Source organism: Sus scrofa, chromosome 10 (genome assembly GCF_000003025.6).
Source record: "Sus scrofa isolate TJ Tabasco breed Duroc chromosome 10, Sscrofa11.1, whole genome shotgun sequence".
Lineage (NCBI taxonomy): Eukaryota > Metazoa > Chordata > Mammalia > Artiodactyla > Suidae > Sus > Sus scrofa.
In genome coordinates, this window is record NC_010452.4 from 5,619,938 (window position 1) to 5,692,026 (window position 72,089).

Sequence of the window (72,089 nt, forward strand, 5' to 3'; positions counted from 1 at the left end):
CACTGGCACCTTCCCACACAAGAGCAGGCAAAAATCTCTTTGAACGGAAAAAAAAGAAAAATCCTGCTGTACCATATCACTTATATGTGGAATCTCAAATATGGCACAGATGAACCAGTCTACAGAACAGAAACAGACTCGCAGACGTGGAGAACGGCTTGCGGTTGTCAAGGGGGTGGGGGAGGGAGGGGACGGCCAGGGAATTTGGAGTCACTAGGTGCCAACTATGACACTTAGAATGGACAAGCAATGAGGCCCTACTGTGCGGCACAGGGAACTCAATCCAGCCTCTTGGGATAGACCATGATGGAAGAGATATGTCAGAAAGAATATATATATATATGACTGTGTCACTTTGCTGTACAGAAAATGACACAATATTGTAAACCAATTATATTTCAATTTTTTAAAAAATCCTCCCTTAATTCTTTTATTCTTCCCACTCCTTACAATCAAAAATCTCTAGAGTTTTTTTTTTTAACTCCCTGTCTCATTTACGTTCTTCCCAATCATTGCGGAATTTACCCCCACCTGGATTCTGTCCTTTGACGCCACGGAAATGACTCTCAGAAGGTCGCCCGTGCCCATCGCGTGACTGCTGCCCATGACCACGTTCTATACCCCTTTCCATTACACTGTGAAGCAGGACGTGGTAGGGCTCAAAAGCCAGAGTATCACCTATAAACTGAGGGCAATCAGGAAACTTACCTCCTGGTTTAGACTAGGAAATGAGAGAAATAATCCTTAGTAGAGTGTAGAGAAAAAACAGACATTAAATAAATATTAGCTTTTGGTTCATATTAGTTTTCTAATATTAAATAAATATTAAATATTAAATAAATTAAAGATTAGCTTTTGGTTCATATTAGTTTTCTAATATTAAATAAATATTAAATATTAAATAAATTAAAGATTAGCTTTTGGTTCATATTAGTTTTCTAATATTAAATAAATATTAAATATTAAATAAATTAAAGATTAGCTTGTGGTTCATATTAGTTTTCTAATATTAAATATTAAATAAATAAATATTAGCTTTTGGTTAATATTAGTTTTCTAACATTAAATAAATATTAAATTATTAAATATTAAATATATTAAGTAAATATTAACTTTGGGTTAATATTAGTTTTCTCTCTCCCCTTGATGGGGGACAATTCTCCAAGGATTTCTCACATTGTTGCACATCTTGGTGGGGGCTGGGGGGTGTTTTTATGCAATTGAGGCATATGGAGATTCCCAGGCTAGGAGTCCAATCAGAGCTGTCACTGTTGGGCTACATCACAGCTCACAGCAATGCTGGATCCTTAACCCATTGAGCAAGGCCAGGGATCGAACCTGCGTCCTCGTGGATCCTAGTCAGATTTGTTTCCACTGAGCCATGAAGGGAATTCCACCTTGTTGCACATCTTAAGAGCAGAGACACTGATAGCCTTTTGTCTTGGACTCTCTTTTCAAAGATTTTTGTACATGGTATCTTCTTGGAAGACAAAGACTTCCTCCAGACAGAGGGCATAGTATTCACTGCCCAGTACAATGAAGATAGTGTTTCCCAGGCAAAGATGAACAGTTTGCTTAGTGTCCAAGAGATGGCCAACTGGCTCATGAAACGATGTTCAATATCACTAGTTATTACAGAAACCCAAATCAAAACTACAATGAGGTATCATCTCACACCAGTTAGAACGGCCATCATCAAAAAGTCTACAAGCAATAAATGCTGGAGGTGGTGTCGAGAAAAGGGAACTCTCCCACACCGTTGGTGGGAATATAAACTGGTACAGCCAACTATGGAGAACAGTACACAAGTTCCTCAAAAACCTAAAACTAGAACTACCATATGATACTGCAATCCAACTCCTGGGCATATATGCAGAGAAAATTCTAATTCCAAAATATACATGCACCCCAGTGTTCACTGCAGCACCATTTACAACAGCCAAGACATAGCAGAAACCTAAATCATGAAGGTCCATCAACAGATGAAGGGATAAAGATGATGTAGGGTATATATACATGTATGTGTATATTTCATATATAAATACATATACAATATGCACACACCACATATCTACACACAATGAAATAAATGTCACTCAGTCACAAAAAGAGAGAAATAATGCCATTTTCAGCTACACGGATGGACCTAGAGATTATATTAAGTGAAGCAAGTCAGACAAAAACAAATATCATATGATATCACTTATTTGTGGAATCTTAAAGAATAATACAAATGAACTTACTTGCAAAACAGAAATAGACTCACAGATGAAGAAGTCAAACTTATGGTTACCAAAGGGTATAGCACAGTGGAGGTGGAATAAATTAGGAGTTTGGGTTAACAAATACCTACTATTACATATAAAATAATCAACAAGGACTTACTGAATAGCACAGGGAACTATATTCAATATCTTATAATAACCTATAATGAAAAATAATATATATATTATCATGAATATAATAATGTATATATATGAATCACTTTGCTGTACACTTGAAACTAACACAACATTGTAAATTAACTATACTTCAAGAGGCTCAATGGTTACAAACCTGACTAGGATCCATGAAGATGCAAGTTCGATCCCTGGCCTCGCTCAGTGGGTTAAGGATCCAGCATTGCCATGAGCTGTGGTGTAGGTGGCAGATGTGGCTTGGATACCGCGTTGCTGTGGGATCCCATGTTATGCCAATTTCTGCTGTACAGCAATGTGACCCAGTCATACATATATATACATTCCCTTTCTTATATGATTTTCCATCATGGTCTATCCCAAGAGACCAGATATAGCTCCCTGTGCTATAGAGCCCAACCTCATTGCTTATCCATTCTAAATGTAATAGCTCAGAATCAACACCAAACTCCCCTTGCATCCCACTCCCTCCCCCTCAGCAACCACACATCTGTTCTCTCTGTGAGTCTGTCTGTGTTTGTAGATAGGTTCAATTGTGCCATATTTTAGATGCTGCCTTTTCTTTGAAGACTCTGCTTCTCAATCGTACTGTATACATCTGGGCTCTATTGATCACACCGTCCACCTCTCCTAGCCTCTCTCTTAACCCAGGCCATCGCCTGTGTTGTGCCTTCCTGGGGTTTCCAGGTGCCCAGTATTTAACTGGGTGATCCATTTCTACATTATCTCACTCAGGACAATCAAAATTCGATAATGCCTGCATACGTCCATTCCTCATCATTAAACAACATATTTCATGTGTGACTATCTGTTCTGATAATAAACCTAAACAGTAATAGATACTTTATGATTCATATATAAACTTTATGATTCACATATAAACAAAAGGTTATAATACTGCCCCAAATGAGTTTCCTATCAGTCTACATGGAAAAGTAGGAGCTGGTCTTTAGGGCAGCTGCTTCTCCTCTTCTGGAGTGGTTCATTGTGATGAGCTCTCTTGGTCACACACAGATATATGTCCTAAACTCAAAGTACATTAGGGGTTCAATGTCAAATACAGAAGAGTAACAAATAGGAGTTCCTTTCGTGGCTCAGCAGTTAACAAACCTGACTAGGAACCATGAGGTTACAAGTTCGATCCCCGGCCTTGCTCAGTGGGTGAAGGATCCGGCATCGCCATGAGCCGTGGTGTAGGTTGCAGACACGGCTCGGATCCCACGTTGCTGTGGCTCTGGCGTAGGCCGGCGGCTACAGCTCCGATTGGACCCCTAGACTAACAAGTAACATTATTTAAAGATGACGTGGAGGGGGGGAGTCTTCTGCTTCCAGGCGTCATGGATCAGCTGCTATCCGACTAATCCATCCACCAAAATGGAATAGAAGCGACAACAACAACAACAAAGCTACTGGAAGACATCAGAAAATAGCAAAAGACAGCTCAAGTGATCAAAATTTCAGGGATAAAAAATGAAATTCGTAGAAATAAATCAGTCATTCCCCAGGACTTCTGTCCTTAAAAGCGTGTGTTAGTTTGATGTGCTGGTCCTAGAGACACACAGTTTGGAAGGATCTCACTAGATTGAGGGCGGGAAATGAGTGAAGGGCCCTAAGGCAGACAGAATTGGAGAATTCAAGATACTGGAGAAAAAAAAACTACAAATAAGTGAAACCAAGCATCTGAATGAAATTGCTCCTAGAAGCATCAGCCAATTCCTAATTTCACATGGATGAGGATACTTGAAAAAAAAAAAAAAACAGAACAAACAAACAAAACCAGAAAGCACCTTAAAGAGAGCAAAAAGCTAGAGAAATATTAGCAATTTCCCAGGATTGGTCGTGGAGTTCAAGACCCCCGGATGAAGAAGGGTGATGACAGATACCTCAGGTGCTCAGTAAAGACCCATAAAGGGATCTTCCTACAATAAGGCAAACTCAGAATTAACCTATCTACAAAACAGCAAGAGACTCACAGACACAGAGAACAGACATGCAGTCGCCAGGGGGAAGAGGGCAAATTATCGCATTTAAAATGAATAGAAAATAAAGTTCTGCTGTAGAGCACAGGTGACTATATCCAGTCCCCTGGGATAGACATGCATGGAAAATTATATATATACATATTTATTTTAGGGCCACACCCATGGCACATGGAGGTTCCTGGGCTAGGGGTCTGATCAGAGCTGCAGCTGCCGGCCTGCACCACAGTCACAGCAAACACAGGACCCGAGCCACATCTGCGACCTACACCACAGCTCACGGCAACACCGTATCCTTAACCTAACTGAGAGAGGCCAGGGATTGAATCCACAACCTCATGGTTCCTAGTTAGATTCATTTCCATCGCACGACAACGGGAACTCTGAAAATGCTATTTTTTAAAGCAATGTATGCATATGTATGACTGAGTCACTATGCTGTACAGCAGAAATTGGTACAACACTGTAAAACAACTATACTTGAAAGAAATAAAAGGGACTTGATTTGAATAAAGGGGATCAGACCATCTTCTTTTTGCTTGAGAAAAAAATCAAATTCTCTCCCAAGATGGGAGTATTACCTGAGGACTCTAAAATTGTCAACACACTATGTCCACCATGCAATCAAAAATTACCAAGCATAAGCGGACTAAATGATCACAGTTAGAAAAGTAAATAGAAAATATACACCAGCTCAGAGGGAGCCTAGAAATTGAATTAGACGTGGACTTTAGAATAAATCTAAGAGTTTCCCGTCATGGCCTAAGGAGTTCCTGTCATGGTGCAGTGGAAACAAATCCAGCTAGGAACCATAGGTTGCAGGTTTGATCCCTGGCCTCACTCAGTGGGTTAAGGATCTGGCATTGCTGTGAGCTGGGGTGTAGGTCACAGATGCGGCTCGGATCTGATGCTGCTATGGCTGTGGCTCCGGCTGGACCCCTAGCCTGGGAACTCCATATGCTGCAGGTGCAGCCCTAAAAACGAAAAATAAATAAATAAAGAAATATATTCAAGCAAATAGAACTTAAAATAACTAATATGTGCCAGGAAAAAAAAAATGAACCATTCCTTAGAGAACCAGAGTCTATAAAATAAAATTTAAAAAACCTAATAGAAATAACACGACTGAAAAAAAAAAAAAGAAATACCAGAAAGGATACAGGGTTAATAAACTGGATGAAAAAAAATTGAGAGAAATACATCTAAGCTCAAAGAGCTAAGCAGGTAGAAAATATCAGCAAGAGTTTAAGAAACCTACGAGACAGGGTGACCGGGTTTAACACACGTACAGTGGGAGTCCAGAAGGAGAGAAAAAGAATGGACAGATGCAATTTAAGAGAGTCTGCCTGAAACTCTTCATAAAGCTGGTAAAAGGCATCTAGTGTCAGATTTAAGAAGTCAGATGAACCCCAACAAGGATAATAATAAGAAAAACCACACTTTTCAAAAAAAATTGGGCAAAACATTTGCACAAACACATCCCAGAGAGCAGTGCATCCAAGGACCAAAAGGCACTTTCCCATGGCCACGCCCCCTAATGTTTTCCCTGGCTGATCTGCTCCCACCTGAGCTTCCCCCCAGCGCTTCTTATGTACCCATCTTAATAATATCCCCCTGGGCACACTCATAAGTTAATACATCTTAAGTATTTATTGAATAGGTTATTTTTTGAATCACTAAGGCAATTTAGTATGTAAAGAGTAAAAAAAAAAAATGATATTCTCTGCATCTATTAGAAGAGCGATATGGTTCAACCATTTAAGAGAGACAAACACAAAATCCATAACTCATTGAGAAGCACCAAGAGTGACAGATGCCTGACACTAAAACCAAAGCAAAATAAAAGGGTATGAGTACAAAAAAAAAAAAAATCAGATGAATCATTGCTTTAAAAATGAGTAAAAGACAAGACTGTCGATCGGGGTTTTAAGAGGAAAAGTGGACCGTTTGTCAGAAGCACAGATGATGTAACGTGGCAGGAGCAACACGTGAAGGGTCAAGGACCAACATACTGCTCCTCAGACACCAAGGTGACACAAGACACGGGGTAGAAAGAAACCCAGACGTGCAATACAAGAGAGTTCACAGTGCAGACAGTACCTGAATGAAAAAGAAAGTCGAGGTGAAAATAAATCCTGTATTGAAGGGTGAGACAGAAAATACGGGCAACTGTAGAAAGAAGAAAAACACTCATCTCAAGAGTGTCAAAGAATCAAAGCCGACTTGCCGGAAGAGAGACAAACGCTACGTGTCTGAGGTCTGACGAACCACCCGGGACAAAGGAACAAGGATGCTATTGACACAGCCTGGGCGGACGCGGAGATGGAGTGAAGTGGCTGAGATGCAGAAAGAGATTCAAGATAACCTTGCGGTAAATTAAAAGACCTCCACAAAAAACAGGTGAGGCGCAGAGGCAATCAATTGTCTGCAAAGAAAAATGCAGCCCTTGTACCGGCCCCAGGGAAACAGCTCAGCCAGCACGAGCCCCACATTTCAGAAAATGTCATGTGCACACAGTCAGAAGGGATCAGAGGACGTGTAGCGCACGCAGGGCAGGAACCCTGGGCGCCTAAGAGGCCCTGACATCAAACAACGCCCTGGACCCAAAGGCAGTAGAGATGACCCATCCACACAGGCAGAGAAGACAGAAGGCGGCAGCAGAGGACATCACGAAACACAACAAACCAAGTCCCAATCGGAGATGGCCAGGGCGCCCAAGGAACCGGTGAAATGGAAAGAGGGGGAGGGATGCAGACGGTACAAAAGGAATTTCAGAAAAATCACAGCATTTAGGGGGAAAGGGGAGAGCTTTAAGTTGAAATAAGGAGGTCACATCAAGTGCAAAAGGCTCCATTAGATTCTAATGGCAGGAGAAAGTCAAAATGTCCTCAACACACAGAGACGGGGTGGGGCTCCCTGTAATTTAAGGCTGGGATGGCAAGTGCGGGGAGGGAGGGGGGTGCAGGGTGGGAAAAAGAAGGATCTCTCTGAAAAGATGCCAAAAGCGTAATGGACCCACATCATGGGCAGGGAAAAATAAAGCCAGCCAAGAATCGAAGCGGAATTAAATTTCATAAGCAAAGTGGATAAATACAGGCAAAAGAGGGGTGAGGCTCTGTAAACGTGGAAAAGTATTTTGTAATGTAAGCATTCCACAAAATAAACTTCAAATCCATGAAGAACAATAGATTATAGGAAAAAAGATGCAGTTTGGACCAGTGGACCATTTGTCAGGAGAGCTGGAAACACTCCATACACCTCATCGCATACCAATTCCCTGCCAAGTAGGGCAAATATTCAAATACAAAAAAATAAAAAGCAATTAATATAAAATATTATGAAGGTTTATCTGGTCTCAGGTATAGAATGATTTGAGCACATATCAAAGTAAATCCATAAACTGACCCAATAAAGGGTTTGCATGTCAAGAATCACCATGAAGAAATATTAAAAGTTTACAGCCAACTAGGAAAACCACTTACAATCTAAGGACAGAGAGTTACCAATTTTAATAGCAAAGGGTCTCTTTAAATATTTTCTTCTTATTGATAAGAATAAGAAAAAAGATCATTAAGAACAAGCAGTTCACAAAAGGAAAATAAACAGCCAAGATTCCTTTTTAAAAGTTTAAAATTCATTATTATTTCAGGAAATATAAAGTTATAAAATGATAGCTTGTTACATGTACAGTTCAGAAAAGCAAAAGCAAAAACAAATTTGAGGTTAAACTCTGTAATATTAAGATCACATGAAAACAAGCATTCCCATATACCCCTGAGGCACAGGCAAACTAATATATGGTACTAGAAGACAGTTCAGCAAAACCTTTCAAAGCCTAGCAATTTAATACAATTCGATTCAGGAGAGGAATTTATCTCGAGTAAAAAAACAAGAAGGTGAAATAAAAAATTTCCCCAGCAAGGTTACCTGCAGAATTTTAAGAAAAAAAACACTGGAAACTAATATTGAATAATCTAATTTGACCAAAGAAATCACTCAATAAACATGGGATAAAATATTGTCCTAGAATATTATCCTAATATATTAAAAATGAGGTAGTGAAAAATACATGACATGAAATGTAGACCACAATATACTACAGGCATGAAAATGTAAACACGTCATCTTGAGGACTTCATTAGAAAATACGTAAATAAGAAAAAAAATTGCTTATAAGTATGTAATAAATAAGCATTATTTTAGTACGATGACATAATTTTAAAATGTTCTAGTAGAAGAGAACTCAATGTCTTAGAAAATATGAATTTGAAGATGTATATATTTATGAAGAAAAACAGACTGCACACACACACACAGCACACCATAGTTAAATCCAGGGAACTGTATTGTATTCCAGGCACCTTTTGTGTGTGTGTCTTTTATCTTTTTAGGGCCACACCTGCTGCATACGGAGGTTCCCAGGCTAGGGGTTGAATAGCCTGCCGGTCTACACCACAGCAACGCCAGATCCAAGCCACATCTGTGACCTACACCACAGCTCATGGCAATGCCGGATCCTTAACCCACTGAGCGAGGCCAGGGATCAAACCCACAACCTCATGGTTCCTAGTCAGATTTGTTTCCACTGCCCCAGGACAGGAACTCCTATTCGGGCACATTAATGGATGATTTCTCCAAATTATTTATAAGAAATAAATATAATTTTCGTATTAATTTTGAAAAATATTTCTGAATAAGGACCTTTTTAAGGGACAATGATTATTAAATTGATATTTGCACAAAATCAAGGCACATGAGCTGCAAAAGCTGTCTTTGTGTGTGAATAATGGTATGGAAGAAGGAAGGTTACCCAGGGAAAGGAAAAATAACAAGGCAGGTTAATATGGTTGTAAAGAGAAACAACGTTCGGGGGAACATTTCAAGAAAAGTAAACATAGAAAATGAAATAAGAGATCGAAGTTGATTTTACTGGGTTAACAGTGATGAACAGCCCTGCCCAAAAAAAACAGGGGACAGGAGTCCATGCTTGCACTGTGCATAAAGATGACACATTAAAAGTTCTAGTGGGGGGGCAGTAAATGGAAGAATTTTAAAGTTGAGTAAAAAGATCACTTCTGATCATTTTTAACATATACTACTGAACACTTCCCCTTTAAAAAAAAAAATCATTGTTTTGGAATTGCCTGGTGGCTTGGTGGTTAAGGACTCAGCATTGTCACTGCTGTGGTTCCAGTTAGATCCCTAGCCCAGAAATTTCTGCATGCCAAAGGTGCAACTAAAAAAAAAATCATTGCTTTAAGGAGTTCCCATCGCGGCGCAGTGGTTAACAAATCCAACTAGGAACCATGAGGTTTCGGGTTCGATCCCTGGCCTTGCTCAGTGGGTTGAGGATCTGGCGTTGCCATGAGCTGTGGTGTAGGTTGCAGACGCAGCTCGGATCCTGCGTTGCTGTGGCTGTGGTGTAGGCCAGCGGCTACATCTCCGATTGGCCCCCTAGCCTGAGAACCTCCATATGCCGCAGGAGCGGCCCCAGAAAAGGCAAAAAGACAAAATTAAAATTAAAAAATCATCGCTTTACGTTTGATGGTGGGTATAAAGAAAGATTTTGAGAAAGAGAGAGAGAAGCATTCTGCCCTTGGGATCTGCCAATCTAGCTGAAGAAACAAGAGACATAAATAAATGCAAATATAAGTGCATAAATAAATATGTAGATATTAGACAATATTGGGTTAATATCAAGTAAGTAGTATCAACCACGAGGAATCAAGCAGCTCAGAGCAAGGTGCATGAGCAAAGGGCTGGAATTATCCAGAAAGCTTTCCCAGAGAAAATGGGAGTCTGAATATCCCTTGGATGGTAGAAAGTGGGAAAAACAAGGTGACAAGGGACCTCAGGTGACTTGATGATGACATCACCATTCCTTTGCCACACAGGAAGAAACAGCACCTTTAGCCAAGGCACTTGAGAAACCCAACAACGCAGCTGTGAGCCCAGGCAATCTGCCTTCATCTATGTGGGCAAAGAGGAAGTGCTATTTCTCCATCTTTCAAGTAAGGTTGGACTGCACAGAATCATGTCTAGCTCTGTAAATTCAGGATTCTTCTTTCTCTCTTTCTAGGGCTGCACCTGGAGGTTCCCAGGCTGGGGTCTAATGGTAGCTACAGCTGCCAGCCTACACCAGAGCCACAGCAACACCAGGTCTGAGCCGCATCTGCGACCTACACCACAGCTCACGGCAACGCCAGACCCTTAACCCACTGAGGCCAGGGATCGAACCCACAACCTCAGGGTTCCTGGTCGGATTCATTTCTGCTGCGCCATGAAAGAACTCCTTTCATTTTTGGGTGTGTTTTTTTGTTTGTTTTTTATTTTTGGAAATCCAGGGTTTTACAACCACCCTGTCCTCCACTAGGGAGCCAACTTTAAAAAAAAATAAAAAATAAAATATGAGGGGGGGTCAACAAAATTAGACAGAGGGGCGCCAAAGGGAAGCAAAGTCAAGGCGAGGGTGGTGAACAAGCCAAGGTAAGGTGCCTCTGACCATCTCAGAGGGGACATTTCTGAGTGGGCAGAAAGGTACGCTTCTCTGTGTGCAGAAGCGCACTTTAAAAAAAATAGCGAAAAGCAACCCACAGTTCAAGCGGTGAGCATCTGATGTACCTCGTGTGTCTAAAGCACTCAACGAAGCAGCCGGATATCAGAGAACAGGCCTCAAGTACAGACAGAGGAAGCCAGCAGGTATTTAAAGAGCACCCACGTTCTCATGAGAATGAGTAAGAAATACAATGTCTTCAGAAAAATTGCTATATCAAAATCATCACAGACAGGAGGGAAATGTTTGCAAATGAGGATACCTGATGCTGTTGGGATAAACTGTGAATGCAGAAATACAAATGTCATGGGGCACAAGAGAGGAGAAAGCAAAGGAGGAAGGGAGACAGAGCCCCTGGGAGAAAGTCAGCAGCCCTCAAAGAAAAAAAATAGGTCACGCTCCTGGGGCCGTGAGAAATAAAGTGTGCATTTAGGGGACAGCTTCACAAGGCCGACGTTATGACATTTCAAATGCTTCACAAAGCCCTACCCCACCTGAATCTCCTCCTGTTTCTCACCTGCATCCGCTCATCCTCCCAGGCTGGAGCCTCTGAATTCCTGCTTCCACGACCTGCAGCATTCTTCACTTGGTTATAGCAACAAGGCTCATCCCCCCTCCCTAACTGAGACCTTCCCAGACATCTGTCAAAAGTGCACTATCTATGCACACACATACACACACACGTACATATGTACAGAGTCCTCGTTACTATTCCTTATTATGTTTTTTCCCCATAAACACTTAACAGCTATCAATACTGTAAACTGGATTTTGCTTATTCAGTCACTTTCTGTCTCCCCATCTGAGATGTAAGGTTTATGAGGCAGGAAATATTTCTTCCCTTCTGTATCATCTGGCCTCGAAGACTGCCTGCCCCCATGTGTGCTCTATAAATATCTGGAGATTGAAGGGGTATTAAAAATTTGAACAATATACTCGTTCAGTCTTCGAATAGAAAAAGACTGAGGGTTCCATGCCTTAAAAGTAAGGGGGGGAAATGACAATTAAGCACCGCACAAAAAGAGGATAATTCAGGAGTTCCTGTCGTGGCTCAGTGGTTAACGAATCCGACTGGGAACCATGAGGTTGCAGGTTCCATCCCTGGCCTCGCTCAGTGGGTTAAGGATTTAAGGATCCGGCGTTGCTGTGAGCTGTGGTGTAGGTCACAGAAGAGGCTCGGATCCCCGAGTTGCTGTGGCTCTAGTGTGGGCCGGTGGCTACAGCTCCAATTAGACCCCTAGCCTGGGAACCTCCATATGCTGCGGGTGCGGCCCCAGAAAAAAACAAAAAGGGGGGAAATAATTCAGTTGCTTACTTAGCTGAAAACTAAATGGATAAAAGCTGTTGTGGGAGTGAGGTTCCCACAAAGACAGTATTTAAGGAGAAAAACAATTCCGCTTACAGCACCAAGGGGCAAGAGGACAACTTTTTAGAGAGAGTTTCTACATGGGGAGAAAAGCTGCAATATTCCCAGATAGGATTATCATGAACTGAAGCCCACTGACCCAACACCTGACTGGGAGACGGAAAAGTTCATGAACATAGTTTACGGAGACCCAAGTGCCCAGCGAGAGAGGGCTGCATAAGAAAGACCTGGCACACGTATGCAGTGGAATATTACTCAGCCATAAAAAGAATGAAATGTTGCCATTTGCAGCAACATGGATGGACCTAGAGATTATCATACAAAGTGAAGTTAGAGAAAGACAAACATCCTATGATATTGCTTATATGTGGAATCTTTAAAATAAGATACAAATGAACTTATGTGAACAGAAATAGATTCACAGACATGGAAAACAAACTTAGAGTTATCAAAGGGGACAGGCGTGGGGAGGGATGGACGGAGGTTTGGGATTGGCACATGCGCACTGAGGGTCGTGGAAGGATTGGCCAGTGGGGACCTGGGGTCCATCACAGAGAACTCTACCCAATATTCTGTGATAGTCCATATGGGAAAAGAATCTGAAAATCAATGGATGTGCATATATATATATGTATGTGTGTGTGTATATACATCTTTGTTGTACAGCTGAAATTATCACAACCTTATAAAATCAACTCTATTTCAATATAACTAAAAAATAAAAAAAATAGGGGGAAAAAGCTATTGAGAAGAATTAAGAAAAAAAAACCTATGGAAACAGAGATGCCTAAGGCATACCACGGAGAAGGAAAAGTAAGACTTGTGGTTATCGAAGAAAAAACTCTAAGCAAGACCCTGAGAAAACCAACTAAATACGCTGAAGGTGAGAAGCATCCACGTCAGTACAGCCCTGCTGCCTTACACGGAGGGGCGAGCAAACCGATTTAAGGAAACTCTAGGGCCTGACTGTGTGGAACAAGGGGACAGAAGACAACCCAGCTCCACCCAAACAAGGCCCTTTAAGAAAAAAGTCAGAATAACTAGTTCATGAGGAACAGCCATATAATTTGTGCAACTTCGAGCCAAACAGAGCTGTCTCGTGTTCTGATAGACACAGAACAGCCATATGAAAAATTCACCCGTGTCTCCAAAGCTTAAAGATGAGATGACACTGCACACAGGTCAGCCCGCCGACCCGCGTCATCTCCTTTTGATGAGCACAGGACTTGGCAGTAGGCCTTGCTCTTAGCAAGTTCACCACGTGTTTACTTCAGGCAATAATGAATATAAATGAAAAGGCAATTCATGGCCTCTGAGTTTCCTAAGAAAAGCCACAACCACGCCTTGCTACTGGGATAGTGGCGATTACAAGAAACACTTGCAGGAGTCAAATCCACTTGCAAAGAGTCAAAGTCAAATCCACAGGATGTATGTCAGAAGAAAGCCATCCATCCCTCACCCGCGAGACACAGAAGCATCTATCGATCTCACAGAGCAGGAGAAGCGACGGGCTCTAACCTCCAAGCAAAAAGATTGAGAGACGCTCGCCAGGAGGAAAGATGACGCAGCCAGGGCGGCGCGGGAGGTGCAAAGGTGAACCCGGGCACAGAGGAGAGCGGCGCTGGGAGGACAGAAGGTGAAGGGCTGGCAGGCCTGCGCGGGGCCATATGCACCTGTGACCCATGGGGGACACACCACAGGCTTGGGCACGGGGGCGGAAGATGACGCACGGGGGACGGCGTATAAAGATGCCGCATTTCCCGGGCAGGAAATTCGCGGCATCTGGATCACGCCGGGAACAGATGAAACAGATCAGCCGGGTGAGGGAGGTGCATCTGGTGTCCATAGAGGCTGGGGGGAGAGGGGGCAGTGAAGGATGAGGCAGAGGAACGGGCGCAGCTCATTAGTGCTTTGAGCAAGGACGCTGCTCGCGGGGACAGGGAAGGCAAAGGCAGTACTCCCGGGTCTCGCCAGGGGAAAGCGAGGCCCTCCGTGCTCACTGACAGATGGAAACGCTGTTAGGGACGCGCTGCTACCAATCAAGCCTTGAGGAATATGGCAAGAAGGCAAACACGAATGATTAAGCCAAGGGAAGCTGACATGGGCTGTGCATCGGTTACGCGTGTGTCACAGGGACGCCATGCCAGCTACGGGTTTCAAAAACATAAGATGCAAGACGAGAAAAAATAACCATGGGGCACACGATTCTTAAAAGTCTAGGCAAGAAAGTTCTGGAATGTACTAGAAGAAGGTTTGAAACATCTGCAGAACTTTGGCAGATAACTAAAAATACTTCAGTATCTAGGTAGAAAAAACAATACCCATGGGGTTTATGGGGGGGGGGAGTGTGAAAATATGAACTTGAGAGTGAACAGATGGTACGTCCCACCTAAATATGAATGTTGTTGCTGTCTTCTAGGACACAGCGACCCAGATTCTACTTCAAGATTATATTTAAGATTTTTGAATAGGAAAAAATGTAAAATTGTCCGTGCATTCATATGTGAGTTTCGGGGAATTTATGGACTGTTGCCCAGACGATGGACCACTTACCCTGACAGCGCGCTTAGGCACATCTGAAACACAGACACAATCGCATGCCGAGAGTGGAAACACACCTGCTTAGTACAAAATAGCATAGATTCAGCTTTGGGAGTGTAAATAGAATGAGTCATGCTCTCTCCATGCGTCACCCCAAATTTGATTGTGTGGGTCAGTCCCTGGATCAGCAGACTATACTTGCAAGTCATTTCATGAGCTATGGCTGTGAACCACAACTTCTGCAGTCCCAGGATCGTCCCTGGATGCCTCTGGAATGAGAATCTGTGTTTCTTACGTAGAAAATACGGTGATGAGCTACAGAATAGGATGGCAGCAAGTTTAAGAGATCAAGCTTTCTGAGCCAACAGAACTCTGTGTTTCCACTACGAAGAAGGAAGAAGGCTGCTGTTCAGGATGTGCTTTCCTTTCGCCAGGGTTACGTGCCTCCATCAGTGGTAGCTCCTTCAGGGAGTCGGAGATCTGCTCATTGTCCCGCAGTCTCTTCCACTTGTGTCCCTGTCCAGTGGGGACCAAGCCTTTTCCTTTGCATCAGCACCACTGCCGTCACTGTTGCTCTGCCCCTCCAAGTTTCTCTTCTAGACCTCAGCGCCTTGCTGACCTGTGTTGCTACCGCTACCCTCAAATGCATCCCTTGCAGTGACCAGATCTTATGTGACAAAAATCATCCACCCACCCACTTACCCCTCCACCCCGCACCCCCACCTATCTGCCTCTAATGGTTTCTTCTCGCCTGCAATATAAAGTCTACACTCCTACTCAGAAGAATAGGCAAGATTTCACAGCGCCACCCCATTGCCTTTCCATCCCATCTCTCGTAGCTCACCCACATCTACCTACCCGGCCAATGCTCCCGCAATGCTGAATTACTGTGAGTCATCACAGACCTCACTGCCTCATGCCTCAGGACTTTGCAGAGGCCATTCCACCCACGCTCCAGTCCCTTCCTTCCTTGTCTATCCAGTGACCTACTGTTTAACAGTGCTGTTTAAGGTTGCCTGTCTTTGGGAAATGCACCTTCATATCTTCAGTATCAATGATTTTTCTCCTGTCTGCTTATATACTTTAGCCTCTGTGCCTATCACACTGTAATTATTGTTAAGCATATGCCTTCCCTCCTTTACTGTGATTTTCTGGAAAGCAAAGACTGTGTCTTATGTATTTTTCTAATCTCAACATTTTGTAAAATGCTATGCATATTTATTTTGTGCCAATAAAACACAGATTAATTGGATAAATATAATCTGGGGAAAATGAGTATGCACTAAAAATACAAAGGAAGAAACATATCACAAAGAGCAGATGTTAAAAGAAAAATTAAACTATAGAAGTTAATTTGTCCTGACTCACAGACATTGAAAAACTTATGGTCTCCAGAGGAGACAGTTTGGGGGGTGGGGGGATGTGCCTGGGTTGTGGGATGGAAATCCTGTGAAATCAGATTGTTATGGTCATTATACAACTACAGATGTGATCAATTCATTTGAGTAATAAAAAAAATGGGAAACAAAGTTAATTTGTCCCAAGATAAAAACAGCAAAATGCAATCATTACCTATTAAAATGTGAGTACTGTGTCAAAACAGGAATCCATTGGTTTAAATACGGGCCCCAAACATCTAAACATCGTGCACAAAAATCTTGAAGACTGTGTGTGGGGAAATGACAGCTATGTAGATTTATCCTGAGCAACATATAATACCTCTGGGTTAGGAAGAGAAACAGCAATGGACTGCCAGAATAATAGAGGAGAGCGACGTGATTATAGACCATGTGAGTGGGAGAATCGAATGCACTCTGCCTGATGTACCAAGTGGAAAGGAAGTTTTAGAAGGCAGCACAAGAACTGAGATGCTCCGAAGCTCTTAACCACACAAGGGTACATTCAGTAACCTCGAGCTGTAAGGAATAGCCCCCAGCTGGAGACATGATATGAAACTGATGGATAACAGAAGTGATGCTAAGTTTTATTCAGCATGCGAAGAGAAATGGCAACCCCATCTGCTGAGTGGCGGGGGGTGCGGGGAGACCACATAACTTGGGACAAGAGAAAGGAAAGAAGGATCCTTTCAGACACTGAGAACAGAAAAGGGTTCTCGGAACGTGCAGAGGCGCCAAGGGAGACTGTGACGTGGGAAGATGAGGGCAAGAACTTGCCTGTGGGGCCCTAGCTCTAGTGCTAGTGGTGTGATAGACTAGCCTCTTGGTGGGAAGGTCCGGCTTCCGGAGCCAAAGGACGGATGGCCGGGAAGAAAGAACCGGCCACCAACCATGAAATGAGAGAGTCTAGACAGAGGAGCCGGGCAGAGAAGTTCTGGCCCTTGCTGAAAAACAAGAACACAGGCTGCTGGTGAAAAGTGTTTCAAAGAAGCCAAGGGATATAATACATAGGAACAAAGAAAACACTAGATCTGTAAAAGGAGAGGCTTTGATCTGGAGACACTGTGAGAAATCCAACCACCAAGGCATGAGAAAATCCGCAGCACCAGGCATATAAAAATAAAAAGGAAAGCATCCCTCTTCTAGACTGTCCGCCGGGAAGGAGGAAAGAAACTTTTTAGGCTCAGGAAACTCAACGCTCTTCTGAGAAAAGGAGGAAAACTTTTCAAAGAGAGTTTGAGAGCATAGGCGAGGTGGGAGTAAGACTCAGCCGTAAGAGAATACAAAGAGAAAACGGCTGTGACCTAACAGAGGAAGAAAGGAAATAACAGATGGGTCTGGAAAGTGACCTACAGAGTCTGAGCTGAAGGCGAGTTCTCAAAATCAGGTTTCTTGAGCACAGATGAGAAGCGAGAGGCAGCCGGTGGTGGATGAAGGCAGGGTAGCCAGAGGAAGAGAAAGAAAAGAGAGAGCCCTTCCTCCCTCCCCGGCTGGCCAGACTCGGGCACTCTACAGAGGACAAGCAAGACAGGACACCTTTGAAGAGAAATTAGAGATGAATATATTCAACAAGAAACTTTTAATTTGGGAGTATGCTATGCATAAAAAGAAGTTACAGTTTTTCTGTTGTTTGGATTTGATCCTAAAAGCCATGAGGTCTGCCACCGTTTTTATTTAGTGGATGGGAAAAGTTTCCTGCTGAACACAATTTCAATGGAGAGGGAGAAACCAAAATAAGCTTGCATTTTAATTCTATCCCCAACGCTGTGTATATTAAACATACCATTAAATCTGTTTAATTGGTTGGCATGGATTGGTATTTGTACATGGATAGCAAATGCATGTGCCCACCTACTCTGTGAAAAGGCCAAAACCTCAGCACCAGAGGAGATAAAACTAAGGACAAGATGCTGCACGTAGCTCTTAGGCATTTATGACCTGGGTGGTCCAAGGGGACGTGAAAAATGAAATTACCCACAAAGGGATGAAACGACTTCTGTGATAAAGCAATGTGAGCAAGATGACAATTTCGTGTAACAATTATTGTCAAATAATCCAAAGAAGAGTAGGACAGATGGACTTAGGGCCAAATTCCTCCAGTAGCCTGGACAGATGTTCGAAGAAAACAAAGTCCTGTTAGCTGAACCTGGAAGGAAAGCAGCATCTAATCTGACGGGGGGGGAGGGGAGCAGGGATTACGGACTCTGAAGACAAACACTCAAAGTAAAGGACAGAGCGGTAAAGGGTTAAACTCTGGGTGCGACTAAGAGAAAAAAATAACTTCGTAAATACCTGCGTCCCTAGACTGTATCAGAGATTGCAAGGCAGCGGCAGTTACGCCGATTCAAGTCCGCCTTCCCCTTCGACGGTGATCGGGGTTTGCCAGGAAAAACAGCAAAACCAGGACTGCTGTCCCAGCTCTCCCTGCTGGTGGGTGTGGTCCTTAAATACTGGGTGACTTTCGATGCTTCTGGCCTGAGGCTCTCAGAACGTGCATGTTCCTGCTCTGTGCTCACTGGACGTCAGGATGACAAGACCATCCCCGAGGGATCCTGAAAGCTGTGTCACCACCTGGAGCAGAGCTGTCACAGGGGAAGGCCCGACGACGGTAAAGCTTCGTGTTCTGTGCTGTTGTGACATGTGACAATTTGAGAGGGTCTGGGTGGGCCTTACTGCCAGTTCCCCACCAGCCCTGCTCCTATGCGGACAGTGTTGCTGCCACCAAATGACCCTCTTCAAGGGACCCGACTCAGTTCCCCCGTCACTGGGGAGTGGGTCTCCGTGCCCACCAGTCCACAGAATCATTCAAGCAGGACAATCATAGCCTCTCACTGGACCCAGGAGACACCCCCTCCTCTGGAGGCTACAAAGCCCGCATCCCATGTTCCCTGGTCATTCACACCATTCCCAGGTATGACCCCCCTCCCCCCATGTGGCCCTGTGTGTGCCGGGTGGTATCCCCCCCACTAGGACCCCAGCTCCTGTGACATGCAGGAGTCGCATCTGTCCGGTGTCAGGTGTGTATGTTTTCACCATCCCCATAACCCAAAAGCAAGAATCCCCCCTCTCAAGGAGTTCCTGTCATGGCTCAGCAGTGACGAGTATCCATGAGGATGTAGGTTCGATCCCTGGCCTCACTCAGAGGGTTAAGGATCCAGTGTTGCCACAAGCTGTGGTGTGTAGGTCGCAGACACAGCTTGGATCCCGCATTACTGTGGTGTAGGTTGGCAGCTGCAGCTCTGATTCAACCCCTAGCCTGGGAACTTCCAAATGCCACAGGTGTGGCCCTAACAAGACAAAAAAAAAAAAAAAAAAAAAGCAAAACAAAACAAAAAAAAAACACTCCTGTCATTAACAGGGTGAATGGGAAGCAATTAAAACATCTGCTTAAAAACAAGAAGCAAAAACTTCGGATTAGATCAACTGAGTCAACATCTCTGAGAAGGAAGTGACTGGGCATTGATTATTTCATAACACTTTCCCCAATGATTCCAATGTGCAAACCTGAACTTGAGAGCTACGGTCATAAAGGCAGGGGCTTGTCCTCTCTCTTGACCTTTACCCACTTAGGCTGTGCCAACAAGGACAAAGCTCAAAACGGTGGATTTGATCCTGATTCTATCACTGCCACTTACTGGGTCTTTAATAAGAGAGAAATTCATTTACACTGCCCCACACAACTAGCTATTTCATCCTTCAAAAAACGGTGCAGGAGTTCCTGTCGTGGCTCAGTGGAAATGAATCCGACTAGGAACCGTGAGGTTGCGGGTGAAAAGCTGTATCCACAAAACCATACAGAGTCATTAAAAGGATAACAGTTGGTACACACATATTTGATAATTACTATTATTATTATAATCACCTATTATAAATATGTCCTCAGCCTATTGCCTGGATAAACCTGAATAAATAGGACAGAAATTCTATCCAAAAAAAAAAAATCAAAATATCAACATTCTGTGTTTTTTCCTATCAAAATAGCAAGGATTACACAACAATGGAAATGCTTAATGCTGTGCAAGCAACGGGGGTGGCTGAATCATCTTCTCACTCTGATGATGCATAGCTAACGTGGCATAACCACTTTAGAACTTCGTCAGTTATTCTGCGGTGTTTTATAGGAGCAGAATGGAAGAAAATACACCAACACAATGGCTACTGCTTTGTAGCATGCAATACGTGAGCCTTATTTTTGTTCATCTAAAATTGGCTAGAATGTAACCCTCAAGCCCATAGGCAAATACTTACAGCCCAAAGCAGGAATTGATAGAATATCCTAAGACACATGGCTAAAATGCTCTGAGATGGAAAAATTGGGAAAGTTGTTTCCAATGAAAGTAATTGCATCAGGTCTCAGGGGATCCTGACATTTGTGCAAGTTAGAATTTAGACTATCAGAGAATGGATGGAGGACCACCTTTGGAGATAATGAGAAAAGCCTCAGGTACAGGGCAGGACAGAGCATAATCAGGCAACAGCAAGCCACCCCGTCTGTCTGCAAAGTGATAGAAAAAGACATTCTTTATGACGTCCCAAGTGACAAGTGGAAAACCATCAGCATGGAGACATAAGGCGATAGTTTAAAAAAAAAAAAAAATCAACCTTCAGGCAAAATAGTGTGTAACTCCTTTTTTTTTTTAAGTCTTTAAAATCACAAGATTTCAAATAAAAAATTCCCACTTCGAGAACACCGAACCTGAAAGCTGGCCAGACCTGGCTGTGTCCCCTTGGAGTGAACGGCTTCCCCAGGGCATCAGCAGGCTCGGGTGCCCTCACACTGTGCCCACCTACAACTCCTGCTCTGCTCTTGACCTCTTCACCTGAGTGTGTGGCCCACAGGAGGACCTGAGACCCTGACGGCAGGAATGACCAAGATGTATTTCAAGACTACACTGTCTCTGTAAATGTCTTTAAAATGTCATGTGTGCGTTCTGTCATTTATACCAGGGGAGACCCCAGACCCCAAAGGGATGGCATGTCTTTACCCTGTGTGTCCTGTGTGTCTGGGCGGGAAAGGAGATTGCGGATTTGGTTTAAAGAATTCTTTTTTCAATGTTCTCCCTTAAATCAAAACCAATGCGACCGTTTTATTTCTCTCTTCTTTTCTCCATTCAAATATGATTTTTCTACCGAATCAAAAAACTGGAAAGCAATATAAGAGACCTATGGGATAATATAAAACGGGCCAATCTACGCATAATAGGAATTCCAGAAGGAGTAGAAAAAGATAAGGGAATGGAAAATATATTTGAAGAAATTATCGCTGGAAACTTCCCAAATCTAAAGGATACTGGATTCAAGATACAAGAAGCACAGAGGGCCCCAAACAAACTGAACCCAAACAGACCCACACCAAGACACATCATAATAAAAATGGCAAAAGTTAGTGATAAAGAGAGGATCCTAAAGGCAGCAAGAGAAAAACAGAATGTTACCTACAAGGGAACCCCCATAAGAATATCAGCTGATTTCTCTACAGAAACACTACAGGCCAGGAGGGAATGGCAAGAGATATTTAAAGTGCTCAAAGGAAAAAATATGCAACCTAGAATACTCTATCCAGCAAGAATATCATTTAAAATAGAAGGGGAAATAAAAATTTTTCCCAACAAACAAAAACTTAAAGAATACTGCAACACAAAACCCAGGTTAAAGGAAATATTGAAAGGGCTTCTCTAAACCAAAAAGAAAGGAAGGAAAGGGAAGAAAAAAGAAAAGAAAAAAAAAAAAGAAGAAGAAGAAGAAGAGGAAGAACTAGGACTGAGGAAGATGCAATCAGAGAGCAGTCACTCAAATAAGCCAGCATACAGATTTAATCATGAACATGCTTCAAACAAAATAAAATTAAAAAGAAAAAAATAAAAGAGTCATCAAAACCATAAAATGTGGGCAAGGGATGTTAGGAGGTAAATAATCCCTTTTGTTTGTATGTATGTCTCTCTTCTTAATTTTAATATAATAATGAAGTGTTTGAACTTACAGGACCATCAGGCTAAAACACACAATTATGGGAAGGGGTTAGCATACTTAAAAAACAGGGCAACCACAAGCCAAAACCAAATATTGCATTTGCAAAAAATGAAAAAAAAAAAATACACTCAAGCAGATAATAACAGGAGACCATCCAACCAAAAAAAAAAAGAAGAATGGAAAACCATAGAATCAACTGGAACACGAGGATCAAATGGCAATAAATAATCATCTATCAATTATCACCTTAAATGTCAATGGACTGAATGCCCCAATCAAAAGACACAGAGTGGCTGAGTGGATAAAACGGCAAAAACCTTCAATATGCTGCCTACAAGAAACTCACCTTAGGACAAAAGATACATATAGATTGAAAGTGAAAGGCTGGGGAAAAGTATTTCATGCCAATAGACATGACAGAAAAGCAGGAGTTGCAACGCTCATATCAGACAAAATAGACTTTAAAACAAAAGACATAAAGAAAGACAAAGAAGGACACTACTTAATGATTAAGGGATCCATCCAAGGAGAGGATGTTACTATCGTCAACATATATGCCCCAAACATAGGAGCACCCAGATACATACAACAAATATTAACAGACATAAAGGGAGATATTGATGAGAATACAATCATAGTAGGAGACCTAATACCCCCCTCACATCAATGGACAGATCCTCTAGACAGAAAACCAATAAAGCAACAGAGATCCTAAAGGAAACAATAGAAAAGTTAGACTTAATTGATATCTTCAGGACACTACATCCAAAAAAATCAGAATACACATTCTTCTCAAATGCTCATGGAACATTCTCAAGAATCGACCACATATTGGGACATAAAGCGAATCTCAATAAATTTAGGAGCATAGAAATTATCTCAAGTATCTTCTCTGACCACAATGCCATGAAATTAGAAATCAACCATGGGAAAAGGAAAGAGAAAAAACCTACTCCATGGAGACTAAACAACATGCTACTAAAAAACCAATGGGTCAATGAGGAAATCAAGAAGGAAATTAAAAACTATCTTGAAACAAATGATAATGAAGACACAACCTCTCAAAATCTATGGGATGCTGCGAAAGCAGTGCTCAGAGGGAAATTTATAGCAATCCAGGCCTTTCTCAAAAAAGAAGAAAGATCCCAAATTGACAACTTAACCCTCCACCTAAATGAATTAGAAAAAGAAGAACAAAGAAGTCCTAAAGTCAGCAGAAGGAAGGAAATTATAAAGATCAAAGAAGAAATCAATAAAATAGAGACTCAAAAAACAATAGAGAAAATTAATAAAACCAAGAGCTGGTTCTTTGAAAAGGTGAACAAAATTGATAAACCCCTGGCCAGACTCACTAAAAAGAGGAGAGAAAGAACCCAAATCACCAAAATTATAAATGAAAAAGGAGAAATCACAACGGATACAGCAGAAATACAAAAAACCATAAGAGAATACTATGAACAACTATATGGCAATAAGTTTGACAATCTGGAAGAAATGGACAATTTTCTAGAATCTTACAGCCTGCCAAAACTGAATCAAGCAGAAACAGACCAACTGAACAGACCAATCACTAGAAATGAAATTGAAGAGGTCATAAAATCACTCCCTACAAATAAAAGCCCAGGACCAGATGGCTTCACAGGTGAATTCTATCAAACATATAAAGAGGAATTGGTGCCCATCCTCCTTAAACTCTTTCAAAAGGTTGAAGAAGAAGGAATACTCCCAAAGACATTCTATGAGGCCACCATCACCCTCATTCCAAAACCAGACAGAGATACCACCAAAAAAGAAAACTATCGCCCAATATCATTGATGAATATAGATGCAAAAATTCTCAACAAAATCTTAGCCAACCGAATCCAACAACATATCAAAAAAATTATACACCATGACCAGGTTGGGTTCATCCCAGGTTCACAAGGATGGTTCAACATACGCAAATCAATCAACATCATACACCACATTAACAAAAAAAAAGTCAAAAATCATATGATCATCTCAATAGATGCAGAAAAAGCATTTGACAAAGTTCAACATCCATTCATGATCAAGACCCTCGCCAAAGTGGGTATAGAGGGAACATTCCTGAATATAATCAAAGCCATTTATGATAAACCCACAGCAAATATAATCCTCAATGGGGAAAAACTGAAAGCCTTCTCACTCAAATCTGGAACAAGACAGGGATGCCCACTCTCACCACTGCTCTTCAACATCGTTTTGGAAGTCTTAGCCACAGCAATTAGACAAACAAAAGAAATCAAAGGCATCCATATAGGAAGAGAAGAGATGAAACTGTCACTGTATGCAGATGACATGATTCTATACCTAGAAAACCCTAAGGACTCAACCCCAAAACTCCTTGAACTGATTAATAAATTCAGCAAAGTGGCAGGATATAAGATTAACATTCAGAAGTCAGTTGCATTTCTGTATACCAGCAATGAAACATTAGAAAAGGAATACAAAAATACGATACCTTTTAAAATTGTACCTCACAAAATCAAATACCTCGGAATACACCTAACCAAAGAGGTAAAGGACCTATATGCCGAGAACTATAAAACCTTAATCAAAGAAATCAAAGAAGATGTAAAAAAATGGAAAGATATTCCATGTTCCTGGATTGGAAAAATCAATATTGTGAAAATGGCCATCCTACCCAAAGCAATCTACAGATTCAATGCAATCCCTATCAAATTACCCAGGACATTTTTCACAGAACTAGAACAAACAATCCAAACATTTATATGGAACCACAAAAGACCCAGAATCTCCAAAGCAATCCTGAGAAACAAAAACCAAGCAGGAGGCATCACTCTCCCAGACTTAAAGAAATATTACAAAGCCACAGTCATCAAAACAGTGTGGTACTGGTATCAAAACAGACAGACAGACCAATGGAACAGAATAGAGAATCTGGAAATTAACCCTGACACCTATGGTCAATTAATCTTTGACAAGGGAGGCAAGAACATAAAATGGGAAAAGGAAAGTCTATTCAGCAAGCATTGCTGGGAAACCTGGACAGCTGCATGCAAAGCAATGAAACTAGAACACACCCTCACACCATGCACAAAAATAAACTCCAAATGGCTGAAAGACTTAAATATACGACAGGACACCATCAAACTCCTAGAAGAAAACACAGGCAAAACACTCTCTGACATCAACATCATGAATATTTTCTCAGGTCAGTCTCCCAAAGCAATAGAAATGAGAGCAAAAATAAACCCATGGGACCTCATCAAACTGAAAAGCTTTTGCACAGCAAAGGAAACCCAAAAGAAAACAAAAAGACAACTTACAGAATGGGAGAAAATAGTTTCAAATGATGCAACTGACAAGGGCTTAATCTCTAGAATATATAAACAACTTATACAACTCAACAGCAAAAAAACCAATCAATCAATGGAAAAATGGGCAAAAGACCTGAATAGACGTTTCTCCAAAGAAGATATACAGATGGCCAACAAACACATGACAAAATGCTCAACATCGCTGATTATAAGAGAAATGCAAATCAAAACTACCATGAGATACCACCTCACACCAGTCAGAATGGCCATCATTAATAATCCACAAATAACAAGTGCTGGAGGGGCTGTGGAGAAAAGGGAACCCTCCTGCACTGTTGGTGGGAATGTCAACTGGTACAGCCACTATGGAGAACAGTTTGGAGATACCTTAGAAATCTATCCATAGAACTTCCATATGACCCTGCAATCCCACTCTTGGGCATCTATCCGGACAAAGCTCTACTTAAAAGAGACACATGCAGCCGCATGTTCATTGCAGCACTATTCACAATAGCCAGGACATGGAAACAATCCAAATGTCCATCGACAGATGATTGGATTCGGAAGATGTGGTATATATACACGATGGAATACTACTCAGCCATAAAAAAGGATGACATCATGCCATTTGCAGCAACATGGATGGAACTAGAGAATCTCATACTGAGTGAAATGAGCCAGAAAGACAAAGACAAATACCATATGACATCACTTATAACTGGAATCTAATATCCAGCACAAATGAACATCTCCTCAGAAAAGAAAATCAATCATGGACTTGGAGAAGAGACTTGTGGTTGCCTGATGGGAGGGGGAGGGAGTGGGAGGGATCGGGAGCTTGGGCTTATCAGTCACAACGTAGAATAGATTTACAAGGAGATCCCGCTGAATAGCATTGAGAACTATGTCTAGATACTCATGTTGCAACAGAAGAAATGGTGGGGGAAAAACTGTAATTATAATGTATACATGTAAGGATAACCTGACCCCCTTGCTGTACAGTGGGAAAATAAAATTAAAAAAAAAAAAAAAAAAACAAAAAACAAAAAACAAATATGATTTTTCTGTCCCTTCTTTCAAACAATAGTGCAAGGAAACATGGCCTGTTCTGAAGAGTATTAAGTTCTTTTAGAGGTTTAATTAGTATTTATGACCTTGGCTTCATCCTTTTCTTAGTCCATAATGCTACTATTTTCTGACATGTATGAGATTCCTGTGTTTCCTAATACTCTTTAATGCCATTCATTTCTTTGTGGTCTTGAGCTCTTTAAAGAATTTTTTTCCATTTTCATTTTGAACAGAGATCTTCTTGGAGTCTCTCAAGGGAGTTCATCTAGAAGAGAGTCCCCCTGAGATTTTATGGGTTATCTCTAGTAGAATGGCCGTCGTTAACAAGTCTACACACAGCCAACACTGGGGAGGGTGTGGAGAAGAGAGAACCGCCTCCACTGTTGGTGGGAACGTAAACTGGTACAACCACTATGGAAAACAGTAGGGAGGTTTCTCAGAAAACTAAATATAGAACTGCTGTATGATCCAACAATCCCACTCCTGGGCACATCTCTGGGCAAATCTTTCATTCAAAAAGACACAAGCACCCCTATGTTCATTGCAGCACTATTCACAATACCCAAGACAGGCAAACACCCTAAATGTCCATCAACAGATGAATGGATTAAGAACATGTGGTGCACATATACAATGGAATACTACTCAGCCATAAAAAAGAAAAAATGCCATTTGCAGCCAACATGGATGCAACTAGAGAGTCTCATACTAAGTGAGGTCAAGGGAGAAAGAAAAAGACAAATTCCTTATCATATCATTTGCATGTGGAAGCTAAAATATGGCACAAATGAACCTATCTACAAAATGGAAACAGACTCACAGACAGAAGAGACTTGTGGTTGCTAAGGCGGAGGGGATGAACTGGGGGTTTGGAGCTAGTAGATATAACTAGCAGATTTATTTACTTATTTATTTTGTCTTTTTGCCTTTTCTAGGACCGCTCCCTTGGCATATGGAGGTTCCCAGGCTAGGGGTGGAATTGGAGCTGTAGCCGCCAGCCTATGCCAGAGCCAGAGCCACGTGGGATCTGAGCCATGTCTGCAACACAGCTCACGGCAACGCCAGATCCTTAACCCACTGAGCAAGGCCAGGGATTGAACCTGCAACCTCATGGTTCCTCGTCAGATTCGTTAACCACTGCGCCATGAAAGGAACTCCAAACTATCGCATTTAGAATGGTTAAGCAATGAGGTTCTACCATACAGCTCAGAAGACTATATCCAACCTCCTGGGATAGACCGTGATGGAAAAGAATATTTTACAAGTTTATGTATAAAGTTCCCGTTGTGGATCAGTGATAATAAATACCCAACTAGAATCCATGAGGACATGGGCTGGATCCCTGGCCCTGCTCAGTGGGTTAAGGATCTGGCATTGCCATGAGCTGTGGTGCAGGTCGCAGACACGATTTGACCCCTATCCTGGGAACCTCCACATGCCATGGATGCAGCCCTAAGAGACAAAGAGAAAAAGCGTATGTATGTATAAATATACACATGTGTGCATATATATGGCTTAGTCACTTTTTGTACAGCAGAAATTGGCACACCATGGTAAATCAACTGTCATTTTAAAAATCAAAATCAAACAAACATGTGGCATGAAATCACTATCAGTGGCATTCCTTTGTACATGCTGTACTTTTTTTTTTTAATAATCACACATGCACCAGAGTGTCAGTGTAAAAGCTGAGATTCTTCTATCAAAATTCGGCTCTGATCCACGATACCTTCGTTGTTTGTTTTTTTTTTTTTAAATCTGAAGCTATAGGAAAGCCCAGAAAATAATCAAATGAATGTGGAGATTTCCATCCCCCTAGATGGACTACTGGCGACTGGCCTTCTTTATCTGCCATTCTTGGTGAAACCCGTGAAACAGCGACAATCAAGCTGCAGTGCCCTTTCGGGACCACAACTCCTTCCCCGCGTGATCTCGTTTTCTTTGATCTAAGACGCTGGTTTGGTGCCAGGAGTGAATCTCTTTCAGCCAGAGATGAATCTTCCCTCCTCCCTCCCCCAGAAACATAGAGAAAGCGTACCTCTCAAACTACGTTTGCAACTGCCTTGCTAAGGTCTGCTGAAAACCCGAACCGTCTTTAAACATATCGGTTTATAATGGTTTCAGTTGTTCTCATGGCCCATCAGGACTTCATCATAATCTGTTAGCAATGTCACCAACACTCCATCTGAAGTATGATTTAGAAAGCAGCGTCCCCGAAGCCAGGCCGCTCAAGGCCTTCAAGTCGTCCCTTGCTTTTCTCATGAAATGTTTTTTTAAGATTTCAAAATAGGTTCCAGAGACCTTCTCCACAGAAAGCACAAGAACCCATAAGTATTCTTTAAGTCTCACACCCGTCGACACATTCTTTTACTCCTATCCACGGCCTTGGCACATCTGTGAAGAGCCAAGCTTCATCTCTGCATCCCCGGTGATCTATTCGGCTTTGGGGAAAAGATTTTTCAAGTATTTAACTTTCATGCTTCCGGCCCATCCTGCATTTGTGGTTTCTGGGAGAATATGCAACAAATATCCTGTTCTCTCCATACTCCCCTGCTATTAGCTTCTAAAACTTTTCTCCTGACTCTGAGGTCCAGCTGCTGTTTCACTTGCAAGAATATTTTCTCTTTGCTGGTGTGAAGGGGATGGTAGTGGGGCCTACTTAAATAGCCATAAGCTAGATCCTTAGATCCAGCAGGATTTCTACAGACTTGGGATGTCTGGTTATGGACAGATAAACATCAACGTATGTCAAGTTATAAAATATCACATCAGGAGTTCCCATCATGGCTCAGTGGTTAACGAATCCGACTAGGAACCATGAGGTTGCGGGTTCGATCCCTGGCCTTGCTCAGTGGGTTAAGGATCCAGTGTTGCTTAGAGCTGTGGTGTAGGCCGGCAGCTATAGCTCCGATTCAGACCCCAGCCTGGGAACTTCCATATGCCACGGGCGCGGCCCTAGAAAAGGCAAAAAAAAAAAAAAACAGAAAAATAGAACATCACATCAATATTTTTTTTTAGAGGCCACACCTCTAGCATATGGAGTTCCCCGGCCAGGGATTGCATCCAAGCAGTACCTCGACCTATGCCACCGCTGCAGCAGTGCCGGATCCTTTAACCCACTGTGCTGGGCTGGGGATCAAACCTGCACCTCTGCCGATACCCGAGCCACTGCAGTCAGATTCTTAACCTGCTGTGGCACAGCGAGAACGCCCTTGCTTTTGTTTTTTATATAAAGTCTATGTTTCAATGAGTCTCATCATTATTCAGCCTGGGTAACCAGCATCAGTATTTATATGACAGTCACAGCTTCACATACACAAACAAATACACTGGGATTTGGGGTTCTATGTGTAAATAAATCAAAGCTGGGATGACTACCATTCTCGTTAAATGGGTCAAATACTCCTATATATATATATCATGTTATGCAAATATACATATACACATTAAGAGGCAGAACTGCAAAAACAATCCATATTCTCACGTAGTTTGTTGCATGAGAACATGACTGCTGAAACTGCGAAAATGAAGTGAGATTAAACAGTTAAAATTATCTACAGCTTGAAACACAAATCTGATCCTTGAACACAGGTCTGATCCTTGAGGGCGCCCCGTTCCAGACCCAGCCTGCACTTCTGCAATCACCTCCCACGTGACCGCACACCGCTGGTTAAGGAGCCTTTTGTCATTGTTCAGTTATAATCCTTAGATTGAACGGTCTTCTGGAAGAAAAAGGCCTGGTTCAGGAGTTCTCATTGTGGTGTGGCAGAAACAAATCCAACTAGTATCCATGAGGATGTGGGTTCGATCCCTGGCCTCGCTCAGTGGGTTAAGGATCCGGTGTTGCCATAAGCTGTGGTGTAGGTCACAGATTCAGCTCAGATCCCACGTTGCTGTTTCTGTGGTGCAGGCCGGGAGCTGTAGCTCTAATTCAACCCCTAGCCTGGGAACTTTCATATACCGTAGGTTTGGTCCTAAAAAGCAAAACAAAACAAAACAAAAAACGGCCTGGTTTGGCATATTTTGACATAAGAGCTACCAAGCCAAGTTTTTGCACGGGGTCCCTAACAAAGTCACACAACCTCATGTCCAACCTACTCAGTTCAGCTTTCCAGACGTTTCTGGGTTACTCCTCCTAAGACCCCAAAGGGCAGCAGCTTGCAGTGCCCCCAGTAGCAGATTACGGCGCTCTTACTCAGCATCTTCTGGAGGAAGAGCACTTTATACCACTGATCTACACCCGCTCCCAAACCCTCCTGGCTCCAGGAGAGTCAGGGCCACACTAGGAGGATTCCTGTGTCACAGACAACACGTACCTCCCCGCGTCACCCCTGCTGTGCTCTGTCCCAACTTCTTCCACCATGCGGCTTATAACTCACACCCCCACATCTGTCACTGCACCTGCGGACACAGCTGCCCATCTCTCTCCTTACTGAGGTGTCCCAGTCTCTGCTACCCTCCCCATGGGCCCCAGCCTGGCCGGATGACAAAGGCCTTGGCTCGGAGTCACCAATTTGCAGGACAAGGGTAGAGCGATGAGGCGAGTTGCTGCAGCTCCCTGGCCACCACAGCATAAGCTCAGGTTTCCAGCTTCCTAAGCTGGGGAACCTGCCACTCCTGCTGCGCTTCCTCTGGCAGGCCACATCGGTGTGGACATGCTCGAGGAAAGCCCCTCTGGCGCTCAGAGCAGTGCCTGGAGTCCCCTCTAACCAGACCCCGTGCTCCTCTCCCCACGGCCACCTCTCCACTAAGGCCAAGAATCTAGCCTTGATGGCTCCAGTCACTTTCACAGAAACCGAAAGGCCAATACACCACCAGCATTGCCAGCTAGCGAGCACCCCTCTGTTCCCAAAGATGGGAAACCCTGTCACCCCCCACAGGGCTCCTAACACACTCATTCAACTCCAGGCGCCTCGAGTTACTGCTGCTCACAGCTATCACATTCTTAGAGGCCACATCTTATTTTAATGGTGCATCAAACCGTATTTTCAGTCAATTCTGTTTCCTAGTGGGTCACCTTCACAGGCCCTCCTCTGTCTTTCTGCTCATGAGCACGTTCGCCTTTGTCTCCATTTTTCTGACGCTGAAAAGATGCTGAGTTGAGTGGTCCATACACAATAGCTTTGGAGCCCTGGGAAAGGACACTCACTACATGCAATGCGAAAACACCATTGCCAGGTTTTTTGTCTATTATTCTGAAGACACAGCCTTCACTTTAGGCAGTGCTTGGGGTTTCCTGCATCAGAAAACGGACTTTCTCCCACGAAATACAGCATTGTGTTTTTCCCATTATTTTACCATGACGGCTGTCTGGTCCCATTTTAAAACCAACTGTGCCCTTCTCTAGTCCACGTGTGACGTCTACTCTTTTCAAATCTCATTGTATAAAAAAGATAACCATAAATCCTATAAAAGGTAACCTGTATGGAAAAGGTAAAACAGACCACCTTAGGCACTGGCCCATTTTAAATCATATCACACTAATTAGTGTGGAAGAATTTTCTACATCCTCTTTTTATTTCTCCATCATAATAGAATCTGACATTTAAAATTTAAAAAAAAAATTGTGCACCATGATGCCTTGTCAAAGATTCTGCCAACCAAGTCAAATAGTGTTCACACTAAGTGACAGGATTCAAATACGTTACCGCACATTTTCAGGGGGCAACGAAGGAAAGGGAGGTGTGAATAGAGAAGGGTAAGGATTTTTTTAATTATGCATTAGCGTATATACTGTTCCCTGAGCTTATTTTCCCAAGAATATAAGCTAGTTTCAAGCAATTATTTGTTATCACATTTTTATGCATGAGTTACCAAAGCATCAGAGTTTTCCAGCACCAAAGCAATGCCCAACAGCATGCCATGCCATGCCGTGCCCAACTGGTCCCTCAAGAGCCTAGAAGGGCCCCAGGTTATCTCAGAGTATATAACCTAAATCAGTTTCAAAAGGAGCAAAATCTTTTTTTAAAAAATGAAAGCGTAGAAGATACAAACACCACTTTGGCCCTGTCTCCCTGTGATGTAACATCCGGGTCCAGCTCATGCTGCTGCATGGAGAGCATATAGTTAATACTCAGAACCTCGCTGGTATCGCTTGAGGTTTTCTTAAGGTCTCAAAATTTACTAAAATGGGTTTTACAATTTTTAAATGTGCAAAGGTATTCAGGAGCTGCCAAGGGAAAGTTTTACGTAAGGGCGATCTCAGCGTACAACGAAGACAGAAGAGAGGAAGGCGAGTCCTGAGCGAGAGAAGCATGAATTTCGTGGAGGAAGGTGGACGGATGTGGCCCTTAACCCACTGAGCAAGGCCAGGGATCGAACCTGCAACCTCATGGTTCCTCGTCAGATTCGTTAACCACTGCGCCACGATGGGAACTCCCCATTCACGATTTTTAAACCTCTCTCAGAAAAATAAGAAGAGAAGGGAACTTCTTCAGTCTGTTAAAGGGCATCTATACCTAGCAGTCAGCAGAGACATATTTAGCAGTCAGTGTACAAGAGACATTATCCACATGCAACATAATGGTATTTCAATGTGCTAGCAACAAATAATTGGAACATAGTATCTAATATTATATATACTTTACAGTAACATTTTAAAAAACTTCTACAGCAAAAACTAGGAACATAGCAGAGAAAAACTGAGCAAGATCAAGAAAGTTCCCATGGGGAGCAACAGGTTAAGGATCCGGTGTTGCTGTGGCTGTGGCACAGGTCCGATTCCTGGCTCGGGAACTTCCACATGCTGTGGGTGCAGCAAAAACAAAAGCAAACAAAAAAACTTGAATAAGATAGAAATAAATATATTCATTCAGTGCTCATGCACTAAACAACACTATGCTTTTAAGATGCTCATTCTTTTCCAAAGTTGTCTACAGATTTAATACAATCAAAACACCAGCACGCTTTTTTAGCAACTGACAAGTAGATTCTCAAACTGATATGGAACCTCCATATGCTGTAGAAGACGCCCAAGAAATGGCAAAAAGACAAAAAAAAAAAATCTAGATCTTGCTTTGCAAAACAAGAACAGAGTTGGAGAACTCGCTCCACCCCCCGATGTGAAGAGTTGCTGTAAAACAGTCATCAAGACAGTCTGGGATGCTCCTGAAGATGGAGCAGAATGGAAAGCCCATAAAGAGAGCCACACATCTAACCTCAGCTGGAATGCGAGAAAGACAACAAAACAATTCAATAGGGAAGGTAATACCTGCTAAACAAAAAGGTCTGAAATAAATATCCCAATGTGAAGAAAAGGAAACTTGACCCTTCTTTATGCAACACAAAAAGCACTCAGCACAGACCATGAACCTCAACATAAATTGCAGAACAATAAACCTTCTGAAAACCACTTCACAGCCTTGAAGTTGACAAAGAGTACTTTAAATAAGACTGTAGAAGAACTAACCATAAAAGAAAAAACCCACAAGTTAGAAAAAAAAAAAAAAAAAAAACAAACAAACAAACAAACAAAAAAAACTTACAACAGCTATCTGACCAAGGATACAAACACAAAATACATGGAGAATTTTCTTGCATTAACAGTTTTTTTAAAGTGGAAAAAAAAAAAGTAAGCAAAATTCTTAAACAAGAAGATAAACAAACGGCCACTAGGGCCCAAAAAGATGCTTAAGACCATGAGTCATCAAGGAAATGAAAAGTAAAACCTCAAGGAGGTACCATTTCACACCCTGTAGAATGGCTAAAATCAAGTCATATTATCAAATTTGCTGAGACTATGGAGCAACCAGAACTCCCACATACTGCTCCTGGTAGACACAGAAAATGGAAAAATGTCAAATGCTTTAGGAGGTTTAAACACACACCTCCCCTATGATCCAGAAACCCCCAATCCTAGTTATTTACTGAAAAGATGTGAAAATATATATCCACGGAAGTATCTGTTGAAGAATGTTCTAAGAAGCTTTATTCGTCATAGCCAGAGGTTTGAACAACCCAAATGTTTACATCTAGACAAATTAAAAGGAGCTAACCACAGATACAGAGTATAACACAGGAAAATGTCAAAGAAAAAAAAATAGGTTGAGTTAAAGAAGCCTGGCAAAAAAAGCACGTAATACATGGCTATAATTATATGAAGTCTAAGAACATCTAAGACAACAGAAATTACAAAGAGTTCTTCTGGGGTCAAGAGGGGTGCAGACTGACTGCAAAGGGGAACTTTGTGGAATAATGGACCAGTTTTACATATTGTTTCAGGCAGTGGTTACATGAAGATATGCCATTGTCAAAACACGACAGACCGAGTATGTAAGGTTACTACACACAAATAATACCTGCATTTTAAAAGCAATTTATGTGTAATATATAAAGAAAAATAGTACAGAGTTCATTGAGCTTTGTATAAAGTTCTTCACACAGTTCTAGATACATAATAAAGTCATAGCTTAGCACAGTGGCTGCCTAAACTCATAACCAAAACATTTTATGATGATGTTATCTTAGAAATGGTGCCTTGGAGTTCCCGTCGTGGCTCAGCAGTAATCAACCCAACTAGGATCCATGAGGATGCGGGTTTGATCCCTGGCCTTGCTCAGTGGGTTAAGGCATTTCTGTGGGCTGCTGGGTAGGGTGCAGACACAGCTCAGATCCCACGTTGCTATGGCTATAGTGTAGACCAGCAGCTTCACTCCAATTCGACCCCTAGCCTGGGAACGTCCATGTGCCATGGATGCAGCCCTAAAAAAAAAAAAAAGAAAGAAAGAAAAAGAAACAGTGCCTTATTTCAAGAAGTAAGCTTGTCTTATGTAATAAAAACCAACCAACCAACCCACAAGCCACTAAAGGAAGGACAGAGGTGAGAAGCCCAGTGACCATCCACAGTCTCCTGCACAAGTTACGTGGTCTCTTGTGTAACGAGATTGTCACCCCGACTTGTACACGACTTGTTGTCAAGTGGAAATAAGAGGTCGAAGTCACTCCAAGTGTTATGAAAACTTTCGGTCCTGGAAAAAAATGCTGGGAATCATCAAGAGGAACCACCACCCAAGAGAGCACATCGGGGGAGAAACCGCAGTTGTGTCTCTTTCCATGCTGGGCGGGTTGTAAGGGGCCTGAGGAAAGAGGAGTTAAGGCATTGTCGTTCAAAGATTCAGCTGAGGTTTGCAATCCAGCCGGACGTGCTTTATCCCGGATGGACATCTTTCATCTGCTCCTGCCATCGGCGCAGGGCACGCTGTAGGAGAGACCACGCTCCCAGCCAGCCTCTTGGATGAACAGGGAAATTCACTCTCTACCAAGGAGGCAAGCTGCAGGAAGAAACAGGCCCATCCGGGCTTCTGACTGTGCCAGATACAGCTTTCCACTGAGGACAACTGAGGAAATTACACTTTTTGGTGAACTTGCTCCTTTCCGTTTTTATCACCTCCCTCGTCCTCACCAAGACCTAGAACCCTGCCACGTTTGGCTGTTATAACCTGGGCCATTTGTGGCTTTTATGAATACATAGTATACATTAAATTGCCTTTTATTTTCTTCAATAAATCACAAAAAGTAACCCTTTGTATATTTGCAATTTAAAAAAAAAACTTTTTTATTTTTAAGTTTATGGCTGCACCCACAGCATAGGGAAATTCCCAGGCCAGGAATGAAATCTGTGCTGCAGCTGAGAACTATGCCGCAGCTGCGGCAACACTGGATGCTTTTCACCCACTGCGCTGGGCAGGGGATCAAACCCGTGCCTCTGCGTGACCTGAGCCACTGCAGTCGGATTCTTAGCCCACTCACAGTGAGAAGTGCATTTTTTTTCCAATAGCAACGATATCCAGTTTATTCACCACCTTTACTGCCCTTCCAATCATCAAGAGAGGTTTGCCTTGGAGAGTGAGCTATCCTTGTATGATGAAATTTTGACGAGAATTTTAGATTTTCTTTTATCCAAGTTTACCTTAAGATTTTATTCAACTATCATTTATTACTACTCTGAAATATACAAAACTAGGATAACTGTTTACAAAATACGATGCTTAAAAAAAAAAAGTGTTGGTGGAGTTCCCGTCGTGGCGCAGTGGTTAACGAATCCGACTAGGAACCATGAGGTTGCGGGTTCGGTCCCTGCCCTTGCTCAGTGGGTTAACGATCCGGCGTTGCCGTGAGCTGTGGTGTAGGTTGCAGACGCGGCTCGGATCCCATGTGCTGCGGCTCTGGCGTAGGCCTGTGGCTACAGCTCCAATTCGACCCCTAGCCTGGGAACCTCCATATGCCGCGGGAGCGGCCCAAAGAAATAGCAAAAAGACAAAAAAAAAAAAAAAAAGTGTTGGTGATACACAACACTCTTTTAATGGAGATTGCCACAGAGAATGACCTGGGAACAAATAGGGAAAAGGGAGGAAGAAAGGACGGACCAGTTGGGTAAAAAGAACTGTGGGAAAGCAAGCTGGGGCAATGGACTTCTCCATCTCCCTCTCCACAAGCAAAGACGGCACGATGGGATCAGCGGAAGAGAGGCTGGAGAGAGATGAGCTCCAGGAGAGAGATTGTTACAACCAGCCACCTGTTTATACGTCAAGGTAGAAATAACAGCAGGCACAAGACAAGTACCTGGAATTTGTCTTCTGCAGACATGCTACATAACAGTAACTGCAGGGCAGAGAGGGGCTAAGTGCTGCCCGGGCAAAGGACCAAGAGGTCACATACTTCCCAGCCTCGGGGTCAGGGAGATGCCAACTCCGCATGAGCAGAAAAACCTTTCTGGGTCAGAAAGGGAGGGGGCACCAGGCCATCCTAAGTCCTGTTAGCTGTCCCATAACCCTTTGCTCTGGAATCCATCTTGGCCAAAAGATGCACACACATGCTGGGGAAGGCCCTGGATCCAGTCCAGTGTGAGAAATACAACCAGGTAATTAGCCAAAGAAAACAAAGGCCCAGAAGAACTGCCTGATATAATGTGATTTAAACTACCTCTCTGGTGAGCTCTTCATTCAGGGAGATGCCCACACCCACACTCCTCCTTAGGGTGTGTATCCGGCTTTGCCTTTTTTTTTTTTTTTTTTTTTGTCTTTTTGGCATTTCTTGGGCCGCTCCGGCGGCATATGGAGGTTCCCAGGCTAGGGGTCTAATCGGAGCTGTAGCCTCCAGCCTACACCACAGCCACAGTGACAAGGGATCCAAGCCATGTCTGCGACCCACACCACAGCTCACGGCAACGCCGGATCGTTAACCCACTGAGCAAGGGCAGGGATCGAACCCGCAACCTCATGGTTCCTAGTCGGATTCGTTAACCACTGCGCCACGACGGGAACTCCCGGCTTTGCTTCTGCCTTAGATAAACAGACCACCTCTCTGAAGGCTCTCCCGCATGGTGTGCTGTGTTTCTCACAATACATTTTGTGCCTGTTTTTACAGTCTTTGCCTCCTTAGGACATTCTTACTTTCAACAGGGGGCAAGAATCAGGGCAATTCTGCCTTTTAGCCTCTAGCCAGTCTAGTGGCAAGGATGCCTGGTTTTCACCCAGGCTGCCCAGGTTCAATTCCTGAGCAGAAAATTAAGACTTTGCTTCTCCCCAACACTCAAAGCTATCTCTCAGAAATCAGCATCTCTGCAGCTCCAGGATGCAGTTTTGATTCCCCCCAAGCCCCCGGGTCCAGCACAGTGGGTTAAAGGATCCAGCATAGGTCCCAACTGCAGATTGGATCTATCCCTGGCCCAGGAACACCATATTAAAGAAAAAAAATATGCAAAGGGCTACTACACACATGAGGTGTTGGGACAGGCCCTTTAACAAAGGACTTCAGTGAGTTTGAACATGGAAACTTTTCTTTAAAATGAAATACTCATTAATATCATACTTGAAAAAAATAAAAAATTATAGTCATAATAATATCACACTTGGGGAAATGCTAAGTCATCATTTTACATGGACTTGAATTTGTGCTACTTTGCAACTCTGTAAATGATCCTAAAGCTTTATTTGCAAGAGGACACTTGGAAGTCGGTCCCATCACAAATTTCACTATTCCTTTTGCAGCAGCAACTAATTCGTCATTGGATTCTCACTTTCCTGGAATTTATTCCCCAGGGCCAGAAAGAGCAAAAAAGAGCCAAGAACAGATACAGAGGGGAAAACAATGATTGCCCTAATTGGGGAATTAAGAGGTGTCGGGGCCTTGGTGAGTTCCGTCACCAACACGGAAGGGAAAGTGATGTTTAAAGACAGAAAGGGCCCCCTGCCTTTGGACACCATTAGCCTTCGAGAAAGGAAATGCGGGTTTTCTCTGAGCTTTGTGTGACCTTGAGCAAGAAGCTGCACTTTATCCTCGCGGGCCATGTGCAACACAGAGTTGCTAATACCTGCCCTGGCCATCTGGATCTGCAATGCGGAAAAACATCCGGGAAAGGGTCTGTTTAAACGTGTCTCGAAAAACGCAAAACGCTGTCAAATGTGGGCTGTGATTAAGGTATAAATTTCAAAGGCAGAGGAGCTGGCCACCGTGTAGAGAGGGGCAGACACCAGGAATGGCTGACAATTATCCCAGGAAGGACATAATTGCTGCTCAGGGTCTCGCACGGGCTTTGGCTCAACCCTTTGGGACAGTGGCAGAGATGTCTCATTTGGAGGCTGCCGAAATGGCCAGCAGAAAAGAAATGTACTGTTTTCCTTTTTTTTCAGGACTAAACCAATCAGAAAAGTGACCCCAACCTTCCAAGGGTACCAAGAAATTCAAAAGGGAGAAATATAAGTCAATCTCAGAGAAGCTCAAAGAATGCGCATTTCCGAGAGACCTAAAGGCTTTTTCCTGGGTGAACCTTATCATCCATCCACACGGGTGAAACCTGAAGACACGGTGATATTTCCAATAAACGCAGGTTACATATATTGGGATGTAGTTGCATTTAGGTAACTCCGGCATCAGGGCTCTAGGTATTGCCAATCTTTCAACACAAGGACAATAATCTTTTTGTAATATTCACACGCAAATGGCTAATAAAAACCACCCTAAATATCCTGAGAGCTGCAGGAGTTGGGTTTTTCTTCATCCTTTTGCATTCGAATTCCCTTCTTGGGATGAATTTTCTCTGTTATTGCTCTGGTCCCTTCAACCTCCAAAGGACAATCTCTACACGATGCAGCCCTCAGCTGAAAGTGAATATGCAGTAGGAGAACTCAATGGGAATTGCTTCATGGCAGATAAATTTAAATGTGATATAGACAGTCCAGCCTCAGACATCTCCCTGAAAACGTCCACTTTCTTAGAAATTTCTTTTAGAAATTTCTCCTCTCTGGGCCACTAGGAACCCTTGCTCTTCCTGCCGTCCCCAAGGGTCTCCCAGAAAGGAAGTGAACAATGTGTGAATGACAAATGTTGCCTGCCACATCAGTAAACCAAGGATGCTTCAGCCATCGAGCCATCCCGGGGCAGCCACTCCCACAAGTGGGCCCTGGGGGAACTCAGGATGGAAACGGGACCCCCACCATCCAGCCAGCAGCCACTGTAGCCATCCCCAAGGGTGCACCCTGAGAAGACTCGGGACCATCAAGCACGGCATCCTGGCGCCATAGCTTAGGCGCTTATGTCAGCAATGATTTCAATGAGCCCGGATTTCTGCACCTTCCCAGACACAGAAAAGCACCCAATTCTGTGACTTGAGACGTCTGGTTTTCTTTAATTAACGGTAATCTTGTGATATTGCGCCCACCTGGTTTTTGTTACAAAACTATACATCCTGGCTTCCCTTCTCTCTTCTGAACAACCCCTCAGAGCTAGGTGAGAGGCTGACTCCTGACCTTGAAGTCCTCAAAAAGTCTGCCAAATAAAATGCCATTCTCAACATTTAGGTCGTGCATTTTTTTCCTGTCAACACATCTGTATTGTGAGCACTGAGAATTATAATCTCCTATCATTTAAAACAAAGAAAGGTACAATTATAAATATAATAAACTGCACTAAGTTATCAAAAATTATAAAATTACTTTTCAAAAAAATGAATAAAAACAAAGAAGGATTATAGGCAGGAGGAAGATACAGTTTAAATATTAACTTGATTTTTCTCTCTCAGAAGAGAGACGAAAATGGCAGAATGGAGATGACAAGACGATACTATTGCCTCCACCTTCTGAAGCTTAGGGATGAGCTAAGAGTAAATTAAAGGGTAAAATCCTGGAAGAATCAGACTTTGTTATTCCCAGACTAAAGATCAAACCCATGGCCAGAGCAGTGATGCCAGATCCTTAACCTGCTGAGCCACCAGGGAACTCCAGAAATGTTTTTTTTCCTATGGAGTAAAATTAAATTTTCTTATGATTTTCATGTGGACAAGAAAGAATTGAATGTTCTTTGTGTAATGAGGTAAATAAGTTCTGTGTAAAGCTGGGTAGTTGGTAAACGTGTGTTTGTTTTAATATTCATATATACGTACACATATTCTATTTTGATTCATTTAAAATTCCTTTTTTAAAATGCCAAGCCTAAAAAAATACATGCACCCAGAAGTTCCTGGCAGCACTATTCACAATAGCCAAGACATGGAAACACAACCTAAAGGTCCATTGACAGGTGAATGCATAAAAAAGTGACATAAATACACAATGGAATGCCACTTGCAGCAACGTGGATGCAACTAGAGATTCTCACACTCAGTGAAGTAAGTCAGAAAGAGAAGGACAAATACCCTAAGATACCACATATATGTGAAATGTAAAATATGGCACGGATGAACCTACCTACAGAACAGAAACAGACAGACATGGAGAACCCTTATGGTTGTCAAGGGGGGGGGGATGGACGGGGAATTTGGGGTTAATAGACGCAAACTATTACTTTTAGAAGGGATAAGCAATGAGGTCCCACTATCCCACCACTTGTGATAGAACATGACGGAACACAGAAAAAGTGTGTGTGTGTATATATATATAGTGACTAGGTCACTGCTGTACAGCAGATTACACAGCATTGTAAATCAACTGTAATAAAAAAAATTTTTTTAAGTCAATCCATTTTCCCCACCCCCCAAAAAACCTGAAAGCTCAAAATATTTCAATAAATCCTACCTAGTTCCATTTTTTATTATAAACATTTCTAAAAGTATGGAAGGAAAAATGGCTCTAGAAGGCGGTTTGCTCAGAAGATCTGTTTTGTTTCTGCAGAAGGAGCAGCTTGGCCAAGCTTCGCATCTCAGTGGACTCTGGCTGCATTAAGGAGTGAAGCGGGGAGCCCAAGTTCTCATATAAACTCATAAACTAAGAAACAGTGACCTTGAAAAAGCTGGAGTTCCCGTCGTGGCGCAGTGGTTAACGAATCCGACTAGGAACCATGAGGTTGCGGGTTCGGTCCCTGCCCTTGCTCAGTGGGTTAACGATCCGGCGTTGCCGTGAGCTATGGTGTAGGTTGCAGACGCGGCTCGGATCCCGCGTTGCTGTGGTTCTGGCGTAGGCCGGTGGCTACAGCTCCGATTCAACCCCTAGCCTGGGAACGTCTATATGCTGCGGGAGCGGCCCAAGAAATAGCAACAACAACAACAACAAAAGACAAAAAAAAAAAAAAAAAAAAAAAAAAAAAAAGCCCTTTCTCTGAAATGTATTTGTGAAGCCAGGACTATATTTTCAAACTGGGAGGGATGGCCAGATTCAAATTCTTATTTTATTGAAAAAGAAACTGAAGATGGAACAGCTAAAAGAACGTGCCCAAGATTGCTGCTGTTTTGATCACAAAGCCTCAGGTGGAACCCAGCTCCCAGGCTGCCTGTGGTCTGGCTACTGAAGAAACCCCTCCCCCGTCGACCTATACAGGATTTTTAGGATAACATGCAAGTGAAATGTAAAAGCACCTGCAGGATTAGCATTCCTTGGCTTGGAAGAAGGGTTGTTACTTCCTGCCTAACCGCAGGGTCAACTGGAGATTCACTTGTTTGGTTTTCTGCCCTTTCCCCGCATCTAGGTTTGGAATTAAGTCAGGATTAACACTTGTTTGTTTCAAAGCTCAATTTAGTCCCTTTTCTCTGGTCAACAGTGACATCTGGTGGACACCTTAAAAAATGTCTGCCCTTGCTTACAGCTCTTGACAGTTGTAGGATTACTTAAGTCTTCAAGCATCACAGAGCAAGTGCAAGATAAACATTAGAGAGACCTGGTCCTTACCATGGTACGGGAGAGCAAGAAAAAAGGAAGATGATTATAAAATAAAGGATTTTTTTTTCTTTGTCCATCCGTGGCATGGGGAAGTTCCAGGGCCAGGAATTGAACCTTGGCCACAGCAGTGACCGAACCCACAGCAGTGACAATGCTGGATCTTTAACCCACTGAGCCACCAGGGAACTCCCTAAAATAAGTTTTAATAATGGTCAGAAGAGTTTCCAAGTAGCTAGAAACCAACAAAGGAAATTTTTAACAGACTGCAGATATCTCCCTGGTAGTTCACTACTTCCCAACACTGTATGTTTCATTTATGGAATAAAATGAAAGGTCTATTTTATACCTTTTATATATTTCATCATTGCTAAAGAAGTAGCAATGGTGGAAAAACCAAAACCAGAACAAAAGAGCAATAACCACCATAATAATAAAATCTAATACCTAGTCTTGAGGTTCAAAAAGTTTAACCACATGTGAAAATAAAGAAGATTTAGATGCAGATGTGAAAGAACGATCCAGATTAAGACAGGGAAGGTTCCTCAGGTGGGCAGTTGGTGAGCGCTTTCTGAGAACTACAGAGAATGGAGGAGAGGGATGAAGTTCCTGAGCTCATCAGGCTCAGGGCGCCACCCCATGGTTTCCAAGGAGACGGGACTCCTTCCCAGAATGAGCCCCACCCACGTCTCGGCAGAGATGCCACAGAGTCCTGCAGGTACTCTTCTGCACTAGCCGTTAAGGAAGCAGCAGGATGTTTCCCTACCCACAGGACCACACAAGACCACACGCCTGACAGGTCAGGGGAGCAGGACCAAGAAGACAATGACACGGGCTGTCTCCGTGGACGTCACCATGGACTGAGGGCATCAAGGACCAGACGGTCCCCCTTTCCTTACCCCGACCATAGTGCAAAATAAACTGTGATGGTTCATTTTACGTGTCAGTTTGGCAAGGTCAAAGTGGCCAGATATTTGCTTCCTTATTCCAGAGGTTTCTAGGAAGGTTTTTTTTTAGATGAAATTAATATTTAAATCAGTAGACTTTGAGTAGGTTATCGTCCATAATATGTATAGGCTTCTGCAATCAGTTAATAGATAAAACTAAAGTTCCCGAAAGAGAGAGCTGAGAGCAGGCTGTCTTCAGACTTGAACTACATCTGGTCCCTGGGTCCCAGCCTGTCAGCCTACCCTGTGATTTTAAACTCGTACCTCCACAATCACATGAACCAGTTCCTAAGAAATTTCCTCTGGCGAATAGAGATAGAAATTCACACACATACGTGGGACTTCAAGGCCTCTCCAAGGAGATACACCTCAAAAACCCTACGGCTGAGATAAGAATTACCAGGCCCTTATCACCCCACTTGCCTCACTGTACTTGTTACAATGTTCCGAAGGATGCCTCCCTCGCCCTGCCAGCAACTTGGCCTACTCTTTCCCGCCCCATACTAGGAAGGGTATGTGGCCTACTCCTAACCACTCCCCCCATGGGAAGCTTACACACCCCCCAACCAACCAGCAAGGGTATTGGAAGACCCGATTCTTCCTCCATCAATCAGCAGGTGTATGGTAAGACTTCTCCTGGCCCTCCTTTGTCTCTGGGCCGTACCAATAAACACAACCACGCGCCCAGGGTCAGCTCTGCCCGATTACCAGGAAGGCTGCCCTCTGGGCTAAGTGTCTCTTGCCTCAATAAACTTGTCTTTTCTGTACCTTACTTTGAATGTGGAAAATTCTTTTTCCACCCGCGTGCAGAGACCACAACAACACATACACACACACGCAGACACACACCCCCTTCCTCTCTCTTTTCTGGTGAGCCTTTCCTAACACGTAAACCCCTAAGATTAGACACAACCTGGGAGAAAGTATTTATTCACGTTAGGAAAGAGGTTAATGGACAGTAAGTGCTACTGCTGGTGGAACGGCAGCTCTCAATAGGAATGACATTGTTACGGAAAAATAAATTTTCGTACATTTAGGATTATACGTTGAGGTGCTACATCAAGGAGGAAAGAAGAGTTGTGGGTAAATGTGCTTTTACGCTGGAATAATTGAATCCAGGGCAGAACAGTCAAGGGCCTGTTATTTTTAACCTTCTTTCCTAACACAGACTTGTCAGAGTCACCAGCAGTGTTGTTTTCAAAAACTGTTTAAATGTCATTTTTTATTCAAGGAAATATACAAGACTGTCACATAAATTTCTAATACTTGAACAGAAAAATTCTCTTGGAGTTCCTGTTGTGGCACAGTGGTTAACGAATCCAACTAGGAACCATGAGGTTGTGGGTTTGATCCCTGGCCTCGCTCAGTGGGTTAAGGATCCGGCATTGCCATGAGCTGTGGTGTAGGTCGAAGACGCAGCTCGGATCTGGTGTTGTTGTGGCTCTGGCTCTGGCAGGTGGCTACAGCTCCAATTAGACCCCTAGCCTGGGAACCTCCATATGCGGCCCTATAAAATACAAAAAAAAAAAAAGAGAGAGAGAAATTCTCTTAAACTGTCCATCAGAGTTGACTATCACACATCTTAATTTATCACAAAATAGCAACTTTCAGAGTGCACTGTAACCAAATATAGGAGACTTGCTTTTTTCTAATGAGAGAATAAGCTCGTTATTACTTTGATGAGAAAATTCTCATATGAGAAGTTTATTCTTCCCACACAGCAGTTGACTCACACAAGAATAAATAGTATTTTTACAACAACTTTTAATTCATCTGTGCTTTACTTTTACATTTTGTATTACCAACTTGTCCTGCTATCTCTACTTTGGTTTGTTCCTGGTTTTTTTTCCTTCATTAATTTTTGACACAACTCAGAAATGACATTCCTCAAATAAAATGTTTCAAATATCCTTCCACGGATGATTCAAAGATGTTAACCCTAAAGGCATGTTTAATTCACATGCAAATCTTGTGTTTACCAGAGGAGAGCTTATATTAGCTTTTAAAATGGAAAAGTATCTTTATCAGCTGACAGCCCCTGAGAGGTAGATAGAATACACCTGTTTGGTGCATCTACCTGGGAATGAATCAAGGGAACAGGTTTGGCCCGTGGAATGTTTGAGCAGTGAGCTACCTAAACAAACAAGTCCATAGCAATGCTTGGGCTCTTGCACCCAAAGTCACAACCTGGGCTGACAAAGAGGGGTTGTTAAAGGGTCTCAGGGATCTCTCTGCCAGAGTTAATGTAACACGTCTCAACACTTCAGAAGTGTTGCATGGATCCTTTTGAAATCATTTACTGCAGAAAATTTTAGGCATTTTTCTTTTTATCTACTGAGAAAAAGTGACAAGATATTACACCATCTCAGAGATTGAATAACAGTCATTCTTTCAACCACTTTCGTATCCTTTATGCCCATCTGTCCCGATATCCAAAAGTCTTTATCTTTTTATTTTGAGAAACCACACTTTAAAGACTTTTTTAAAAAAAGAGAGTTACCGCTACCTAGTCTATAAAAATACTAATTTAGGTTTGACACCCATATGCCATAAATGCCTCCACATCCATATGCTGTACATAAGACTCAGGACAGACATGTTCAAAGTTTTCATGGTTCTATTGTTTGGGGTTTTCAGAAGCTGTTTTAGTCTTCTTAGTTATCTCGGTTCTTGTTTAATTTTTAGAATGTATGAAATCCATCATTGAATATGCCACAGAAGCCAGCAGATTCCTCTCCCAGCTTAATCCCAGATGAGGTCAAACAGCTCTCATCAGGTGTCTCTCCCCACTCAGGGTCACTCAGAAGTGAAGTCCTGGTACTGGAGTCAGATCTTCGGAGCCCTCTTCCCCAAATTGCAAACTGTCTTCCCTGGATGCCCAAAGCAAAAATGAGGGCCACATCACCTCGTCTCAACAGACAACCTGTGTTTTGCTATTCCTTCGCAGAAAGGAGCGCCCTGGAAGGTACTACCCTTTATGGTGGGTTCTAGACACAGGGGTCCATGTTCTAACCATGTCTGGCAGGCACTGTATCACACTCTATTTTCCTTCTAATTCTTGGTAATATGCAGCCACATGAATGCTCTGTTTTGCTTTGGTTTGGGGTTCCCCCCCCATCATCCTCAAATAAAGCCTAAGATAACTATGTCCAAAAGTCCAGGTCTCATGGCCCATTCCCGAATTTTTCCTCTTCCTTTTTTTTTTTTTTTTTTTTGGTCTTTTAGAGCTGCACCCACAGCATATGGAAGTTCTCAGGCTAGGAGTCGAATCAGAGCTATAGCCGCCAGCCTACACCACAGCCACACCAAATCCAAGCCTCATCTGTGACCTATACCACAGCCCACGGCAACAGCGCATCCTTAACTCACTGGTTGAGGCCAGGAATTGAACCCTCATTCTCTTGGATACTAGTCAGGTTCACTACCACTGAGCCACAGTGGGAGCTCCCTGAACTTTTTCATGGGAACAATTTTAGCTACATAAGTGTTCAGTAAAATGACACTTCCATTTAAAGACTCGCCCAAATTATTAGCAAAGTGCTACCAATACCTAGAAATCGGATAATAAAGTGAAGACAGACAAACTTTAACTGTAAACTCCCTCGCTGAGCAGCTGAGACCGGCGTGGGCCAGCACGTCATCCCAGCCTAGTACTCCAAGGACCAAAGAGTTGGTTAAGAGAGGTACCATTCAGAAAGCCGCCTCACGTCTGTCTTCAAGTCTCCTTCCTATTATTCAGGTTCTTAGAATAACATCTTCCCCTTCGAAGGCAAGCCTGAAGGGCTGATACGGGTGGAAGTCCTCGCCTTCATCCCAGCATCACACACAGGAGGACTCGGCAGGGTCAGGAGGCACAGGGCACACCTTGGGCCAGATGCTTCCCTCCGAGGATCCCGCCCTAAGGAGGACACTGGGGAGGAGGCTACGTGAGCAGCTTGCTGGAGGAGGGGATGAGGAGAGAGCGCCTCGCCAGAGCTGAGAACTGAGTTCAGGTCTTGTGATGTTTATCCAAGCCTTGGATCCTCATTCTGGAGAGAAAAGGGTACAACCCGACCAAAGCAAGATGCTCGCCCTGAACTAGTCATTTTCTATATGTAGTTATGATCTTGAAAGGAGAGCTGTGGCATTCCCCTCGTGGCTCAATGATAATGAATCCCACTAGTATCCATGAAGACGCGGGTTTGATCCTGGCCACACTCAGTGGGTTAAGGATCTGGCGTTGTCGTGAGCTGTGGTGTAGGTTACAGACGCAGCTTGGATCTGGCATTGCTATGGCTGTAGTTTATGCCAACAGCTACAGCTCCGACTTCACACCTAGCCTGGGAACTTCCACATGCCACAGGTGCAGCCCTAAAACTCAAAAAAAAAAAAAAAAAAAGAGAGAGAGAAAGGAGAGCTGTGTGTCCAGTACATTTTTAATATCCCTTATTAGTGGAAACAGCTACTAAGTATGTTTCATAGCTATACATCCGTGACTTGGGGGTACACACTGAAATTAGCAACTGAACAATTGAGGGGAGTTACCTGGTAGTCTAGTGGTTAGGATTCCAGACTATTAGCCCTCTAGCCCAGGGTTCAATCCCTAGCCTGGGAACTGAGATCCCACATCAAGCCACTGCATACCATGGCAAACAAAAGAGAAGGCGGAGTTCCCATCATGGCACAGTGGTTAACAAATCCGACTAGGAACCATGAGGTTGCGGGTTCGATCCCTGACCTTGCTCAGTGGGTTAAGGATCTGGCATTTGCCCTGAGCTGTGGTGTAGGTCACAGACGCAGCTCGGATCTGGTGTTGCTATAGCTGTGGTGTAGGTCAGCAGCTGCAGCTCCCATTCGACCCCTATCCTGGGAACCTCCATATGCCACGGGTACAGGCCTAGAAAAGACAAAAAAAGACCAAAAAAAAAAGAGAAGAAAACAGTCAAAAAGAGAAAGGAACTGAACAATTCAAGTCAAATAACCTCATGACATCATAAAACTGGTTTAAGGCATATAAGATGGATGCAAAGAAATTGAAAAGATTCATACTTCAGAATACGAAAAAAAAATTTTTTTTTTTTTGGACAGAGAAAGGTTTACTACAAAGACCAAGCAAGAAGAATGGAGAGCTCATGCTCAAAAAGCCTGGTCTCCCAGAATATGAAAACTCTTGGAGAAATGACCAAGGAGCTCCAGGGTGGGTAAAATGAGTAGGTCCCCAACCCCACTGTGGGGCCGGGTGGCGGGAGGCTCTTGAGGGCAATGGGTGTATTTGAAAATGAAACGATATGCAAACAAGCCATTCCTAACCATGCCAAGGATACTTTCAGGAAATAGTCAAGCTGGAAATAGTAACTGTCCTGCCCCAAAGCATAAAGGTCCACAAAACGCTTTACCCGACACTCAGCTATCCATAGCGTGTATTTTAAGAGGGCACACTGGCAGAGAATGCGCCTCATTTCATATTTTACCAACCAGTATGTTATCAACATGGGTGACAGCTTATCTAATGGGACGTTGTTTTCTTAATGGCTTCCTTTATTTCTTGATTCATCAATTCATTTATTTGGATCCTTAGTGCTATCATTTCAAGTTCACTTCCAGAGGTCCCGTTGCGGCTCAGCAGGTTAAGAAGCCACCTAGTACTCATGATGAGGCAGGTTCGATCCCTGGCCTCTCTCAGTGGGTTAAGGATTGGGCACTGTCGCAAGCTTCGGTGTACGTCACAGAAGCGGCTCGGATCTGGCGTTGCTGTGGCTGTGGTGTAGGCCAGCGGCGATGGCTCCAATTCAACCCCTAGTCTGGGGAACTTCATATGCTGAGGCTGCAGCCCAAATAAATAAATAAAGAACTTCTTACTGGGAGTTTGGGCTTAGTGATGGCAAACTCTTACATTTATTTGTTTTTTTTTTTTTGTTTTTTTTTTTTTTTTGTCTTTTTGTTGTTGCTATTTCTTGCGCCGCTCCCGCAGCATATGGAGGTTCCCAGGCTAGGGGTTGAATCGGAGCTGTAGCCACCGGCCTACGCCAGAGCCACAGCAACGCGGGATCCAAGCCGCATCTGCAACCTACACCACAGCTCATGGCAACGCCGGATCGTCAACCCACTGAGCAAGGGCAGGGACCGAACCCGCGACCTCATGGTTCCTAGTCGGATTCGTTAACCACTGCGCCATGATGGGAACTCCTGAAACTCTTACATTTAGAATGGATAAGCAATGAGGTCCCACCCTACAGCAGAGGAAACTATATCCGATCTCCTGGGCTAGAACATGGGGAAGGTAATATGAGAAAAAGGATGTGTCTGTATGACCGGGTTGACTGGGTCACTTTGCTGTTCAGTTAAAAGTGGCACAACACTGTACACCAACCATATTTTACAGTTTCTTTTTACATCGACCTCCTGCTTTCCACCTCCAGAATGGGATGCTTCCTTTTACTTTGCAGCACAATCCCCGTGTTATGGGAAGGGCCCATCAAGTGGTCCCTTGTCATGACGGGGACGAAAACTAGGTCCTTGACCTTCACTGTGGCATGGGGATGGGAAATGTTGCCTTGATGGTCACGTCAGCCACCTGAGAGGATTCCTGAGACCAAGGATTCCTTGCACCAAGTTGCCCCCCACCCCCGCCTGGTGGTGGCGGCAGCACCAGACCTGGCTCAGAGCCAAGCCAGCTCCCACAGCATCGGCACTTGCAGCCCTGGCACAGCCGATGCTTCCTGCTCTCCCGCTGACAGCCGTGGATGAGACACGTGCAAGACTGAGTCTTGAACCTAAGTAAGCAGACCTGGTGGGATCTGGGAAATGTGGGCTGTGGGAAACCCCACCTTATGAAAAGGTTACTCGAATTTCAACAATAAAGCCAATAAGGTCTTGTTTTGTACTTCAAGCAAGTGAAAGAGAACATGCTGGTTCTTTGTTGACATGTATCATTGCAAAATCATTTGGAGCATGGAATTGTAGCAGACACTGGCATGTATATAAGGCTTGGCTAACATGGGCCTGCCTTCTAATAGTTCTGTATGTACCTATGTATAGCCACGCGTACGCATATATACACAGCATGTGCATATCGGCTCTATATACACATATATGTATGCACATGCTTCATCCTTACGACAACACAGCGATGTGGTAGAGACACGGCACAGAAGAAAAAGCAACGTCAGATGTGCTCCATGTCCGTCCGCCCCACATGGCCAGCCCTGGCCCTGACCTTCTCTCCCCCTGGATGGAAGGTCAAGAGCCACACCAGGAAACCAGAGACACACGAGCAGACGCACTTGTTGCCTTCAAATGGAGGAAGCCTCTCTTGGCTTAAGAGAGAACGGATGGCTCGGGCTGCGAGAAACCGAGAAACCGGCCCTGTATCAGTACTTCCTTCTCCCCACCGGCTAAGTTAAGTCTGCAGAGAGACTCAAAGTTTAGTCTCAGTCACATCCAGGGTTTTGTTTAAATTAGAGGGATAAATAATCAGATGTTGGCAGACATGAGTAATGCTCTCTTCGAAAATTTAATCTTTCCGGGCTTTGCTAAAGAAACTTCAGGGCAAATTGATGACCGTAAAGATTCATATTTATTAATCTAGGGGGATTTCTTTCTCGTTCTGGAATGATAATAGTTATTTGAGTTACAGCTCGATAATGAAGACTACTGAATCAGGGAGACCCCCTCATGGTTACCACGCATTAATCACTTTTATAATTAAAAATAGATTTCCCAGCTCAGTCTATTTTTCTTATGTAAAGAATATCAATCAGAATAAAAACTTTCTGGATAACTACTAGGAGGCATTGTTTTTAACGAATGATTGAGGAAAGGGGAAGTCCAATCAACTGGGCAACACCACATACATCCTAGAGATAGAAATATTTATGGAATATGTATTTATACAGAATTGTGTAATACGAAACCTAATGATAAACTATTCCATAAACGGCAATGCCTTGACTTCTATTCGTATCAATTGTGTGCACTGGCTGAGCAAATTCAAATGCCAAACGTTCTAAACTAAAAATAGCCCCCCCCCCCCACCTCCGGGAGAGAACCAAGTTCAACATCTTAGTGACTATAGCTTTCCACGCTTTCCCCACGCACACGCTCGGAAATAGATCTTGCTCGCCCAAACACCCACGAAATTTACATCCTAAGAGGTCTGTTATTCTGGAAATAATCAAAGACTACCCACATGAGAACAAACAGGTTATTTATTTGGAGGCTGCTCCAGCAAGGGATCCAGCTGCCCTCACTTGCCTCTGGAAGGCACGATCGTGGGGCAAAGAAAGTTTCAGGTGTGCTCTGCCTAGAGCTGACTGGCATCCCTGAGTTCCGGGCAGGCTAACTCCCAGCTGGGCAGATTACGTGACTGGTTAAGGGAATAGACTTGGCTTTCTCTGGATAGTTCAGTCGCAAGTAGGGGTGCAATGATAACGGGGTGGGGGAAGGGATCTGGCACCTGCTGATCAAGGCCTCCCTGTTCTGGAGCCATTTGCTGTACCAGTTCTGCTTTGGCTTTCCTAGCTGGTTCAATCTCCCCGAGCTGCAAAATTTGAAAGTCAGAATTCTATTGTCATACATGGCCTGGCCGTTGTATATTTGTATATTCAGGTCCTCACTATCCATGATTTGGATGTAACCTGGATTTTTTCTTTTCTAATAATAGGTGCAATTAATACTGATAACGTTATGTTTAATGGCTGGATATTATTCATTTCATAGATATGTTAAACCCGCCTACGCATCTACAGATATGCTCTATTACTAATCCTCTTTTATGCCATTTGCAGCATTTCAGATTGTATTTTAACAATGATGAAATAAGCTTCCTTGGAGATAAGTATAAGTGGATAAATGTAGATTTTTTTTTTTTTTTTTTTTTTAGGGCTATACCCGCGGCATAGGGAGGTTCCCAGGCTAGGGGTCAAATCGGAGCAGTTGCTGCCAGCCTACGCCAGAGTCACAGCCACGTCAGATCCGAACCGCATCTGCAACCCACACCACAGCTCACAGCAATGCCAGATCCTTAACCCACTGAGCGAGGCCAGGGATTGAACCCGCAACCCCACGGTTCCTAGTCGGATTTGCTTCTGCGGCGCCACAATGGGAACTCCTATCCACTTACAGTTTAAATATAAATTTCCAGAGTATGGTCTGATGTTTACATACATATACTTACACATATTGAATTTGAACACAGAATGCTAAACTGCTCTTCAGTTCAAACACTTCCCTCCCTAAGTGGATAAAAGGACTGATAACATTAATATAGACATTTTTAAAAATTGCTGACTCTACAGATGGCAGACTTGCATTGACTTATGAGGCTGAACGTGTCATGTATTTATTGACCATCCGTATGTTTCTTTTCTCAATTGTCGGCCCAGGTTACTTGCCTCTATTTTTACTGGTATTATCTATTTTTCTTTTGATGTGTGAGCTTTTTTTTTTTTTTATGCTGGGAAAGTTTTCCAACTTCTCATTAGTCGGTTAATTTTTAAACAGTGGTGTGTTTTATTTCTCCTGCATGAAGTGCTTACTTCTCACGGTATCTGGAAGGTTACTGAGACTTTACGCCTATATATTAAGGGTTATGGCCAGATGGCACTGCTGTCTTGGGAATTTGTGAAAGCCATTAGATCTGAAAAGCTGACCTGTGCCTCTACTGTCGAGATTAGAGAGTAAATTCTTCTGGGGGAGGAGAAGGGAGTGTGATGGACTGGGAGTTTGTGGTTAGTAGATGCCAACTCTTGTATCTGGAGGGGATGAGCTGTACGGCACAGGGAGCTGTATCTGATCACTTGGGATGGAGAATCATGTGAATGAAAGAATGTATATATATATGTGTGTGTGTGTGTGTAACTTGGTCACTTTGCTGTACAGCAGAAATTGACAAAACATTGTAAATCAACTATCATAGAAAAAAAAACTTTAAAAAAGAGTAAACTCATTTACAAGAACAAGACGACTCTTTCCCAAATTACTCATTAAAGGGAACCAGCGTTAGTCTGTGAATAATAAACACCCCCAAACTGAAGCAGTGCTTTATCACCTACCCACGCAGGTGACATTCTTTGCACACTCCACGTCAAGTATTTTCTCAGTTTAATTTATAATCCTTTACTTATCATTATAGAAGCCCAGTGAACACTAACCTCTCAGGCTTTCTTTCCAGCTCTGGCTGAGAGGCTCTTAATTAGCAATTTGACTTAGACAAGGATGGAGGCTGAGCAACCTGCTGTGAATGAGCCGGGTGACAGGGGCCAGCGGTTTCTCCTCCCACGGGGCATGGTCTCCGGCCGAGCTGCTCAGCATCCTCACTCTCCACTCGCCATAGACCCTGCTCACCTGTCTTCCTGCTGGTAACTCACTACGCCCCAAAATTGTTTCAGCACCTTTCCAAGTGACTACAGACACTACAAAGGAAACAAAAAGTTCCCTGGGCGCTTCATTCCATTACCAGAAATTCTGATTTAATTGATCAGAAGGGAAACACCACCATCAGTATTTTTTTTTTTTTTGTCTTTTGTCTTTTTTTGTTGTTGTTGTTGTTATTGTTGCTATTTCTTGGGCCGCTCCCGCGGCATATGGAGGTTCCCAGGCTAGGGGTTGAATCAGAGCTGTAGCCACTGGCCTACACCAGAGCCACAGCAACGCGGGATCCGAGCCACGTCTGCGACCTACACCACAGCTCACGGCAACGCCGGATCGTTAACCCACTGAGCAAGGGCAGGGACCGAACCTGCAACCTCATGGTTCCTAGTCGGATTCGTTAACCACTGCACCACGACGGGAACTCAAGTATTTTTTTTTTTTTTTTTTTTTAAGTTCTCCAGGGAGTTCCCATGGTGGCTTAGCAGGTTAAGAATCCAACCACTATCCATGAGGATGGGGGTTCCATCCAGCATTGCCTCAAACTGTAACATAGATCCCAGACGCGGCTTGGATCTGTTGTGGCTGTGGCTATGGCACAGGTTCCAACTGGAGCCCCAATTCGACCCCTAGCCCAGGAACTTCCATGTGCCACAGGTGCGGCCCTAAAAATTTCTTTAATTAAAAAACAAAAAATTTTTAAAGTTCTTCAGCGAATTCAATGTCCATCTAGAGTTAAGAATCATGTTTATTCATTTTTCCCTCCTCTGTTATCCAAAGGCCATTTATATATTACACAATTTATCTTCCACCACAGACCTATTATCAAAGGATTCCAACCCTGAGTCAGATTGCTAAGATTATCTTTCGAAATATTCTCTTATCTTTTGAGAGTAATTTTAAACTTGAAATGAAAATAGCTTGTAATGATGCAACAAACTTTTCTTTCAATATTCAACCCTGATCATTGGACTAACTTCACACTCAGTCTGAGGCTCAGAAAAATAAATATTATATCTAAAAGGGATCCTATATGTTATCTAATTATATTTTCCATTTCATATATACTTAATCTGAGACCCAGAATAAGTAAGTGCTTTTTCTCAATGCTATACAGCCATGAAGTATTAGATTTAGTCCTGTAATGTCAACATGTACTATTTTCATTATCAAGTACAGCGCAGGAAATAGAACAAAAACTTTGCAATCAAAAAAAGGGGGGGGGCGAGGAGGAAGTGGGACAACTGGGAGTTTGGAGTTGGTAGATGCAAAATAATACATTTAGAATAGATAAGCAATGAGGTCCTACTGCACAGCACAGGGAACTAGAGCCAATCCCTCTTGAAGATAGTTTGAGAAAAAGAATGTATAGGAATTCCCGTCGTGGCGCAGTGGTTAACGAACCCAACAAGGAACCATGAGGTTACGGGTTCGATCCCTGGCCTTGCTCAGTGGGTTAAGGATCCAGCACTGCTGTGAGCTGTGGTGCAGGTCGCAGACACGGCTCAGATCTGGCGTTGCTGTGGCTGTGGCATAGGCCGGTGGCTACAGCTCTGATTAGACCCCGAGCCTGGGAACCTCCATATGCCTCGGGTGCGGCCCTAGAAAAAGGACAAAAAAAAAAAAAAAAAAGAGCTTTTTACACTTTGCCTCCTCGGACAAGATACGCAATCTTTCCACAGTAAGATCATTTTTCTCAGTAACCATGATATGTGATCTGTATCAACACATCACTTACCTGCTAGGGGTCAATCCTCATGTCTGAGATTGTCATGAACTTCAGCAATGAAGCAAAATATGTATTAGCATGTTGTTTTTAATTGGAGAATAGTTGGTTTACAATGTTGTGCCAATTTCTGCTGTACAGCAAAGTGATTCGGCCATCCATATATACACATTCTTTTTCTCATATTATCTTCCACCATGTTCTATCCTAAGAGATGGGATATAGTTCCTTGTGCTGTACAGCAGGACTTCATTTCTTATCCTTTCTAAATGTCATAGTTTGCATCTGCTAACCCCAAATTCCCCATCCATCCCACTCCCTCCTCCTCCCCATGAGCAACCACAAACTGTTCTGAGTCTGTTTTACAGATAAGTTCATTTGTGATATTATATGCTCTGTCCTTCTCTTTATGACTTCAGTTAGTATGAGAATCTCTAGTTGCATCCATGTTGTTGAAAATGGCCTAATTTCATTTTTAATGGCTGAGTAGTAGTCCATTGTATATACATACTCTATCTTCTTAATCTATTCACCTGCTGATGGACATTTAGGCTATTTCCATGTCTTGGCTATTGTGAAGAGTGCTGCCAGGAACACAGAGGTGCATGTACCTTTTTGAATTATAGTTTTGTCCAGATATATGCCCAAGAGTGGGACTGCCGGACCATATGGTAATTCTACATTCAGTTTTCTGAAGAACCTCCATGCTGTTTTCCATAGTGGTTGCAAGAAGTTTTTTTTAATGTTAAAGAAATGCTCAAAAAATTTACATTTTACTAAAAGAAACAATATTTCAATTTAAAATTTCCTTTTCAAGGAAAAATGATATTTATAATCACTCCTTAAGTACTGAATAATATCAAGAAAGGTAGAATTTATAATTGATAGAATGTGTCATTTCTCACATCATACCCTACGAATATTTGCTGTGCCCTGAAACAAATATATATATATAAGGAATCACATCATGTAATGCCTTGTTGCCTACAGAGTCATTCATAGCTTACTGAAATAGGACTTTAGTAACTACTCTTGCCATTTTAAGGTATATTAACCTACTCCAGTAATTGCGAGCTAATGGTAAAAACAGGATCTTATTACTAAAAGCAAGCCAGAAATAAGGACTCTCTCCATTCTGGTGCCAAACTCTACTCTCTGACGAGGTCAGTATAGTTTATTAGGCAAATGCCAAGAATTGATATTGTCACATGATGCTAAAAAGACGTATAGCTTGAAATGACTTTACTGGCCAATTCCCAAGAGACTCCAGGGCAGGATCTCATTACAAGAACGAGTGGGGGGAGTGTGTGTGTGTGCATGAGACGTGCCCCAGGGCATTTTTATCTGTTTGAGTCTTTCAGCCTAAGAATGTGCTCTTCGTGGAAGACTTTCAGTTTTTCTTTCCTTCATCAATAGTCCACTTCTTTCCAAAAAAGCACCTACTGAGTGAGCCCCTCTGCATTCATAGCTATGGTTTCTATGGATGCGGAGGGGGGGGTGAATATCCGACCATTAGCATGTTTCTAATAGACAAGCCTTCGTTCCCCTTTGTCTCCACTTTTCTAGGTCTGTCTGTCTGACTTATTTTAACTCCTCCGTTAACTTATACCTCGTCTCATTCCCAAGAGAATTCGAGGCAGCTGCAATTCCCTATACGCACAGCTTTCTGGGGATCCCGTATTTATACAATGTCTTTCTGCCTCCGTCTCCCCATCTTCCCCCCGCCTCATTCCAAGACACCAGCAACCCCATGTTTAAACATCGGTGTTTCTTTTTTCCTACCCGTCATTAACAACTTCGTCTCATTACTCATCGCATCAACCTCCCCACAGTCCTCTCGGCAGTTCTGCCATCTGTTCTCAAAAATGTGACTAACCTTTTAGTGACTGCAGGGGACACCTCAGCACTCCCCACTGAGTCTCAAATGTGTCATTAAATAATCTTCTCAGAAGTGTGCTTCTTCAACTTCCGATCACAGCCTCTGTTCTCCAACTAGTGGAGGACCTACTGCCCACGTCTGTTCCTAAAGCAGACCTGTCGCTGCGGGGGTGGGGGGGTGCTTGTGGGACAGGAAAAAATGGGGCATCATTGCAGGTGCTGGTTTGCTTTTGCTTTACTTAAAGAGGATACCTGCAGTGAGTGCTGATTAAGAGAGTAAGCAAAGCCGAGCTGCAGGCTTATTCAACGCTGAGATCTGCGCATCCTGTAACACTGAAGCGTGAACCAGATTTTCTGATAATACACAGTAAGGAATTGAGATAAAAGCATCAGACTGACCAAAACCCTCTCTCATGAGCTATGGGAATAAGATCTCTGAGGGGAAAAAAAAAGATGGGGAAAGCATTTTATTCTATTTCCTTATTTTTATTTGTCCTCATCCACCTCTTCAACAGTCAAGATGAAAAACAGGTCACCACCAGGGCCCCTGGTGTTGCCTTTTTCTAAACATGCTGACTTCCACCCACCTCCTCCCCTCTGCTCCTAATCCCTGGAGCCACCACTCTTTCTTCCTTACTTCCAAAATGTTATCATTTCCAAAATGTTCTATCTAATACTTACAGAATCATGGCAAGTTGCAAAGATAGTACAGAGCAGAATCAAGTGTACATTTTACTTAAGTATCAAGCAAGCCCACAAAACTGACATTTTATAGTGCATAGTTCTGTGCCATTTTTCTTACATGTGTAGATTTTTTTTATTAATGATTTTTATGTTTTCCATTAGAGCTGATTTACAGTGTTCTGTCAATTTTCTAACATGTGCAGATTTTGTATGCAATCATTATTGCTGATTATGGTTGAGAATTATAAAAATAAAGAAGGAAAGAAAGAAGGAAGGAAAGAAAGAAGGAAGGAAAGGAAAGGAAGAAAAAGAAAGAAAATTGGAGTGTGAAATATCCCCGGAGAAAAACCCCAATAAGTATTTTTAAATATCATAGTGATTAAAAAAAAAAGACGGGGAAAGAGGGGTGAATACTTTTAAAAACAGCCTCAGCTTCAGTCTCCTCCTCCTACAGAATTCCTTTTGATTACAGAGAGCATGAGGCAGCACGTTACAGAGACAGTAAATTATTTGGCATTTCTTTCATAGAGAAGTAGATTCTCCATCTCCTCTCCTTTCATCTAGCCTGACCTCAATGGCTAGTTTCACCAGGACAAGGCAGTGAAGAGACTTCTGAGCCTAGGATACAATAAATAGGCTTTCGTTTCCTCTGAGCTTCCTTGGAGGGTTGTCTGGGAAAGCACTTGGCCACCCCCGTAAGCCATTAGACTCCCCTGAGACCACGGTGCTGGAAAGGCCACAGGAAAAGTGCTGGAAAACCACCTCACCTGAGCCCATCTTCCCAGCCTCCTACCCAGGTGGCAGGCAGGTCAATGAAGCCACAGTCCATCTGCCAGCTGAATACCTTAGTATTATTATTATTCCTTAGAATAATCTCCATGAACGGATGCACAGAGAATGCAGGAAACAGCCACCTACCTGAGCCTGCCTGAATTGCTGACACAGTCGTAAGAGACAATAAGACAGTCACTTTAGCCAACTGCAGAAATAAGTTGCTGAAGCATCTTTACTCTTCTACCTGGGTGCTCTCTCTGTCCCAGACTTGTAAGTAGAATTTCAACTCCTTTTTTGATTTCCAAACAACACAAGCATTTTAACACTCATGCATCTAACTTATCCTCCTATGCACAATCCTGGTGTGTGTGAGAGAGAAAGACAGAGATGCAGGAAAAGAAAATATGGGAATTTCTGCTGTGGCTTGATGGGCTTGGCAGCATCTCTGCGGCTCCAGGACACAGGTTCAACCCACGGCCAGGCATGGGGGGGGGGGGGGCTCAAAGGACCGAGTGTTGTCGCAGCTGAGGCTTAGGTCACAGCTGTGGCTCAGATCTGATCCCCGGCCTGGGGACTCCATATGCCTCAGAGTGGCCAAAAAATAAAAATTAAAAAAAAAATTAAAAAAAAAAAAAAGATTCATGGTTTAAAAAAAAAAAAAAAAGGAGTTCCTGTCATGGCTCAGTGGTTAACGAATCCAACTAGAACGATGAGGTTGTGGGTTCCATCCCTGGCCTTACTCAGGGGGTTAAGGATCCGGCATTGCCATGAGCTGTGGTGTGGTCGCAGATGCAGCTCAGATCCTGTGTTGCTGTGGCTGTGGCGTGGCCAGCAGCTACAGCTGATGAGACCCCTAGCCTGGGAACCTCCATATGCCGTGGGCAAGGCCCTTAGAAAAAGGCAAAAAGACAAAATAAATAAATACATAAATTTAATTAAATTTTTTTTTAAAAATGAAGATAGATATTAGCCCCACTCCAAACACCTAGCATCGTTTATGCTTATGACTTTTTCAACACCAAGTTCTATGAAAGACCCACTTAGTCCACCGGCACCTGGGGGCTACGTTTCACGTATTCATCTCCCTACTCACTGCTCTTTACAGTCTACACTCGTTGCTTCAGGACTCTGTGTTAACTGGTTCCTCCTAGCGGAGTGACCAAATAAAAATTGGGTACTTTGGAAGCAACGTGGAAAAAATTTCACCCTAAGGAGTCAAGACGATAAGTACTTGCTCATCGATGGACTGAGCCTTGCACACTCAGATCTCCCTCCGTACATTTTTGTCCTTCTCTGTCCATGTTTCGGGAGCAGAGCAGCAGAGCCCAAGATCGCCGTGGTAATGGACAGCGGCAGGGTCCGGCCACGTTTCACCACCGGAGATTACACCCTGCGACTGAAACCTCAGGTCATTTCCAGAAAGGAACCCCTAGAGGTTTCTTTCCAAACACGGTACGGTTTGGTTTTAATAACGGACAACAGGAAGGAAAAGAGCTGGAGGCCAAGCTGACCCCATGGCCATCTGCTCCCACTCACATCCACTCCCGGGGCAGACATGCATTTCTCCAGCAATGGGCACAATTTGTTGTGGGGAAAATAAATCTCCTTCCTTTCAGGCCTCAGAAACCCAGGGCTCCATAATAGATGCCCCCGAGAACACCATTCGAATGTACTATTATGGAGGTGTGCTTTAGGGGGTGACATTCAAGGGGGCCCCTCGAACTGCTCAAGCCAGAAGGACGTCTTCCCCCTGTGTTTCTCCCCCATCCCATCCTCTTCTCTCCGTCCCCCCTCATTCCCTTTTGAGATAAGCCCATGGCTCTCACCTTGTGCTCAGAGAACTGCCTCCGTTCTCCACTTCAGCAGGTCCCAACTACTTTGGAGCTGACTGGGCTAACTTTCCCGGTCAAAATCACTGGGAGAAAAAGCTCAGTCAGTAGTCCGGAAACTTCCTTTTCAGTGCAAAGCACCCCAGCTGCCACTTATCTAGCAGAGGGTGAGGGGGCGGATTCTGGAGCTGCTAGCTTTAGGAAGTACTTTAGTTTTAAGAAGTAAGACAGTCAAGACATGGAGGCAACCTCAATGTCCATCGACAGAGGCATGATAAAGAAGGTGTGGTACATATGCACAATGGAATATTACTCAGCCTTAAAAAAGGATGAGATGATGCCAACTGCAGCAACATGGATGGACCTAGAAATTATCATACTAAGTGAGGTTAGATAGTGAAAGACACAGGTCATGTGATACCACTGATACGCAGAATCTTTTAAAAAAGGATTCAACTGAATGCTTCTGCAGAACAGAAACAGACTCACAGACTTTGAAAAACGTATGGTTACCCAAGTGGACAGGCTGAGAGGGGAAAGGATGGACCGGGGGTTTGGGATTGGCATACGCCACGGAAGTACATGGAGCAACTGGCCAACAGGGACCTGCTGTTTAATACAGGGAACTCTAGCCAATGCTCTATGATAATCTCTGGGGCAAAGAATCTGAAAGAGAATGGTTATGTGTGTATGTATCACCGAATCACTATTGCACAGCAGAAATTATCACAACCTTTTAAATCAACTATATTTCAATAAAACTTTTTTTTTAAAAAAAGTAATATAGTTTTTTTAAAAAAAGGTCATTATGATTGGCTCTAACCCCATCTGCCTCATGGCCAGTTCCAGACCACTGCAATAAAGTGGGCATCACAATATATGAGTCACCAATTTTTTCATTTCCCAGTGCATACAAGTTATATTCACACTAGACTATAGCCTATTGCGTGTGCAATGGCACTGTGTCTAAACAAACAATGCACGTATCTTCATTAAAAAAATAATTTAGGAGTTCCCGTCGTGGCGCAGTGGTTGGCAAATCTGACTAGGAACCATAAGGTTGCAGGTTCGATCCCTGCCCTTGCTCAGTGGGTTGACGATCCGGCATTGCCATGAGCTGTGGTGTGGGCTGCAGATGCAGCTCGGATCCCGCGTTGCTGTGGCTCTGGTGTAGGCGGGTGGCTACAGCTCCGATTCGACCCCTAGCCTGGGAACCTCCATATGCCGACGCACAAAGACCAAAAATAATAATAATAATTTAAAGCTGGAGTTCCCATTGCAGCTCAGTGGTTAGCAAACCCGACTCGCATCCATGAGGTTGCAAGTTCAATCCATGGCCTGATGTAGTGGGTTAAGGATCCGGCGTTGCCATGAGCTGTGGTGTAGGTCGCAGACGTGGCTTGGATCCTGCGTGGCTGTGGCTGTGGTGTAGGCCAGCAGCTGTAGCTCCCCTTAGACCCCCAGCCTGGGAACCTCCATGTGCCATCAGTGCAGCCCTAAAAAAAAAAAAGACAAAAACAAGTCCTTTATTGCTGAAAAATGCTAACCATCATCTCAGCCTTCAGGGATCATAGCAGTAACATCAAAGACCATTGATCTTGGACCACCTCAACGCAGGTCAGAGTGCAAAGGGTTGAAATATTTCACCAATTCCCAAACTGTGAAAGAGACACAAAGGAAGCCAATACTGGAAAAGTGGTGCCAAGCTTGCTTTACACAGTGTTGCCACACACCCTGAATTTGTAAAAAACACACTATCTGCCAAGAGCACTGAAGCCAGGTATGCCTGCATTTTGTTCTAACAGCCCAAGAAAAGTAAAACAGGGTCTAAGGAAAGAAAATACCCTTTCTAAAGTTGAGATCTCTTATAGATGCCTCACGTGGAAGGAAAAAAAAAAAATCTAAGAATGAATATAACAGGAGTTTCATATTTTTTGGTCCTAATCAACCAATTTCAAGAAAGGGACCAACATGTTCGTCAAGAGCCAGACTTTCTTGCTCTGGAAACTGCAAGGTTTCAATCGTATAAAGCCCATCGGTCTTATAAACAGAATGTTGCCTTTGTCTTCTCTCTCCTCTCCCAGGAGAATGGTTTACGTACACATTCTGTCCCTCTGATGAGACCTACCCCAAACACGTTAGGCCCTCCACTCGGGCCCACAGCAGACACTTTGTCCAAGGGCTCGGATTCTTAAGCCTTTGTCCTTCAGCTCCCACCTAGCACCCCAGCAAAGCCTTGGGAACACTTCTCTAAACTGACTGGCACTGCTCAGGTGACAAGATTTAATTATGTATAATGATGCTGAAGGTTAAACTTGAATTCTGGAATCCTCCTAATCAACCTCCCTAGGAATGCCTGCACCTTCGTCTCATATAAAATTCTCTATTGCAGCCAATTCAAACAAAAGCTTTGCTCAGTTTCGATGAATCCTAAAAGCCTCTTGTATTTTCATATGTCCATATACCTTACCTAGCCCCTTTTTTTTTTTAATCTTATCTTTTTTAGGGCCACACCCACAGCATATGGAGGTTCCCAGGCTAGGGGTTGAATTGGAGCTGTAGCCACTGGTCTATACCACAGCTACAGCAACACCAGATCTGAGCCTCATCTGTGACCTATACCACAGATCCAGGCAATGCCGGATCCTTAACCCACTGAGGGAGGCCAGGGATCGAACCTGCATCCTCATAGAGACTAGTCAGATTCGTCTCCTTTGAACTTCTATTACTTTATTAAGCCTTTTTTTTTCTTTGTACAGTTGCACATGAGGCATGTGGAAGTTCCCAGGCTAGGGGTTGAATGGGAGCTTCAGGTACAGGCCTGCGCCACACCAGACTGAGATGCATCGGTGACCCATGCTGAACCTTGTGGCAATGCCAGAGCCTTAACCCGGTGAGCGAGACCAGGGATGGAGCGGGCATCCTCACCATCAGTGCATCAGTGTCCTTAAACCCCCTTGAGCCACAACAGGAACTCCTCTATTAAGCTTTTTTTTTAGAAGTGTTCATCATGTGCCATCTTCTGGTCCGATTTGCCCTGGAACAACCTGTGCATATTTTTCTTGATGAATCTTTCAGTCTAAAAAGAAAGCATCTATCTATAACTCCTTTAACATAGCAGCTTATTCTCACAAAACCTCAAATGGCTGAGCTGTTATCAACATCCTCCAGGGAGCTTCATCTCTGGCCAGCCGTAAGCCAAGCTCTACTGAAAATGTGCATGTAATTGGCAAGCCCTTATCTGCTGGGAAGGGACACTGCCATCTCTGTCCCTAGGATTAGGAACTGCTTTTAGTTTTCCCTTTTTAGCAGAACAAACAGTGAACTTTGAATAACCTCATGTACCTCAGAACTCGGCTTCAAATTGGGTCATCATTAATTTAGCCAGGTGGCCAAAAAGTGCACGGTGAATTTTAGTCTATACAAACTTCGATATCAAAGTCTAACGTAAAAATATAAGATGGTACAAGTAAGATTGCACGATTGTTTTCCTCATCACAAGAAATGCCATAATTTTAGCCAGAGTTTCTCCCACATCTCTTGCCACTTGGTATCGGCTCATCTAAATTCTATTTCTGGGTATTAAATTCAGGATTAAGAGAGAGGAAGAAAACGAGTTCCCTATGACTCAGTGGGTTAGGAACCTGACACCATGAGGATGCAGGTTTGATCCCCGGTCTTGCTCAGCAGGTTAAGGATCCAGCGTTGCTGCAAGCTGCAGCATAGGTTGCACATGCAACTCAGATCCCACGTTGCTGTGGCCGTGGGGTAGGCCAGCAACTGCAGCTCTGATTCAGCCCCTAGCCCGGGAACTTTCACGTGCTGCAGGTGCAGTCATGAAAAAAAGAGAGAGAAGAACAAAGGGGGAAAGGGGGGAGTCAGTGCCTTAGTAGCTGTCACCACAGGGAGCTTAAGGCAGGAAACTCAAAAACACTAAGAACTGTCCAACCCTAACCCACAACAGATAGGTCCTGCCCGGATAGTTCTCTCAATAGGGAAACCTCATGATTCACACACACCAAGCTTAGTTTTATCAACACATCCAGTAAATGGAGGGAGAGTAGAAAATTCTAGTTGGTGGGCTGAGTCCTAGCAGGGAAGGCTGTATAGGACCCGTCACCTCTGGCAGGTCTCCTGGCCTGCAGGGTACCAAGAAAACCCTGGTTACTGCTGACCCTGACTGGCCAGCGACTGCAGCTTCCTTTCAAAGAATCATGCTCTCCACGTAGCAATCCCAGGGACAGCCTGAGAGAGGAGGCTGCCTGCTGCTATGGTCCTGGCAGACCAAGAGACACCCTGAAAGAGCAGGTGGGTCAAATATTCGCCCGGAATAGGCACCCACGGTTCAGTCATGTAGTTATCCCTGTTCTAAGAGTGAGAGTCCAAGCATTATTTCACTGCTCATTACTGTACCCTTCCTTCAAATGCCCTATTAAATGCCTCTTCTCCTGCCTCAATATGTATAGCCTCCAAATAATGATAGATTTTTGTGCTCTCCCACCTGGCCTCGAGTAACTGCTCAGCGCTGATCTAATGCCTTTCAATAGTCAAGTGTACATCACCTTCCTTGTCCATGAACTTTGAATGGATTTATAAAACTATGAACTCACACAGGGCATACAAATGACGAGCATCTGACATGCCTAACTGGCCAAACACCTGTCTTTCAGCTTTCGTCTCCTTGCTTCTGATAGAACTGAGGAGGCATCCCTAGCCACCTGGTGAGCCTCGCCCTTCCCAACATGAACTAAGACTGTTTTCATCAGTCCACTCTTTAAAGCCTTGGAGGCACTGACAGAGTCATAAAGCAGTTCCTCCTGGAAATGTTACGTATTTTGTCTTCCAAAGGATCCGGCGGAATCTATTTGGCAACAGGGCAGCTGCAGTGTCAACTCCTTGGTCACAGCTGGGACTCTCCCAGAAACTGTCCAAGTAGCAGGTTGTCAAGACAGCTGTCGAAGATGCCCCTGCGGCCGCCATTCACCCTCCTGCTCTGGTTTTCCAGCACAATCAAAGTGTCAGCAATTCCCATCACCCCCGAGATCACACCATGACAAAGACCTGATATTCCAATAAACGAGGCCTGGGGTCCATCTATTTCAAAGACTAAAACTGGCCACCACTTGGAATCTACTGGCTATTTTCATCAGCCGGGATTCATGGATGCTTGGGAAGCCAACAGTGGGCAATTACTCTTGATTGTCACAGATTTATCCTGGAACTGGGACTGGGTGGGCAGGCAGTGAATAGCGGCCCCAGTAGCTACAGCCATGCCACTCCAATGTTTGTGTTAGCTTTCCTCTATTTTCCTGAAGGATATATTAAATACACATCAGTTGAGCTAACAGCCGCCAAGAAACTTTGCCTCGAAACAGCAGCCTAAGCAGAACTATTGAAATGACTAAAATAGGCTTTAGAAATGACTGCCTCAAATCCATTCACATATGGAATTGGAAAACTGAAACCAGCGAGGGATTTCCAGAGGCTACATCATGAATTAAATGCCAGAGGCAGAGCTCAAAGTCCCCAATTAACTTGTACTTTATTTTAGTGCATAAGTGAGTATACACCTCCCACAAAAAATAACCTTCTCTCACAGCACCACAGATCTGGAAAGCTTCTGTGCTGTTCTTTTTTTTTTTTCCCTTCTGTTTTCTTTTAAAGGAGACCCTGGATTGTGATGATCATTGCACAACTACAAATGCAATAAATTCATTGAGTAATTAAATAAATAAATGAGACCCAAAAAATTTTAAGTGAAGGTATTTTTAAAATATCCCTGTAGGCGCACCAAAAAAATAAAGAAGGATTACTACAAAGAATAGCCCTATCTCCTGTCTCCCATGAGAGGTGTCTCAGGCTTGGGAGTACAGCAAGTTTTATGAGGTGGATAGAGAGATTAGACAGCTAACGCTTTGGCTCCTTCCAACAGAAGGAATTTTGGAGAAAGAAAGTTGCCATATCACAGTAGGGGAGGCTGTCAAATGCCTCAGAGTTGTTTGTAAAACTTCTGCAGTAGATCTTCTGATGGCTCGCTACATTTACCTCTTAGGCAGCGATGAAAATCTCTCTCTGGTATGAACTGAAGTTCAAGTGAACTGTGCATGAAATTGGCTATTAGAGACTCAGGTTGCAAATGGAGTCTCTCAATCTAGAACCCATGAGAAAAGGGGTCATTGATTCTTTCGTTGTTGATTTTCCTGTATATCATTTCTCCTTCATTATAAACATTTTCAGACTTAAATAAGCAGAAGATGGGCTCAATAAAGCATTCAAGAGTCAAGTGTACTCTCTCCCAATATCCCATTCATTCCGTAATTGATCTCCAAACTTTGAGATTGTTCAAAGCTTTTCCCTTCGAGTGTGTATATAAAATATTGAAAATCAATATATTGTCGTCAGGGTTTGCAGTGGTATAAAGATATTTGGAAGCTTAAAAGGAACAACATGACCTGTCTGTGTCTGCGATGCAAATCTAACAATTTTTAATGTTTTGCAGGCTGACAATCCTTCAGTCAGACGAAAATGAACCCAAACTTGTCAAGCTAAGGGCCACATTGCTTCTCCCTCAGATGTCACACAGCTGAAGAGGGACAAGATTTCAAAAGCTAGGCATCAGCTATGGCATCAGCTATGGCTGGCTGCCTTATTTCATTAAATGGGTGGTTTTAAATGTATATTGCAAGTCATTTCAAGGTGTTCTATCATTTGTTTGGTCTTCTCCCTTGAAAGCCATCCGTGGGAAGCTCAGTTTTTCCAATCCCACCGTCAGCTATTATAGGCAGAACTTTCTTGGCGAAGGCGCTTTCCGTGTCCTCCAAAGGGCTCTTTTGGGGAGAAGCCTGAAAAGCTCAACCTTGGCTTCCCACGGCGAACCATGTCGCTGCGGGGATGCGGTCACAATTTCTACGCATGGAGTGTGTTCCTGTGAGCCCGTCTGAGGCTCAGACGGACACATTTTCTAAAGGAAACTGGCTATTCATGTTCTTGTGTACACTCGGCCTTTCTGCCCTATGTCCTTACACACAATTCAGGATGCCTCCAGCAGGTGAGCGGCCTCAGCATCTGGACCTGGAGGCTATCTTGATTCCGAGAAGTTCTTCCTCTAAAGGGCATGTGAGAACTTGGCCGCCGACTCTGACCTTTCCCGTGCCCGCAGGTGTCTCTGTGTACCTCCTAAGAGTCCCCTGTCATCTTGATGTCTCCGTCTTCCCTCTATCCCTGGTGCAGGAATCCAGACGTTGCTCCATCAAATGTCAACATCTACGCGGGAACACCTTGCTTTACGGGCCCTTTGCTTTATCATGCGAGGCGTGCAGTAGCATTGCAATTTGTTTGCTTTTTGTTGGGGGGTCTTTGGGGGGTTTTTTGTTTTGTTTTGTTCAGACTGAAGGTTTGTGGCCACCCTGTGTCAAGCAAAGTCTCTCAGCACCATCTTTCTAAGAGCATTTGCTCCCATCATGTCTTGGGGTCACATCCTGGCATTCTTGCAACTTTTCAGACATTTTTCATTACTGTTCCTTTGTTACAGCGACCGGGGATCAGTCATCTTTGACGTTCCTATTGTAATTGGTTGGGAGAAATGTGTGTCTTCTGACTGCTCCACCGACCGGTCATTCCCCCATTTCTCTCTCTCCCCTTGGGCCTCCCTGAGACACAACCACATTGAAATTAGACCAATTAATAACCCTATAATGGGCTCCAAGAGGTCAAGTGAAAGCAAGAGTTGCACATCTCTCACTTTAAATCAAAAGCTAGAAACGATCTAGCTTCGTGGGGAAGGCAAATCGAAAACTGAGATCGGCTGAAACTCGGCTTCTTGCACCAAAAAGCCAAGTTGTGAAGGCCACGGAAATGCTCTGGAAGGAAATTACCAGAGCTACCCCAGTGAACACACACATGCTCAGAAAGCAGAGCAGCCTTAGTGCCGAGAGGGAGAAGTTTGAGCGGCCTGATGAGGTCAAACCAGTCCCAACATCCCTTTAAGGGCAAAGCCTTGAGCCAGAGCCAGGCTCCCACCCTCCTCAGTTCTATGGAGGCTGCTGAGAGAGGGGAGGAAGCTCCAGAAGGCGGAAGCTAACAGAGCTCAGTTCATGAGATTTTAGGAGAGAAACTGCTCCGTAACATCCAAGGACAAGGTGAAGCAGCCAGGGTTAATATGGAAGCTGCAGCAACTTATGCAGAAGCTCTCAGTAAGTGTGTGTTTGTTTGTTTGTTTTTTGAGAGAAGCCGGGGATTGAACCCGCAACCTCATGGTTCCTCGTTGGATTCATTAACCACTGAGCCACAGTGGGAACTCCCTCGATGAGCTCTTTAATGAAGGCGGCTACACCACACCATAGATTTTTCCATGCAGATCAAATAGTCCTACACTGGGAATGCCATCTATGACTTTCATAACAAGAAATGAGAAGTCAATGCCTGCCTTCAAAGCTTCAAAGGATAGGCTGATTCTCTTGTCAGGGGCTAATGCAGCTGGTGACCTGCAGTTAAGGGCAACGCTCATGCACCATTCTGAAAATTCTAGAACCCTTAAGAACTATGCTCAACCTACTCTGCCTGTGCCCTATAAATGGAACAATAGCACATCTGTTTACAACATGGTTTACTGAATAGTTTAAGCCCTCTATTAACACCCACTGCTCAAGAAACAAGAAGATTCCTTTCAAAATATTACTGCTCATTGGCAATGCACCTGGTCACGCAAGAGCTCTGATGGAGACAGATAATTAGATTAATATTGTCTTCATGGCTGCTCACACAACATCCCTCCTGCAGCCCCTGTTTCAAGAAGTCATTTCACCTTTCAAGTCTTATTATTTTTATTGTTCTTGTTGTCTCTTTGGGGCTGCACCCATGGCATACGGAAGTTCTCAGGTTAGGGGTCAAGTCAGAGCTGCAGCTGACGGTCTACACCACAGCCACAGCAACTTGGGATCTAAGCCTCTAACCGACATGGCAGCTCACAGCAATGCTGGATCTCTAACCACTGAGCAAGGCCAGGAATTGAACCCGAGTCCTCATGGATACTAGTTGGGTTCGTTACCGCTGAGCCACAACGGGAACTCCCTCAATTCTTATTATTGAAGAAATACATTTTGCCAGGGATAGCGGTTTCTCCTATGGATCCGAGCCAAGTAAATTGAAAAGCTTCCAGAAGGAATTCACTATTCTAAATGCCATTAAGAACATTCACGATTCATGGAAAGAGGTCAAAATGTCAACATTAAGAGGACTTTGGAAGAAGTTGATTCCAGCCCTAATGGATCACTTTGAGAAGTTCAAGACTTCAGTGGAGGAAGTAACTATAGATTATGGTAGAAATAGAAAGAGAATTAGAAGTGGAGCCTCAAGTGACTGAATTGCTGTCATTTCATTATAAAACCTTAACAGACAAGGAGCTGCTTCTTACGGACAAGCAGAAGGGGTTTCTTAAGATGGAATCTACTCCTGGTGAAGATGCAGTGAAGGTGGTTGCACTGACAACCAACAATTAGAATATTATATGGGAGTTCCCGTCGTGGCGCAGTGATTAACGAATCCGACTAGGAACCATGAGGTTGCGGGTTCGGTCCCTGCCCTTGCTCAGTGGGTTAACGATCCGGCGTTGCCGTGAGCTGTGGTGTACGTTGCAGACGCGGCTCAGATCCCACGTTGCTGTGGCTCTGGCGTAGGCTGGTGGCTACAGCTCTGATTCAACCCCTAGCCTGGGAACCTCCATATGCCACGGGAGCGGCCCAAGAAATAGCAAAAAGACCAAAAAAAAAAAAAAAGAATATTATATGGACTTAGCTGATAAAACAGCAGCAGAATCTGAGAGGTTTGACTGCAGTTTTGAAAGTAGTTCTACTGTGGGTAAAATGCTGTCCAACAGCATTGCATACTACAGAGAAATCATTCATGAAAGCAAAAGTCCATTGATGCAGTCAACTTCATTGCTGTCTTATGTTAAGAAATTGCCACAGGCACCCCAGCCTTCAGCAACCAGCACCCTGTAATCCAGCAGCCATCGACACCAGGCAAAGACCCTCCACCAACCAAAAGACAGCTTGCTAAAGGCTCACATGGTAGCATTTTTCAACAAGAGTATTCTCTAAGGTACGTACATTTTTTAAGATATGTTATTGCCTACTTAACAGACTACATTACAGTATAAACCTAACTTTTCTATGCACGAGGAAAACAACAAATTCTTGTCAATCTGTTTGTCCCCCCCCCCCCCCCCCCGCCAGGGCTGCACCTGCAGCATATGGAGGTTCCCAGGCTAGGGGTCAAATCAGAGCTGCAGCTGCCGGCCTCCACCACAGCCACAGCCATGCCAGATCCAAGCCATGTCTGTGACCTACACCAGAGCTCACGCAATGCCAGATCCCTAACCCACTGAGCGAGGCCAGAGAGCGAGCCTGCATCCTCATGGCTACTAGTTAGGTTTGTCACCTGCTGAGCTTCAACGGGAACTCCCTGAACATTTTTTCTCATTTGAGGAGATGTACTCAGTTTATCTGGATCAGTTTTATTCATGGTTTTAAAAATATTACCTAGCAGTTGCATTTTGAAAAGCTCTTTTTTATGCTGTGATTGTCCATTGGATGGCATCCAGTTCTTACTTAACAGATGCAATAGCTTCTCTTACCAAAAGGATAAGAAGACAAATTATAGGACTTTTACTTTTTTCTTAAGTTTCCCATTTCCTCAATTGCCTACTTAATCTTTTTTTATTGTTTTATTTGGGCTCTATCTTTCATGTTAAAGAATTTTCTCAAATACTTGCAGATCTCTCTGCCCTAACATTTATGAGGTTTTTTGTTTTTGCTTTTTAGGGCCGCACTGTGGCATATGGAGGTTCCCAGGCCAGGGGTCGAATCGGAGCTATAGCCGCTGGCCTACGCCACAGCAGCAGCAACACAGGAGCTGAGCCTCATCTGCGACTTACACCACAGCTCATGGCAATGTCAGATCCTTAACCACTGAGCAAGGCCAGGGATCAAACCTGCCACCTCATGGGTCCTAGTCGGATTCCTTAACCACTGCGCCACAATGGGAACTCCTGCCCTAACATTTACAGAGCAGGCTACCACACTTTATTAGTTCCTTAAACTTGCCTGCATCTCTGCAAATAGTCCCTTCTTGTAATTCTTTTCAACGATCTCCGTGGCTGTTTTATCTGTCCCACCATACTAGCCAGTACACACTGTCAGCTTTCTGCTGTCTCCCATCCTCTCCAGACCC